At 40.7% G+C, this 72089-nt stretch overlaps 2 protein-coding genes across 5 annotated transcripts; both read right to left on the bottom strand.

The window, feature by feature from the left end:
* Positions 1-836: 836 nt before the first annotated feature.
* LOC145410791 (putative rRNA-processing protein EBP2 homolog) lies at positions 837-15573 on the bottom strand. Its single transcript, XM_080280899.1, has 8 exons — positions 15457-15573; positions 11402-11487; positions 9196-9282; positions 8778-8885; positions 7532-7762; positions 6301-6465; positions 5959-6053; positions 837-2063 (listed from the first exon to the last, which is right to left on the bottom strand). The coding sequence occupies exons 2-8, from the start codon at positions 11477-11479 to the stop codon at positions 1868-1870; spliced, it is 960 nt and encodes a 319-aa protein (XP_080137025.1). The 5' UTR covers positions 11480-11487; positions 15457-15573; the 3' UTR covers positions 837-1867.
* Positions 15574-19752: 4179 nt separating this feature from the next.
* On the bottom strand, positions 19753-57021 carry LOC145410790 (uncharacterized). 4 transcript variants are annotated; one of them, XM_080280896.1, is made up of 18 exons: positions 56986-57021; positions 50563-50867; positions 49059-49217; positions 47569-47702; positions 46268-46485; positions 43809-44504; positions 41805-41953; positions 41088-41336; positions 38875-39153; positions 37235-37387; positions 36675-36815; positions 35258-35429; positions 33313-33614; positions 28042-28164; positions 25632-25868; positions 23826-23960; positions 22338-22499; positions 19753-20847 (listed from the first exon to the last, which is right to left on the bottom strand). In XM_080280896.1, the coding sequence occupies exons 2-18, from the start codon at positions 50824-50826 to the stop codon at positions 20746-20748; spliced, it is 3675 nt and encodes a 1224-aa protein (XP_080137022.1). In that variant the 5' UTR covers positions 50827-50867; positions 56986-57021; the 3' UTR covers positions 19753-20745. The 4 variants fall into 4 exon arrangements, with proteins under 4 accessions (XP_080137022.1, XP_080137021.1, XP_080137023.1 ...); XM_080280895.1 differs by having other exon boundaries at positions 28042-28170; XM_080280897.1 differs by lacking the exon at positions 38875-39153 and having other exon boundaries at positions 28042-28170; positions 35240-35429.
* Between the last annotated feature and the right edge of the window lie 15068 nt (positions 57022-72089).

Below are 72089 nucleotides of genomic sequence, written 5' to 3' on the forward strand. Positions count from 1 at the left end.
ACAAACTAATGAACCCCTGCATTCATGCACATTTTAGCAAAGCTATTACCTCACTTCAGTCATTTTTAACTTCCTTCCGATAGAGACAGCATGAATGGGAGAAATAGAAAGAGAGGACAGACACACGAAAGAAGTAGGCAGCACTACATCAAATAAGTGGATGATAGGCACCCCCACCTACCACCTAGCTTCAAAAGCAATAACGTCAAATAAATGAGCCATTTGTCTTAACTCACACAGAAATTAAGTAAACAAATAAAACTAAACGAAACATAAGGAGGCCCTATTGTATACCCTAAACTGACAGTTTAATGTGACATGATCTACTCAAATCAAATTTAACCTATTAAAGCTTTGTGTAACTCATGTCAATCTATTCTAACTCAAGTTCTCCTTTCCTTTTTCAGACAGACCCTGAGCAATGCTGTGAGTCACCACCAGCCCTCCCGGACTCGTCACACACTAGCCGGCCTCTCTGAAGGAACACCAATATGCTAACTTAACCTACCCAACCCTGACCTAATCTCCTTTGAACCTAACCCAACATGGCCTAACCTAGCTTAGCCTAGGCTAACCTAACCTAACCTCCTACTCCTCTTAACCTACCCTACCAGTGGCTGTAAAAGAGTTGGCTACACAGGAGCTATAAATTGACAGTTCATTCCCTTAGGTGTATGCAATGAAAAATTCCAACATATAAATAGTCTGGTGTAGAAGGGAATAAATGTTACCCTTGTCTGCTAAGTGTTCACTCTCACCTTACGCACAATAAACGACAAAGCACTGTATTTTGGTTTCTAGGTGCTACATATAGTATCTATCATTGCCAAGGGCTCGTTTCAGTATTACACTTGGGCTCAAAATTGATAACTATATTCAACCAAGGAAGACACACTGCAAGCAGAGATTTGACTGTTATGGACATACTTAGTTATCGTACTGATTTTTAGCTAAGGCCTGCCTGTCAGTGGTCCTTTCTGTTCCAGCATTCTAAAATCCAGGTCTATAATCCATTACCATGGAATAATCTTACAGTAAAGTATAGTGATGATATTTTATATACAATAGCTACATGCATCCTACTGGGACACTTTGTGATTTTAGTACAATTACACTGATGGTAAGTGGTGGTGACCATCATTCAATCAGTGTTGTATGATGTACTGTAGTGGACTTTTACACTGGCTTTCAAAGTCAGGTTATGTATACAGGGGGGCCAGGGGAGAAGTCCTTTTCCAGATAGATCCACTTTCTGGACATGCCTTTGGTTCCATTACGTTGGATAATTGATGGATTACTATACAAGTATTATGAGGTGAAGTGGGGCCTGCTATGGTGCCCTTGCTAACTGGGTGGGGAGATGCAAATGCGGTTTCCTGAAATTCCTGCCCTTTTCATTATTGCAGAAAAAGTGAATAAATGAAAGAACATGCTGAAGTATGGTTATGTCTAAAACAGTGTTGAAAACAGGAATCCTTCATCCTTTTTTCCCCCTATCGGACAGTGTTCAGCATGAAGAAATAAAACTGCACATTTCATTGTAAAGGCATGCCAATTACACCATCAACATCAACCATAGCATAAAGTCAGGGCAAATGTTTCAAAAGCTGAATGTCAAAATTCAAGGGGAACTGCTTAAAAAAATAAAGTAAAATAAAAATAAAAGCAGGTGAGAAATGACTAGGGATAGTGAATGAAAAAAAGCTTCAAATCTTGTATCACATGATCTATTTCAAGTCATCAGTACCCTATTTGCACCAAAACAAAGCACAGAAAATGAAGTTTTTTGACTAACATAGCTGAAGTACAAAACAGCTCCCCACTGGGCATGAAGTGAAGTAAGTTACAGCTCTTGGGTTAAAGAATTTTATCGTTTAGACCTGAACTTCTTGTTTCTATTGCCCTTGCTCATGCCAGCTTTCCTGCCCTTGCCCTGGTTGGTCCCAAATCTCTTTACAGATGGCATTGCATCTCTGGTTTCCTTTGTATTATTTCGTTTTGAGTTTTTCTTCTTGCCACCAAATCCAAACTTGAGGTCCTTGTAGGCTCTCTTTCCTTTGATTCTGGGGAAAAAATAGAGGCTTTGTAATAAGCATTCCTTTATGTTATTACAAGCTGCAAACTCAGCTCCTTCTGAACTGAAAGTTTTCTCACTGGAAGTCTGGCTTATTTACCATATATAATGATATACAGCAGACTCCCTGGATGCATAGGTAAAATATTAACCTGGGGTAACATGCAAATGGAATCTACACACTCGGAGATCCATATCCCTCTATAAACATCCAATGTGTTACCTAACCCTCCAGCCTGAACCCAACATCTCTATTAAAAACCCTCTATGACCATACTAACAACAGATAGGCTTGCTATGGCCTTACTGTACACAGGTTAAGCAAATATAAGATAGTGACTTTTAAAAGGTCTTAAGCAATAATTCTTTTTTCCGTTTGTTTTTGTTTTTAAAGGCTCCACACCCTGCAGTGACATGAAAAAAAATGGCCTGGCTGGGCGAAAATGTTCGTGTGGCCATAATTTCCACCAGGACACAAGCCCTTTGTCTGGGTAAAATGGAAAAATGTGCGAATAATGGTTTCAAACAGCCAGATCATAGTGTCTGGATAATGGATTGTTCAGATAATGGACGTCCAGATTACAGAGGGATTTCCGTACCTGCATAAATACAGTTCAATACACATCAAAAAATGTGATAAAATTCATAATTATCTTTTTTATTTTTTTTTAATGAACCCTCCCACATTATGTACTGATTTTGTTCATAATATGCATATCAGCACCACTGAGTTTTTTTTTGGGTGGGGGCAGGTGAAAATATGAATATTTCTTAGTGCAAAGTTTTTTCACTCTACTTAATTTTCACCTGCACGTAGCAGTCATTTGGTGAAATTTTTCGCACTTCATTGCAAAGATCACGATGGGTCTAAGAAGCTAAGAATTGCATTGCAGGTGCGCTAAATGTTTCTCTTCAATTTTGCAAGGAAAAAAAAAATCCATTTTTGAAACTTGAAAAATCAGTTCCCAGGCCGGCCTGAGGGTCCTGATGAATTCCACCGGCTCAGCCACAGAGGGGTTAAAAATTGGGTGACAGCAAACATTAAAATAACACACATGATACTGTACTTTGAAATACTGTACCTGTATAATAGTATTACTACTACTACTACTACCATGACTATGACTACTACTACTGCTGCTGCTGCTATAATTGCTACTTATACTACTACTGCTACTGCTATTACTACCACCAGGGATCACATTGCTGATCGCCAATGTCGCAATTTACAATAAAAAATAATTTTAGGTGATAGTTTTAAGAGAATTTTAGAGAATTTGTGATATTTTAGAGCATCTGCTCATTTATAACTGACCCCCCCAGTGTGTAGCGTAGAGCATTCAGTTGGCAGAACCTGATAAAAACTTCTATCTATCTATCTATTGCCAGACGTCTCAATCCCGTTTGGGGTGGCCACAAACAAATCGCCTCCAAGTCGCCCTGTCCCCCGCCATTTCACTGCCCTGCTCCCAACTCAAAAAAAAAAAAAAACTTGCCTTAGAAACAGGCTCAATACTAAAACACTGAAAAGTCTTGAGATGATTTCTAAGGTCGGCCCCCCAATCTCAGAATTAAACTTTGGGCAGGCTTTTAAAGCATGGGCACAATAAAAAGACTGCAAGTTGTTAAAATTCTAAGATTTCTAGAATTTTCAAAAGAGACAGCCAGCCTAATTAATGCAAATAAGTGAAGATACACTGTATTAATCAATAATGTACTTACTTTAGTATTTCTGAAAAATCTTATACTTTGTTATTTCATTATCCAGACCTCCTTTCCCACCTTAGGGCACGGTGAGGAGTAGCAATGTTCAGACAGCCTAAGTTTGCCCAATTCAATGGGCCGCACTTCCATTCACTCATCATTCAAGCCCATGGGATCATGGCTCCATCAGACAGGCCCCCCCAAAATTTCAACACATTCTGTAGCTTCACATACTTATCTGACTGAGTCAATCCAAACGGTGTCACATTAAAAAGGGGTGCCAAATCTCCGATCATGCACGTCTCACAACATCCAGCCAGCTAGCTCAATCTCTTGTCAGTCCCCGAGCCTCTCCGACTTCCATACCTCTCTTCTTCAAACACTCATCCGCCATATCCCTCCACCTTCTCCTTGGCCTACCTAGCCTCCTCCCTCCTTCAAATTCACTCAAATATATCTTTTTCACCACTCTATTGTTATCCATTCTCTCCACATGACCATAACATCTCAGTACACTCTCTTCAGTTCTGGTGTCCACAGACTTCCTCACTCCACATCCTTCACAAATCACATTATTTCATATCCTATCCACTCTCCGTACTCCACATACATTCCTCAGCAATCCCATCTCCACTGCTCTTGCTCACGACTTTTCATTTTCATGCCAAACCATGGTCTCACACACATGTTAAATTTGGCACTAACACTCCTTCATGTAAGCCTCACACAGCTGTAACACTCTCTTGCATATTCTCCTCTCTTTTCTATCACCGTATCCAGGTATCTGAACTCTCTCACCAATTCGTCTCCCTCCATTCACTGTAACGACACAATGGGAGTCACCTTCTCTCTTGAGTACCATCACTTGACTCTTTTCTACATTTACTCTCAAGGCACAACACTTACAGACATCAGCAAAACTCTGTATTAGTCTACCAATTTCTTGTTCGGTATCTGCAAGTAGCACTGCAACATCAGCATAAAACAAACTTGAGATATTCCGTCCATCGCTATTCATTACCAACGCCATCCCTCTCTCCATTACTTGTGTTTTTACTCCTCTCATCACCCAATTCATGCATATACTGAACAAACCATGGAGACATCACACGCCCTTGTTGCACGCCCACACTGATCGCAAACCATTCGCTTAGATGCACATTTACCCTTACACATGCCACAGTACCATCATGAAAACTCTTGACAACATCTAGCAGCTTACCATCTACACCGTACAAGTGCAAAACCTTCCACAATCCTTCTGTCTACTTTGTCGTCTGCTTTCTCCAGATCGATAAATGCCATAAACACCTTATAGCCCTTCTCACAAGCCTTTTCCACTATTTGTCTCACTGCAAATATTTAATCCACACATACCCTGCCACTCCTAAAGCCACCCTGCTTATCACTCACTAGGAATTCTGATATCTCTCTTACTTTCTCTATAATTCTTCCATATACCTTCCCTATAACACTCTATAAACTTTTACATGATAATTATTATTATCTGCCATGATTAACAGATTTTGGATTGGGGAATCTGGGGGATACTTAACCCTGACAAAAACTCCGGTTATATGGTTACCACCCAGTGTAGTAAATGGTTTCCTGGGTATAGGAAACCATTTGGCATGTCATTCAGTGTGTAGAGACCATATGGCATCTCTATACTGAGTGAGTGGATGATGGGCGCCCCCATCTACCACACAGATACGCTTAAGTAAAGCTGCAGAACGTGGTGAATGTTTTTGGCGTAGCCGATAGAGCCAGGATTTCCGGGCCTTGAATGATGAGTAAATGGAAGCATGGCCGACTGGGCAAATTTGGGCTGTCTGGACATTGCTACTCCTCACCCTGTCCTAGGGTAGGGAAGGAGGTCAGGATGATGATGATGAATGATGATTATTATCATTAAATAATAATAATAATCTGGTCATTCATCTCAAAGCACATGTTCTCCAACTGAATTCACTGGCACTCAAAACACACTTGCACCTTAGCCACTACACACTAAATAAGAGAAAAACTGATTATTATAGTTTCTTGCTACCTATAAACCAAATGCCATCTCCCCTAATTTAGAGTACTAGATACATGGAAAATCTTGTGATAATTTGGAACATATGCATTCAGGTCTTACTGCAGCTCATTTAATGTAGTTACTGTAATAATAAACATACCTCTTGTCTTTCTTCATATGAGCCTTTGCCTTTGAGTCACCCTTTCGCAATGGACCTTTCTTATCTTCCAGGAAGTCGATAGTGTCTGTCTTTCCCTGAAAGTGAAAAAGTTACAGTACATTAGATATAAAATCATATATCATATAGTTGTTCTTATTACAACCCCATGCTTATGCGAACATGAACCCAGAGGATGGCAGGATTTGCTGGAAACTGAGTAACAAGGAAATATAATACCTGTAATACAATCTGTAACAAGGTGAGAGTCTCGGCTTAGACTTAAACTCTGTGTACAAGCACTTAGAAGAAAGATCATCTAGATAAATGAAAAGTCATCCTTACCTTCCTGAACTTCTTTATTTTCTGAAGCATCTCTCTTTTTGCTTTTTGCTTCTCCTGCTCTGCCTCAATCTGAACCTTCTTCCCATATTTCTTAATCTCGCGGATCTTCTTAACATGCTCAGATAACTGCTGTCCCACCTGTTTATTCTGGAGCCTCCTGCGCACCTGAGGGACAAGGGAATAGGTGAGAGAACCAATAAATTGTATGTACAATCTTCAACAAAAGTTACAGTACTGTTCTCCTGTGCTTACTTCCTTAACTTTTTTTATTTACTTTGCATAACTGTGCTGTAATCTGGGACCATGAGATAATGCTGTCACTCTTCTGTACTTATTTTCCTCCTGTAGATTTAGCCTAAGCAGCCAGATTTTTGTTTTTATGAAACATTTTCATTGGAACTGGATTCAGCTTCCTCCCTCAGATTCACCTTCCACACTGGTTAACTAAAGTTACCATTCTGGGATAAAGAGTAAAAGCTACTTAAGTACATGGTCTTTATTCCTTAGCTCTTTTAGGTTATGGCTGAATGAATCTTCTCTTCAGGTGGTATTCTTGGCTCTTGGTAATTCTACCCACAGTTGCCAGTATACTGGTGGGTTTCAGAATACTGTTAAACCCTCTGATGCTGGTATGAAGGGTAAAGTGTGACTCTATTTCCCTTCCTAACCTTCATCTTTCCTTCTATATACACCACTTCATATACCTTTGAAATGGACATTACTGGTAGCATGGAAAACAGGTCACATTACATGACCTACACATGAATCTCGTTACTGTTTACCTGTCTAGCCAGAGTAAGTTCTTTAGTTTCAATGACTACCATACGGAGAGAATGCAGTATAGTATAATAAGTGCCAATCCTAGGCTCAGCTTGAGATACAGAGCTCTTGGGTACTCTAACCTTTGTACCATCAAATAAAGGGTATTACCTGTACTCGAACCAGTAACTTTTAACTTTTCCCACTGTAAATACTGTGTTGCGACTAAAACGATTTTACTCTGATTTCTATTATATGGTAACTTACGGTCATCGTGCAAGTACTGTAAATTCATATAAAAATGCTCATAAACTAAATGCATAATTATTCAAATAAAAGTACAGTAAAGAAATGCCTGCTCAAAGAGTCTTCTGAAACAGCTTTTCCTAAATGAATGGATATAATTCTTCCATCTGAATAATTTACTGCACTGTGAAATCAAGAAACAAGGAATTATACTGTATACAATTACCTTCTGCATGTGCTCGTCACTCTTGGCCATCTGAGCAAAGTAATCATCTGGCCTGTTGGTGGGTAGAGAGAGATCTTTGAGGCGAGAATAGGCATCCATAACTGTTGCTTGTGCTTGCCTGTAGAAGGTCATCTCACGTTTGAAGTCATTATGTATGGGATCATCCTCCAGCGTAAACTCTATGTTCTTGAACTTCATGTTTTTTAACCTCCTTTGACCATGCTCCTCAATCTGGATGCCAAAACAGATGGTAAGAGGGAGGGTCACTTTAAATTATGAGAATCACAGCTATTGTACATTTCCATACCTAGCACAGCATATTTTCCAAGTCCCAACTCGATGAGATTCAGAGCACGGCTATATGATTTCTATAGGCATGACTACAGTATGTGACAGGATAACCCATGTACAATCTCCACCTTTCCCAAGTTGCAAGCCATCACAGTGCATGATTAATGTGGACACAAGATGGACAATGAGAATGGATAACATGGATGGGAGGTGGATACAAATAATGGATAATGGAGATGGGTTGCAGACAAAGTAGATAGATAATTTGGATGGGAGATGGACCAGAAGGATGGATAATGTGGACAGGAGATGGTCAAAAAGGAAAGAATAATATGGTTGGAGATGAGCAAAGTAGATAAGCAATGTGGGTGGGAGATGGAAATAGTGGACAGATAATGATGGCCTGAAAGGAACATTGTGGACATAAAAAAAAATCCAGTCCATAAATGCAGACTTGAACTGAACAAACAAGACATAAATATGCCCAGTCCATAACATCTGCATTTTCATAATCATGCCCACTAACAAGGATGCCAACAGAGGCTAGGAGTTAGTCCATTAGACATTCATGTGCTGACACTGGAGCTCTCCATTCCCTGTCCTCCCACATAAACAGATGCTGTACAAATGCATAAAGACAAGTTCATCCATTACCATACAATCTAGTGCTACCCCACCAGCAGCATAGGGGCCAAGGACTAGGCTACTTAGTTTAGACAATTTACACGAGTGACCAGTTGCTGGCTTGTAAGAGAATTCTCATTTATTCATTCATTCAATGGCACTCATCCCTTGGAAATGGGGCTAGTGAACTACATCAGTAAATAGTACAGTACAAAAGCTTACTCCTGATATCCCTACAAGCAACACAGAACTGTCCCATAAAAGTATAAATGAAGACATACTGTAAAAACTGCAACAAAAGCAGAACAACAAATATAACGAGATACAGTACCTCTACGTCAAGTTCAGGAGCCATTGGGGCTGGTTCGCTGACAACATCAAACCGTTCAACCCAAGGAAGCTGAAGGTACAGCTGCCCCAGCTTCTGCTGCAAACCATCCTGCGGAAAAATAGCCAGGGAAGCAAAGTACTATTCAGTACTGTACAACCGAAGGCAACTATTTTCTTTAAAGCATACATATAATCCTGCTAAATTTCAAAGAAACCTCCAGTCAGTGTCAACAATAATGAGAACTGTAACATTAGTCCACTCCTCCAATCATCCTACCATTTTTTCTTTTGGGTGAACTGTCTGTAAACTGACATGATGAAATATCTTTAACATACCCAGTTACAGTATTATCTGGATGATATTCAAATAAAGTTAAACTGGATTTTTGAACGAACAGGTTTTAGTGTCCTTTACTCACCACATTGTTTACAAATACTCTTGATGGCTTGTTTTTAAGGTGATGTAAACCCGGTTTGAGCTCCCCACTTGCAAACTTTCTCTGCAGCTGTGGATTATAAACAATGCCATCTAATAATAAGGTTGATTAGCTTTCTGTGATGTTGCACACAACATGTAACACAGTAAAATGGAGAGAGAGAGAGAGACAGAGAGAGAGAGACAGACAGAAGAGAGAAAGAGAGAGAGAGAGAGAGAGAGAGACAGACAGAAGAGAGAGAGAGAGAGACAGACAGACAGAAGAGAGAGAGAGTGTATGTGTGTGTGTGTGTGTTTGTGTGTGTGTGTTAATGCAAATAAACCTACAGGACTGAAAGACGTGAGGTGAGATATACTGGACTGACTGTATGTATAGCTGGCTATGCATTAATATGTACAATATATAAATGGTGTAGACATGCTGTAGACATGACTGTGAACAACTTTCAACCATCAATTCCTATATTTTCCTGCATTCTAGTCACTACCCTCACTACAGTATAAATGAAGAAGACCTCACTTTCCTTTCAATCACTTTTTATTAATCTTCTTTCCACTTCAGGTGGCCCTACACTGCATGACATGCCTAATGGTTTCCAGTGACCTAGGAAACCATTTACAACACTGAGAAGTAACCATATAACCACATTACTGGGTGATGTGAAGTCTGCTGTAGTGCCCCTGTTAACTGGTGGAGAGATGCAAGTGATGCACCCATCTAGGAACCAAACCTTCAAACTATTCTCCGTACCATGTTGTGACGAGGTGCTGTCAGCCGCAAGAGAACATCAGTTCACTGCATGTGACAGCCCTGCAGGGGCAACTGCTTGCCTGTGGTTAATGTGTCTGCTCAGCCAGACAGACTAGAGTTACTCAACCACAATTGCTACAAGATAATTTCAAAGTTCTGCTGGTAAAATAATAATAAAATCTTTACATGAACATAGTCATGATCCTAAACAGCATCTAAAATTCAACTACATTCCACCTAAACTGTGGCTAGACAAAATACAGAAAAATATGAAGATGAACAAAATACTCTATAACAAAATGAATAACACATCAGAAGTGGTAGTGCATACAATGCAGAACTGGCTAAAATGCTTCAAAGATGATGGGGATCAGGCCAATTCAGTTTTTGAAACTGCTAAGTATGACCAAGAAAAACCTTAGAATGCACAAGAAACAAGCCGGGACCAACTGCGGCCAACTTGAACATAGTTTTTTTTTTTTTTTTTTTTTTTTTTGGGTCATCCAGAGCACTTGCAAGGAGTAGGATTGGTCATCTCCCCACCATCTTTGACGCATTTTAGCCAATTCTGCATTGTACACACTGCCAATCCTAAAGTCTAAGAAATCTCTCTGACTGATGGTTTTGCCTTTTACAGCTCAATACTGCTTGATAGCTCCTCAGCTATGGACTTTTTATTCTTCACCATTATAACCTCAGATAAGAAAACAAAAAAAAATCACAAAATTTCTAGCAATTTTGCGGGTGGGCAGCGTGGGGAAACAACATATACCCCTACAACAACCCTCCACAAATGCCACCATGGTACTGACTGTCTTTTTGGTGTGGGAATGTAAGTCCAGTGACCACTGCAATGTTGCCTTACAACACTCTGCCTGACTATGTGTACGGTACATTAAACTAAGACAGAGAATAAATTCTGATAATGTTTATGTACAGGCCCTCTCAGGCACAAATTTTCAGCCGGCACTTTACCGCTACTGTAAATACAAGGATTCATAAAAAATCATCATCATCACCATCATGCAGTGCTGCCCCACGAGGAGCGTAGGAGCATGGGGCTAGGCAAGTTGGTCCTGACATTTAAGATGAGAGTGATCAGCCTAACTCATCCTTCAGTGGCATTATGTGAGCAATAAATTCCAAACACCCCTTGGATTTAAACCTACACAGGCTCAATCCAATTGGAGCGCCTTAATTACCCACTAAACCACCAGCCACCATCATTTGGTTTTATGGTTACTACTACTACTAATAAAAAATAACAACAATGTCAGCAGTCCCACTAGTAGCTCCATTATTAGTTTTATCATACTAGTCCAATTTACAGCATCTGCATGGGGTGGAGAGATCCATATCATGAATCTCTTATTACAGTAGGGGCAAAGATCTGAACTATCAAGCTCTAAACTCACTGAGAGAAAAAAAACAAAAGTACCTCTGTATCAGAATCTTCTTCACTCCCACTTTCATCAGAGTACTCATAACCCGACTCATAGTCACTTCCGACTGCCATAGCAGAACCTGTGGAGGAAAACAGAAATTCAACAGTTAATTAATTCAGCACAATGATAAGCACAGTAAATGCAGTTCAGTGATTTCTCTTGTATGGTACAGTAGACCCTCAATTTATGTTGGGACTGATTTGCACAGAGAGATAAAGCCTAACCCAACCCAGTGAATGCGGGTGGGGGTGTGGTGGGTGGCGCATGAAAATCCCTTAAGTTACTCTCCATCCGCGACCATCACTCAAAAAAGTTTCAGTGTCAGACCACATAGATGAATGTTCACCTCCACCAGAATAAACAAAACATTACCCTTTTGTAGAAGTCTGCTAAAACAAATGGTCATAAACTCATAATTCAACACGGATAAAATTATGGGATGTGAAATTGTCTGTTTACACTTGATTAGCTGGCCACATACACATACATCACTTGTCACCTGCCTCTTGTCTCTTGTCACCACCACCACCCACTACATACCGTACTTTTTCTTCTTTCAACTTAGTTTTTTGTTAAAACAAATGATCATATACCAACACAGTTAAATTATGGGGTGTGAAATGGGTCTGTCCGCACTCGATCAGCTGCCTCCCCCCCCCCTCCCTCTCTCTCTCTCTCTCTCACACACGTACACACACACTTGGATTTAACTGCAAAATTAGGAGTACTTGTACTTGAGATTATAAAAAAAAAACTTGGCCTCCCATCACTACTGTGGTAGTAGCTACCTCCCAGAAGGATAGTAAACATCCACCTACTACCTTGCTGTTGGGGCAACAGGTGCTACACCTTGCCCAAGGGTAACCCAGGACTAGAGCATGCAGGGCAGGGGCGTCCATCTTCCCTGAGTGACATACGTACTCCAGCCACATACCCGGTGGAAACAGTAATGCTATGGTCTTTGAAAGGAATTACAGTAAGTCATACAGTTCATAGCAGGCTCACAGCTCCAGCCATTATTGCATTTACTGTATGTTATTATTACCAAATCTGAGATAACCTACCATAATCAAACTTTACTGAACCTACCTAACCTACACATTAGCATCCAAAAAACAGCATACAGTGTTAGGAGTTTAACAAATTCTCACCTCCTAATTTACAACGTACAATACTGTACAAAGCATATTAAGATTTTGCTTTCTGCAATATACAGAAATTTTGGATTTCCTACTAAGCTATTCATCAGCCACACTGTCAAATCAGAGAGGGTTTCTTTTAACGCAATTCAGATGGATGTGCATACTGTATTTACTGTTAAGAATATACTGTAAATGGAAGCCTGTACCTGCAAGATGGTGGCCATCCCATGTCCGATGCTATACCTGATGTCAGACATGGATAATATTAACAATGATAGACAATTACAGGCTTTGTAAAATAACAGTAATACTGTACAGTACTTCCTAAATATTAATGGTATTTCATTGGGAATTTTGACTATCCTATCACCATAAATACTGTATTTGTTGCTTGAGGGACCAGGTCTAGATTTTCCTTGGTATATACCATACTGCTACTTCCTAATCATTTTGGATAGTGCACATATCTTTATCTTCACTGGTGATGTTAACTGCTTCTGTTCTAAAAGGTCCTATCCTATCTTTAATTTTCGTATGGTACAGTTGATAAAAACCCTTAGAGTTTTCTTTTGATTCTTGAGCAATCTTAATTTCATAACCTTGCTTTGCTTTCTGTATCTCCCTCCTTACTCCCTACTCAAATTCCCATACCAGTTATGTAACTGTTCCTCTCCCTTCTTTTATTTTTTCTACATTCCTCTCCTTTGCCCCTTGAAAAATTTTATTCTGTTAAACATTCTCAGTTCTGAATTACTGTGTTTGTAACACTTTTGAATGGATGTATCTATCCTGGCCTGTTAGGTTAGGTTAAGTTAAATCTGGATAGATTAGGTTACATTTCATTTGGTTGGATTAACACAACCTAGGTCTGGTCTGATTATCATAGGTTGGATCAGATTAAATGAGGCTCGGTGATGGTTATGATCAACTCTTTACCAAACGGGTGTGGCCTGTCCATATTCCCTATTGAAATGAGTCTGTCAAAGGTTACTTGTTATTATTTCTGGATTACCATAGCTACTGGGCATTTTGATATTATAGTATTATGGTTTAATTCAGACAAGCACGTAGGGCATTCCAGCCCATTTTATGACATAAACTCCTCAAATAAGGGGGGGGTCTTTTCTATGACATTTCCGTTGTAAATGTGTGTGTTTAGGGTGTTTTCAAGTTCGTTGTGTAAAACTTCATCATACAGTGACGCGCGACATTTACCCTACGACAGGCGAAAACTTATGAGCTCAGATGGTGCTGCCAAATGATGGTCATCTTGGAACTACTGACCCGAAAGAAACCAAGGTGACCAGGGATTACCCATCCAGTGGTCAGCGTTTTAAAATAACCAATGAGGGCTCAGTATTTTACCCGACCCAACATTTGGCCGGGTTGCCCAGGTCTGTCCGTGTCAAAACGCAGTGCACATTTTCCATGTACCTACCTCCGGTAGTGCCGAGCCTGCTTGAAGCTGAAACAACACTTCTCTACAGTAAGTGGCTTTCATAGTTAATTTAAGTTAGGTTAAGGGTTAAAGTATGGTTAGATTGTATTAAAAAAAAAAAAAAAAAAAAAAAAAAAAAAAACTGAATTAAACAAAAACAAACAAAAAAATCCTGCCAAGGTTAGGATAATAAAATGATAGAATGAACAAAAGAACACACATACACAAAAAAAACATATTTTGTTCGATTCTGAACTATTTATTTCATATTTGACTTCAACTGTGAACAGAGGTTAGGATTCATTTGGGGCAGAAATTATTCACAAAATCAATCGAAATTGGGGTAAATCCTTCCCATAGTGAAAAAAAAAAAAAAAAATTGGCATACTAGAAAAAAATAAAAATAAAATAAATAAAAACATGGTTTTCGTTCAATTTTGAACTTTTTATTCTGTATTTGACTTCACCCTGCACTGGGGTTAGGGACCATTTGCAGTGGTAATTAATCTCAAAATCAATTCAAATAAGGGTAAATCCTTCCCCTAATTATTAAAAAACAAAAATCTAAAAGACATGGACTGAATCTAACCAAAAAGTTCCAGCATTTTTATAAACTTACCTCTGAAAGGTATAAATGAGGATTTACAATTTCTAAATACTCTGCCAACGTCTGCCAAAAGCCAGCCATATTTAACATTCCCAAAGCACCTTCTTAAATTTGAAAGCTGCCTGTCAAATGAGTGTGAGGTTTGGTTGGATTACACTTCGTTAAATCATCAAGATTACCATAGCTTTGACATATAATACACTGATGAGTCCAGTTGGAGCGATGGCTGGTAGACAAGGTGGCCAATCAGAGAAATTGTCGGTAAACACTGCTGGGGCAACCTGGCTGCATACTCAAATACCCCAGAAAAGGTATATTTTGTCTTTTCCCAATCACATCTTGCAGTCAAAATTCAGCAGTTAACTGTGTTGCATATGTACTAAAATCACTTACCACGAGATTATAAGTCTGTTATAATGTAGGTGGAACTGCGCGCCCATTTGGAAAAAGGATTACCGGTATTAAAGGTTTGGCTAGCAGCAATAAATGTGGGTAGACCTGAGTTGGCTTTTATTAGTCAACGCCATTACGCTTACCGGTAAAACAAACATATCTCTCGAATCCATTCTTCCATCTCACCCTCGTCTCCCCTTTCCCTTTCCTCCCTCCCACTCACATTCTTCTACCATAGTCAGTTTCTTATTCTCCATCCTCTCCACATAACCAAACCATCTCTGCGTAATTTCTCTTGACGCTTTCAATCACATGCACGTCAACATCACAACACACCTTCCATACAGACGATGTTTTTAACATACCATTGCCAGCCGTGGCTCTTTCCTTGGAATACATCAAAATGCAATACAAGATACCATGCCACCAGAGGCCTGTTCCTACTAAAATTGTTTTACGTGTACTTACTGTTAATTCGCCAATCCTATGATTTGAACAGAAGGTTCTTGGTGTCAGTTCTGCTCAAGCGATACACACGTGGTGCTCCCAGCTCCAGCTCACAAATTCAGCTGCGTCTCCTGTGATTGTTTACAGTTACGAACATTCACAAATCACATATGATCAGATGCAGCAGTAGAGCTAAACTTGCTTTGAAAAGTCGCTAGATTTTTTTTTTTTACATACATACAGAAAAAGTGGTGACATGTCAAGAATACAGAGCAAGTTAGTAAGCATCTGCATTATCAATGAATTTCTTTTCTCAAGTTGCTAAATGAACTCTACACTAAGCGCTAAGCGCTAAATCAGCAACTGCCGTTATTTCAAGGTTAAGAATCGTTTATCATATACGAAAGAATTCACTATTTAAAAAATCCTGTAAAACGCTCTAAAACACTACGTTTCACGGAAACACTGAAGAACTAGGTAATCAGTCCCCTCCCCTGATTTTTATTCCGAACTAAAGAGACGGGAGGGAGGGGCTCTCTACTGTATTACCCTATTCTCTTGACCTAGGTATTACCTTTCTGTTGCAAATGCTTCGATTAAGATAGTACAGATCCATCCATCTCTTCTAGTACTTATAAGCTGGGGGAAGGGAATTTTCCAGCTTAACCTATTCTGTCTATCTATCTATCTATTGCCAGACGCCTCAATCCCGTTTGGGGTGGCCACAAACAAATCGCCTCCAAGTCGCCCTGTCTCCCGCCATTTCACTGCCCTGCTCCCAACTCACACCACCCCTCTCATAAACCTCTCCACCCCATCCCTCCATCTCATCCTCGGCCTCCCCCTCCCTCTTCCCCCCTCCACGTCACTCACATACACTCTCTTCGTCAGTCTCATCTACCTTAAATGATACCTTGAGAGACTGTTCATCTGTGGTGATTTCAACTACTGAGTCGACAATCTATCCATTCTCTCCTCAAGTTCTTCGAAATGGAATGCCCATATTAGCCAATCGAGTGATTCCACCCAACCCCATGCCAACAAGATGGTAACAAAGGAAGGCTCCTGCTTCTCCATTAACTGGGGAATAGGTGAAGTTCGGTGTTCACTGTGGAAGGAGGATAAAGTGTAAGAGGTCCACCTACCTGGACTCCTGCGTGGTGGTGATTCTTCTAGCTCAAAGGAGGATTTCCAGGTGCTCAGGCTGAATTTTAGGAGGCGTGCCCTGTGTTGGGCCATGTACGAGGTACTGTATGCTTCACTGTGGGGCAGTACATTTTCCACTTAGTTTCAATGACTTGCAGGAACAAGCTTAGGTGCTCTAACTGCAGTGACTGTCATCGTATATTGTAGGATGAGGAGATGCAGCATACGAGTGAAGTTAAATGCAACTTTAGTGGGGGGGGGGTGCACACTAGGTAACCTCTAAGGCTCTTTCACGTGGGGAGCTGGTGGTTGTGGACCCGAATGCTTCATCCTTGCTGGATTCAGTCAAACGTGCAAGGAGGGCACCATGGGACAAGGAATTCACTGTGTATCTTCTGGTATGACACTAGGCCAATATTATCTGGATTCCTCCCCTCACCCATGGGCTAGACACAAACTAAGGCAAGTTGATGTGGCACTGACTCGCCTACACATTGGACACCTCCCTCTCCGTCCCTTTGAAATTGGACAGCCCTGCATGCACCTGGTGTGGACAAGAGGAAACTGTTGCTCATGTTTTACTGGTATGTCCCTGCAAATACTGTATATTTGTGGGATAATCTGGGCACCTTGGGAGTGAACACTTAGAGGTATCTTCTTCATTAACGTTGGAATGTCTGGAGGTGGGATGTTGTTGGAAGGGGCCTGCTAATGTGTGGTGACTTGTTTTATGTGACAAGTTGTGTTGTGTGGCAGTCATATACAGTAAGGACAGAGGTGTTGTGTGTTAGCTACGTAAAATCGTGTGACTCTCATGTCATGACACTCTCTAACAAGGAGGACTTTAGCTTCAGAGTGTATGTGAGCTGTGAGGAGAGGTATTGGTGTGAATGAGAGTATGGCCCATTTAACTGGACAGAAAGTTGGTAGTTCTCTCTCTCTCAGCTTTTTTTTCTATTCAATCTGGACCCTACCTCACCCCACCCTAATGTGGGGAAAACAAGATCAAGATGGTGATGCTGATGGTAATAATGATAATGATGAAAGCAGTGGGATGATGATGAAGATCTGTCATTCGACCATCGATTCCTTTTTTGACCCATCATGAGTACACGGGCCCAGGACTAGACTACTCACTCTAGTCACTTATGGAAAGGGTGACAAGCCTCACTTGGCCATGAATGACAGTATATGAACAATAAACCTCAAACTGAAACCCTCACAGACATCTGATTGGAGTGCCTAACCCACCAGACCACCATGTGTCCAACTGGTTATATGGTTACCACCCAACCTAGTACCCTGTACCATACTCAGCAGTTTCCAGGATTGAAAGAAACAACTTTGTTTGTCTCCTGCATTCACCTGAAGGGTGCACTATGTTTAACAAGTAGATGAAGGCTGCACTACCTATCACACATAATGGTTATCATAATCATCATCATTAGCTATAACACCAGAATAATGTATTCATATTAAGGGACTCTAGCAGTGACAGGGTTAATGAATGCTATATTGAATATCTTTACCACCAAATAATCTCTCCTAAACTACTTAAAACCACCTGGATAGCATTTTATATCAATCTATCTATCTATATACTGTACATACATACATATATATACAATGTATAAAATAATGCTACTGTACCATCTGGACAGAATTATAATATTTATATCTCAAGTGAGTGGATGGTGAGCACCCTTACATGCCACTGATAATGAATGTATATACTGTATATCCATCACTGAATCCTACACTGCCCCATGAGAAGTGTAAGAGCCGAGGGCTAGGCAAGTTGGTCCTGACATTTAAGATGAGAGTGACCATTCTCACTCATCCTTGAGTGGCATTGCATGAGCAATTAACCCCAACCTCCACTTGGATATAAACCTGCACCGGCTCAATCTGACTGGAGTGCCTTAATTACTCACTAAATCACCAGGTGCCATAATTTGGTTATATGGTTACCACCCAGCATTGTAAATGGTTTCCTGATGTACAGGAAACCATTTGGCTTGTCACTTAGTGTAGGGTCACCCATAGGCAGAAGGAAGAGGAAAGGGTGAAGGAAAGGAAGACAAGAGGGTATGTAAAGTCACCCGTAGGCAGAAGGAAGAGGAAAGAATGAAGGAAGGAAAGACAGAAGAGGAAGGAAGGAAGGAAGAGAGGAAAGGGCAGGCACCCAAAGCAGCATTACATCGAGTGAGTGGATGGTGAGCGCCCCCACCTACCACCGATGAATGAATATCTATCTATCTATCTATATATATATATAATCAACATCATCCAGACCTCCTTTCCCACCGTAGGGCAGGGTAAGGAGTAGCAATGTCCAGACAGCCCAAATTTGCCCAGTCCAATGGGCCATCCTTTCATTCGCTCACCATTCAAGTCCCCAGAATCCTGGCTCTATGTGATATGCCAAAAACATTCACCACGTTCTGCAGCTTCACACATACCTATCTCACAGAGTCAATCCAAACATTGCCATGTTAAAAAGAGGTGCCAAATCCCTTCTTATGCACTTCTCCCCACAAAATTCATCCAGCAAGCTCAGTCTCGTTAGTCCCTTAGCCTCACAAACTTCCGTACCTCTCTTCCTCACACAGTTATCCACCATATACCCCCACCTTCTTCTTGGCCTACCTCACCTACTCCCTCCTTCAAATTTGCTGAGATATACCTTTTTCACCACTCTATTGTCATCCATGCTGTCGACATAACCAAACCATATCAGTACACTCTCTTTGTTTCTGGTGTCCACAGATTTCCTCACTTTGCATCTTTCACAAATCACATCATTCCATATCCTATCCACTCTTTGTACTCCACATAGATTCCTCAGTCCCATCTCCACTGTTCTTGTTCTTGATTTTTCATTTTTCATGCCACACCATAGTTGCACATCCGTATGTCAAATTTGGCACTAACCTTCCTTCGTGTAAGCCTCTCGCAGCTGCAACACTCAAGCCTCTTTTTTAATCAAGGCCTTCATGGCACCAGCTACTTTGAATATCTTATAATCTGAAGCCTGTCACTGGGAATTTCTTCATTCTGAAGTTGAAGGTAAGATGAAATGTGGTTAATACCATTCAGGATTGTAACAAAATGCTTTTATTCTCTAATAGGCAGGAAAATACATGTAGATTCAAGATATTTTAATGGTTGAACTGAATTATTTCACTACAGAAAAAGCTTAAAAAAAAAAACAATATGCTTGCTTTTCATATTATAGTTACATCATTCCTTTAACAGGAATGCGATTTATATTGTACCGATATGGAAGTTAAAAAAAAATAAAGAAAAAGTAAGAAAAATGAAAGAAAGAAAAAGGAAAAGGTGAGCTGAACATACAATCATCCTATTCCAGGTAGCCACGGAATGGATATTCAATGAAGTTGTGGTCTCATTTTATACAGCAGAAGTCCACAACTTCGGTGAGTTTCCATACGTCAACTCCTCGGTTCCAGAATAGAATGCAGTCTTACATTTGTAGCCTACATGAAGATCTGCTCTAGTGGTGTACAATCACTATAGTCTTTGTCAACTCCTATCACCCATACATACAATTTGTAAAACTTTTGTAAATATAAAAAGGAGTGGGAGTGAGAGGTTGTGGGAGAAATGCACCATGCCAGTGGACCTGCGCCCATGGTTTATTCAGTGGCATCCATATTTACATGTGAAAAGAGCAAGACTGAATACACCATTGCCACAAAATCTAAATATCATATCCACTTTCACATCACCTTGGACGACTTCACATATAAATATGACCTATAAGTTAAGGAAAAGCTTTCATCATACACCCTAATCAATGTATTGAGAAAAGCTAGTCCTTTCAAATTTAATTTTCCAATGAATAAATGAATCCATCTACTTTTTGACCCTTGTACATTAGAAACTTTTAAATCAAAAGACTTCTGTGAGCGCATTTTCACATCTAATTGAATATGAGGCTGCTCCGGATGCTGAGGCACCTACATCATTGATGAGACAGGAGGCTGGCCAAGCAACATCATCAAATGAGACGATAGTCTATTAGGTCTCTGGGTCTCCTTAAGTTAGCTGAAGATACACACTGGTCCTAAGGCAAGGGTGTTGTATTATAACAGCAGCCTCAGGTGGCATGTACTGTATGGGGCACTGGTATGAACAGCTTCAATTAGTACCCCAGTAGGAGCCACTGTATGAGGGCTTGCTACCCCCCTTGTTCTGTCCACCAGTGCTGCCTGCACGTTGGCCCCCAGAACTGCCTCCATCCTGCAAAACAAATATAAATAAACACTAACAGCCAATTCAGTATTATCCCTTTGAAGAATGTTTAAGCTAAGGACAGGTGACACACCTACTTCCACTGTGACATTTCAACAGTAAAACGTCAAACTGTTTCATACAAGGCACAGACTTCACCTCTAACTTCCCAGCAGGTACTAGACCTCCAGATGTCAAAATGGCAAGAAAAAAATCTATTTCAGCTTTCAACAAAATGCATCTGAAATAGGAAACACGTACAACAGTCAAACAAAAGCCCATCCAAATATATATAACCCTTTTGCTGCAGTTGTTGCATCTGGTTACTCTATGTAGGCTAATACCAGATGATGATGGTCAACTAAGAGAAATCTTAGAATTCAGAGGCTTTAACCCAAGGACTGTGAGTTACATTCCAAAATCCCCAGTGCTTAACTGCTACTTACATCACGAAAGTTGAGCAATAAACCACTTTTTACCAGTGCAAGTTGTGGTCAGTTGTTTGTTTGCAAGTCAAATGGAGGCATGTAATTTCCCTTACCATTCAATAACACACCCTCTTTCATTTCATAACCTTAAAATTGGTTTCCATAAAAAGACAATATAAACTATTTTGGTTTAGTGCCATGGCACTTTAAATATCAGTAGCACCTAAACTATAGCATATTGTATAAGTTCCTAAAAATTTAGGAACATACTCTTCATTACATTCCCTATCAATCTGTAGGAACAGAACTGTAATACCAGAAACTTCGAAAATCAGTTTCCTTGCATACCAGAGACCACCTCAAATTCTAACTGTACAGTTCAATTAATGGCTAAAAAATCTTTTTATTTTTTATTGATGGTACAACTAGAAATTTTATCCACACAACTACCAACTGAGAGAAATCCTAGAAGTCACAGATTTAAACTGCCCATCAATCACAAAATCCTTTACAGTCTCCTTGGGGGTGTACAGGACCTGGGAAGGACTGCTTCAGTTCAAAAATTTGTGACAATGACCAGCCACCTAACCTAAGCAACATTCCATGAGCATTAAACATCAACCATGGAATACTTTAACCAGCTAGACCTCAGAATTTGTGTGTGATAGTGATGGAGTTGCTGTACTGCCACTGAAAGACAATGACAAGTGGCTGGCCCACTTCCTCTCACACAGAGAAGCCTAAATACTCAAACAAATGTTATAAATTCAGAATGCAGCAATCCCATGTTTATTGTGCACTTGCTTATAGCAGTTTCCATTATTACTGCTAGATGAAACTCTGCACTCCTGCCATTAGTGTGCATTATTTGAGGGGGATCATTATTGTGCACTTGAGTTGGTTTCTGCCGACAATTATGGTGCAAAATTGGCTTTTCTGATGGCTTTGAGGGATTCAAAGATGAGGCCCTACTTAAGTTAATCCTAGGTGGTGGAGACCACTAACTCTCCACCTCCTGTCCTTACAAGGTTAACCACACTGGCATGAGCATGAGAAGCACACTCAACACACCTGATGAAGCTGATGATGCATAAGTGGAGAGTGATGCTGTGCTGCTGGCATAGTTGGGATAAACATGGGAGTGTAAGCGTTGGCCGTCATAGGGTTCGTTCCAGACCCCGCCAAATTGAAAGGTGGGGGTGTTCCAGTATGAAACCCTTGTTTGTCATATGACTGAAACAAAACAACAAATTAGCCAATAAAATCTAGATGCAAATTTTATTCATTACTATGGAATGGAAGAAAAAGTTACAGGAGTGAGATGTGCTGCTGAGTAGATAAAGAGTAATACATTGAGATGGTATGGATATGCAAAAAAAAAAAAAAAAAAATGCACACAGATAGGATGCCAGTGAGTGTTTGTGAAAGGAAGATAAAGTGGAGTGTTGACAGAGGCAGACCTTGGTGGTATGGAAGAAGAGAGTGGAACAATATACTGGTGAAAGGGGATGAGGAAGAGTGTGTTTATGAGTGAGAAAGGTGTGTGAGGATAATGTAGCCTGGAGACTCTTCTGTCACAGCCATCCCATCCTGGGATTCCAAGGAGGGAGGAATGCATCGGTGGTGATGATGATAAAACATTGTCAACATACTCCTATATAAAAGCAGTATAACCTCTTTTCAACTGTGGTTACAGTATCTTAAAAAAAGCTAAATACAGAACTCTACAAACACATTTCTTCACAGCTTTACACAGCAATGTTGATGCACATCACAATCCTAAAAAAGCTTTTTTTTTGTCCCCTCTTATTGTGTTAAAACCTGTCAACTACATAAACAGCACTATCGAACTTGTGTTTTTACTCAGAAAAGAATGTGTACCACTGCTACTGAAGTTGATACAGCTGATATCCCAAAACTGCTATGTTCCTGATCAAAAGCATTATGAAAATCTTGATGCATTTAACTCTTCTGGAACAGCAAAGTAATACCAGCTGATATGGGGTGCTAGGGAATGGAGGTTGTTCGGAGTCACCATGACCCAAGACTGTATTTGTAATTCTCCTAAACTGTCATTCAGAGAAATTAGGAGTTAAAAGTCATATCAAAAAACGCAAAAACAAAAGTCTATACGGTAATAACAGTTTACTATTGCGGAGATTTGTTTTTCCTGTAAATCTGCTACAATAATTTATAATACTTTCCAAGTCAAAACATCATCATGCTTGGCATAATTCATCATGCTTGATGCACTCGCTTACATAGTACAGTACTTCGACGGATGCAAGTGAAAGTTTTTCATTTGCATGGGATAATAAGTTACAACAAAAGGATATGTTAAAATAATTATAGATGCAGAAAAAATGGGGAAGGGGCAAATATGAAATGGACGTGAAAAGGAGAGTGGAAAAGAGAAGGAAAGTGGGTGGTGGTATGAAGGCCTTGATATGAAACAGATGTTTAAGTTTGGCAGCTGCAAGAGGAATATATGAATGAGTTTTAGTGCCCACATTAACATACATGTGTGAATCATTGGATGATAAAAGAATAAATACAAACCCTTCCCATCTTGCTGAGGTGATTCTTGTAGCCTCCAAGATCAGTTCCAGAGTTTGTTGCAGAGCCAGTGGTTGCTCCTCCTCCCTTGTTTTGGTTCTGTGTCCCAGATCCATACCCTGTCTTGAAGTCCTGAGTCTGAGGGTTATAAAATAAATCATAAAAAATGTTCCTAAGTGTGAATATTGTAAAAAACAATCATTATCATACTCATCCTCACCCTATTTCCATCATCAATGAACAGTTTAACTCTTATTTCCAATGATGCACAGAGTGGGTACAAACGACAGACAGAAGAAACCACAAAACTAGACATACAACCAGTGCCCAATAAAACAGCCACAAATCCAGTCGCTCCCAGTACATCAAAATTTTCAAGGGAAATTTTTTTTGAATTTTTCTGGTATTTTTTCAAATTCTTCCAAGCTTTAGCTCAGGATTTATCTGACTTGGACTTGCTCTTGGACATGGCTGTACCTGCCTGCAACTATTCATCTACACGTCTGTGCATTTTCGGTGAGTAAAACAATAACCCGTATCATTTTAAGTGTTTATTTAATGATCATGTACACTCACGATCACTAATTTCTGCTCAGGGATCTTCCTATCCCTATATACCCAGGGAAGACGGGAAGGGAGGATGAAACGAGATCACCTGCCTCTACTCCAGCTCCCAGTGGAGTCTAACCCTCGTGTCACAGCATGCTTTAAAATGTTAACAGACTCTGCAGTGGTCTTCCTGTGACAACAGGATCTTGGTTTCTGTGATGGCATCTCACCTCTGTTTTCCTCCCTGAACTGCGCACACCACTTCTGCACTGTTGACCTTGCCACACTCACAAACTCACTTATTTCCTCTGTTTTAAAGCAATCATCTGAGTGATGGTCTGACTGCTTAACTCCTTGGTTAGGGCCACAGTAAGGTATCAAAGCAACAAACTCCGCCTGTAACTACGAAAACTTGACCCAATCAAAGAGCAAGTTGCAACACAGATTCGCTCTCTCTGAAACTCCACAGTCAACTGAGATAGCAGTCAGTCAGCACTCTGCACTCTCACCTGCAGCGACATCAGGTAGTCGCCACATCCTACTGGCTTTTTCAATTCACCTCCTAGAACACCATTCTTTTTTCGCCATAAGTAAGCAGCACCATGAGCCAGGCACCATGTACTTTTGTCTAGTACTGTATATACACTCTCTCTCTCTCTATATATCATCATCATCATCATCATCATCCAATCCAGTGTTGCCCCATGAGGAGCATAGGAGCCTGGGGCTAGGCAAGTAGGTCCTGACATAAAAGATGAGAGTGACCAGCTTCACTCATTCCTGAATGGCATTACATGAGCAATAAACCGCAACCACTACTTGGATATAGACCAGTACAGGCTCAATCCAACTGGGACACCTTTATTACCCACTTAATCACCAGGCATCATAATTTGGTTATATGGTTACCACCCAGCATAGTAAATGGTTTCCTCATGTACAGGAAACCATTTGGCTTGTCACTCAGTGCAGAGTCACCTGTAAACATAAGGAAGAGGAAAGAATGACAGAAGAGCAAGGAAGGAATGAAGGAGGGAAGAGATGAATGGGCAGTTGCCTGAGAGCAGCACTACACTGAGTGAGTGAATGGTGAGCACCCCTACCTACCACTATATAAATATATAAAGAAATAAGTAATTAATGGATTAATGAAATATATGGAGTAAAGAAGTATGTTGCCAACAGGGTTGAAGAAAGTCAGCTTAAATGGTATGGCCATATGGAAAGAATGGATGAAAAATAAGTAACAAAACTAGTTACCTGAGATAAATTATCATAATAGTTTCCGGTGCCATACTGGAGCTTGGGGGCAGCAGGGAACTGGTTGGTGTTTGTCCCTGTGTGCGTATTAGTAACAGGTGGGATTTGTATAATGGCAGTTGGTGCTCCATACTGAGGAAACGTGCTTGGGACTGCAGCCATGTTGTGATACATGTAGAATGGAGGCATCCCAGCATTCCCCGTGGCAGTGATGTATGTGCCACCGGCCTGAGCACCCTGTCCACACCACAAGAAAGAAAACAATGCACAGTTAAGGAATGGTACTGTAAAAAAATATATATTAGTTTACCTACACAAACTGCAAGATTCCCTGCATTTGTAAGTTTAATCAAGTGGCTGTATTCTCCTCTATAATCCAGCATGTTTTTCAGATCAGTTCTTGGAAGGTCATACAGACATAACAAATGCATATACACAAAAATGACAATACAGGAGCTACTTTCCCATAAAGAATCCCCATACTGAGGTTGGTTATGGTGCAGCTGATGTTTTCTATAAATTGCAAGCTAAACCAAGTGCCAAAACCAGCAAACAGTAGCTGAAATCTGCAGGAAAACAAAACTGTTTGCAGCCTTCATGGATTTCGAGGAAGCGTATGACAGGGTGGATAGACAAGAAATGTGGAAAATATTAAGAATATATGGAGTAAATGGGAAGTTGTTGAATCCCGTGAAGAGTATGTTTGAGGCTGCTAAGGCAGCAGTCTGTGTGGACGGTGAACTGAGTGAATTTTTCTATTTGAGGGTTGGATTGAAACAGGGATGTGTCATGTCTCCATGGTTGTTCAATCTGTATATGGAGGGGTTATAAAAGAGATATGAGGCAGGGCAGTGTATGGGCAGTGGATGTTGGAGCACCCTTAATGAGAGATGGCAATGTTTGGAAACTCCCTGTACTGTTGTTTGCAGATGATACTGTGTTGTTAAGTAAAGACGAAGGGGAACTGCAAGGCATGGTGAATGAGTTTGGAAGTGTGTGTAAGAAACGGAATCTAAAGGTTCATGCAAGGAAGAGCAAAATTATGGTGTTCGAGAGAAATGAAGTCACTGGATGTACTGTGAGGTTAGATGATGAGGAAATGGAAAAAACTGAGTACATTTAAGTACTTGGGTAGAGAGATGAGTAAGGATGGAAGTCTAGAGGGTGAAGTGCTTGAAAGGGTACAACATGGAGGAAAGGTTGCTGGCTCTTTGAAAGCTGTAATAAGAAACTGTGAAGTGAACATGGAAGTAAAAATGTCGCTGCATGACAGTACTGTACTTTGATACCAACTCTAATGTATGTAAGTGAAGCTAGGACCTTGTTGGAAGGACACAAGCCAAGAGTGACACCAGTGGAAATGAGTTATTGGAGAGGAGCCCGCGGAGTTACATGAAGAGACAGACAGACTAATGAAGAAACTTTGTAGTGTGGATGTGGATGTGATAGAAAAAGTCATGAGAAATACAATGAGGTGGTTTGGTCATGTGGAGAGGATGCAGAGCAAAAGACCAATGAGGAGAGTGTGTGTAAATGAGGCAGAGGGGGGGAGAGGAAGGGGAGGCCAAGGATGAGATGGAGGGATGAAGTAGAGAGGTATATGAGAGTGGGTGTGAGCTGGGAGCAGGGCAGTGAATTGGCGGAGGACCGGGCAACTTGGAGGCAGTTTGTTTGTGGCCACCCCTCAGGGGATCCAGGCATCTGGCAATAGATTGTTAGATACACAGAATTGTAACCATGTTAAGTTTCAAACTGGGCTTTGATTTCATATGCTTGTGGCTCAGTGTTTCCTGCCACCAGGTATTTGATCATATCAGCCATCATATATTTCATTAGTCCCTTGAGCCATCAGGTATTTCATCAGCTCCTTCATATCCATCATTTGTGATCATCAGCACACAAGTGACAGATGACACTATCTTCAAACTCACAGACATACCCTTTTCACCACTCTACTGATACGCATTCTCTCCGTATGCCTATACCATCTAAGCACTCTCTCTTCAGTCCACAAACATCCCTAGCTACCTTTCATGAATCACATTATTTTCTATCCTGTCTACATATCAAACACATTTCTCAAAACCCCCAGCTCCCCCCATCTGAAATCATATCTGGCCACTACAATCCTTTTCTGCATACTGCCAGGATTATATTTGCATCCATCCATCATCCAATCCTACATTGCCCCATGAGGAGCGTAGGAGCCCGGGGCTAGGCAGTTGGTCCAGACGATTAAGATGATATTTTCAGCTTTTATAAATACGGAGACTGCCAGAGATTGAGCAGCATGAATAGCTACCATTAGGTGACCAAGGCCGACGCATGCAAGCATGTTGGAACCTTTGTATGTGATACATTATGGTAACTGGCAGCAAATAAATAAAAATGACCATCTAAAACAACCAACCTGTTGATTCATTGTGGAAGGGACTGGCGAAGAATTCTGGTCAGTACGGAACTTTGCATCAGCCACAGAGTAAGCTGCAGATGTCATACTTCCATCTCTTCCAGTTGCTAAACTAGTCGGTGCCTGTTGCTAAGAAAAAGAACTTGGTTAATATTTAATATTTGCATCAGCAATGCATAAACCCACATACATATTTCATCTTCAATCATGTAATAATTCCAGATCAAACTGAGGGTATATCAACATCACACACCTTCATCACACTTTAAGGAACTGCTATGGCTTTTATTACATCTCTATCTGGGCTGGCAGTGGTAGGTCTGGAAATACTGTATGTTACTCGTACAGACTACCGTACGGACCATGCAACCATTAGCATGTCTTCTCACCGAAGATGGTAATATTTTGTCAAATACAAAGTTATGAACAGCTTTAGTAAGTTATCAGTGATCTTGATTATTCAGTGCTACAATTACTTGTATTCAGAAACTAACTTTCCTTGGGGGAAGCAGCCTTGGTATATAGATAGATAGATAGAAACTAATCAAAATCTTAACAAAGAATTCCATTAAACATCCAAATCACTACTATATAACATGCTCGAAATCTTTATTTCATTAACTAAATGCTATCCCCAAGTTCACAATATGTAAAGACATCCAGAGCAACACTTTTCAGTCCCTTTGTATAAATGAATCAAAGAAGAAGAAAATTCCAATATGCCCCTCATTCCCCAAAACTCTGCAGTGATTCGGGGAGTAAAAGGCAAAACAAAGGTTTGGCACCAGTTACAACTGCCTTAGGTAAGTGCAAAGCAGGGGAACCTACATCCATTATTTTGCTCTTTATTTTTTATTTACATATTTTTTTGCACCACAGGCAGGCTTGGTTGAGATGGAGACAGACAAATTCTTAAATGACTGAATACAGGTAGTAAGTGATATGGGGGAGGATTAGATCGAAGTTTTGGGAGGGAACTTAAATGGTCATGTAGGTGATGCAGCTCAAGGATATGGAGTACACTGGGGATGTGCATATGGTACGAGAAATTAGGAAGGGGAAAGGATACTCAAGTTTGGGGAAGCAATAAACTAGATTGTGTGCAACACACGTTAGGGAAAGAGAGAGTAGGTTGTTTACATACGAGTCAGGGGGAAACAGCACCCAGATAGACTATTTCATGGTCAGGAGGGCTGGTGGGAGGTGCTAAGGGATCTTTGTATGCTGTTTGTAGTAAGAGCTGAGCAGTAAAGGAAGAGGATATTTGCAGGCTCAAACAAACAGAAATGGCAATTATTATGTGGGTGTGCAATGCATCCCTGAGTGCTAGGCCTAGGGGGGTTAGGTTTAATATGGAAGAGTTGAGAGGTAGGATGGAACTGGAGTGTACTTTTGTTGTGAAGCGGGGTAGAATGAGATGGTTAGGGCATGTGGAGAGGATGGGGGATGATAATTGGGTGCAGAAAGTGAGAAGTGTTAATCCTAGGGGTAGGGCTGCAAGAGGCAGATCGAAAAAGACCTGGGACGAGGTCAATGATTGTGACCTGAGGGATAAGGAACTAAATAGGAAAGCTGCCAGAATTTTGAGCAGCGTGGCAAGCTGCCATTAGGTGACCATAGCTGATGCATGCATGCATGTTGGAGTCTTCAAAAACGAAACAAAACAAGAGGTAATAAATTTAACTGCCAGTCAAGACTTCTCAATGTAAGTGCCGTAAAAGTGACTTTGATGTATACAGAGTACCATACTCCTGTAAAGTTTACCTACCTACTTTTGCCCATTATTAATACTACACAAAAGATGTAAATAGTATAGAGACCTGTAAAAAAAAAAAAAAATCACCATCATCATCATCCGGACCTCCTCTCCAACCCTAGGGCAGGATGAGGAGTAGCAACGTCCAGAGAGACAAAGTTTGCCCAATTCAAATGACCATGCTTCCATATTCACTCATCATTCAAGTCCTCAAAATCCTGGCTCCATCAGATAGGCCAAAAATTTTTTACCAAATCTTGTAGCTTCACACACACCTATCTGATAAGAGTCAATCCGAATGCTGTCACATTAAAAAGGGCTGCCATATCCCTTCTGATGCGCTTCTCCACACAAAATTAGTCCACCCAGCTCGGTCTCTTGTAAGTCCCTTAGCCTTACCAACCTCCATACCTCTCTTCCTCACACACTCATCCACCACATTCCTCCATCTTCTCTTTCGCCTACCTCGCCTACTTCCTCCATCAAATTCACTCAGATATACCTTTTTCACCACTCTACTGTCATCCAGTCTCTCCATAAGACCAAACCATCTCAGTACACTCTCGTCGATTTTGGTGTCCACAGATTTCCTCACTCTGCATACTTCACGTCTCACATTATTCTGTATCCTATCCACTCTCCATACTCCACATACATTCCTTAGCAGTCCCACCTCCACTGCTGTTACTCTTGACTTTTCATTTTCATGCCACACCATGGTCTCACAAGTGTATATTAAAGCTGGCACTAACACTCCTTCATGTAAGCCTCGCACAGCTGCAACACTCAAGCCTCTGTTACTTATCAAGGCTTTCACAGCACCAGCTACTTTCCTTCCTTGTCACTCTACTTTCCACTTCTTTTGTGCATCTTCCCCTCTCTTCCATCACTGTACCCAGATATCTGAACTCTCTCACCCATTCCAGTCTCTCTCCATTCACTGTAACATCACACTAGGAGTCACCTTCTCTCTCAATAACCATCACTTTATTCTTTTCTACAATTATTCTCAAGGCACAACACTCATATAGATTCACAAAACTCTGCACTAGTCTACCAAGCTCTTGTCCAGTATTTGCAAGTAGTACTGCATCAACAGCATGCAACAAATTTGAGATATTCTATCCATCACATTCACCATTCATTACCAACAGCATGTTTTTCTCCAATACACGTATATTTACTTCTCTCATCACACCATCCATATATATACACATTGACAAAATATATTATACAAAAGATTTAAATCACCACTAGACACTGAGCACGACACAAAACTGGCTATAACTCATCAAAACACCCCTGATGGAGAAACTGAACTGATCAAACTCAAGGGTGGTCCTTTACTGAAGTTCACCCCATCCTCCATGTAATTATTAATGACAAGGAACAATCATGACCGATCTAGTTCTGGTTCCTGGATGAACAGTCTTATCATATTTTATTACAGCACTTTATTAAGCTATACCTTAGCTATGCATCTGATAATTAGCTGGACTGATACCATTACTGTAGATTTTGCACCTTATATTGGGTCACTTTGTACAGTTTACTCAACTAATCTATAATATTGACAACTTCACAAAAGAAGCTGAAACCTGTCATGGACTGGTATTTTATGTGGCACAGAGGGCTTCATATTGCAGCTTCCTCAGCAGTTATTTTGTGCAGTATACCTCTTTATCCTCTTGAATGTCACTTCACTTAAAAATATATATACAGGTATTTACTAGAAAGCGCTCAGACAGTGCATATCTCCACCAATGTCATTCCCATTAAGAAAGATCCAAATCCAGATCTGAAGATATAGGATCCAGATCTGGATCCGCCCCAAAATTAAATAAATACTTTCTTGGTTCATACCTCATCTTTCCACAAAACTTTGTTGATATTCACTGAGAACTTTTGGAAATATTGTGCGGGATACTCTGGATCTGGATCAGGATCTGCCCCTAAATTTAATCATTTCTTCCTTAGCCCATGGCCCACTCTTCCACAAAATTTCATCAAAATCCGTTCTTAACTTTTTGAGTAATCCCGCAAACAGATCCATGGATACAGGATCTGGATCCAGACCCGCCCCCAAATTTAATCAATTCCTTCTTGGTCCATGGCCCATCTTTCCACACAATTTCATTTAAACTCACTGAGGGATACTGTGCAGGATACTCCGGATCCAGCCCAAAATATAATCATTTGTTCCTTGGCCCATGGCCCACCCTTCCACAAAATTTCATAAAATTCCATTCATACCCCATGCGGGGTTGAGGCATCTGGCAATAGACAGATAGATAGACCTTTTTGAGTAAGCCTGCTAACAGACACAGACAGACAATCAGACCCACAAACAAATCAATGCAGGGTAAAACATAACCTCCTTGGCAGAGGTTAAAAAACACACACACACAGGTACCTTCAGTAATTTTTACACACGTGTGCGCAGTCCTTAGTACAATTACCAACTCATTACCAGTTACGTATATCCCATTACTCCACTATCTAATCCTCTGCCAGGAATGTAGGAGTCTGGGGCTACACTGCTCAGTTCCAACATTTAAGATGAGGATGACCAGTCTCACCCCGTTGGGTGAGATTATGTAAGCAATAAACTACAACCATCCTTCAAATATAAACCCATCTGGCTCCATCCAGCTGGAGTGCTTTAACCTACTTAATCACTATGTTTCATTTGGTTATATGATTACTAGCCAATGTTGTAAATGCATGGTTAATATTAAAAAGCTAGTCACTCAGTGGAGTTATGCATGGTTAATATTAAAAAGCTAGTCACTCAGTGGAGTTATGCATGGTTAATATTAAAAAGCTAGTCACTCAGTGGAGTTATGCATGGTTAATATTAAAAAGCTAGTCACTCAGTGGAGTTATGCAAAGACAGCTAAAGGGTGCACTATGGGACAATGATGTAGTGAATGGTGGGCACCCCTAACTATTTGTATTCCTAAAAGTCTTTATAAACTACCTAATTTATCAAAGAACATACAATTTAAAAAAAATAAACAAATAAATTTAGGCCTGGATTTTGTATTAGAAGCACGGGGGCCTGGAGCTAGGCTACTCAGTCCCTACATTTAAGGCGAGGGTGACCAATCTCATTCACCCCTACTGACATTGTGAGAAACTCCAGTCACTCCATGGATGTACAACTTTTACAGGGCCCAGGTCATTCAATGTATTCCAATCAGTGAGTGGATGGTGAATATCACCATCTACCCAAACCATTATCATTCTTGCAACCAGTGAATGACTTTATTCAACTTAGGGGAGATGTCTTGAAACAAAGGAGTTAATGAACACTGTATCTACTCCTCCAGTTTGAAAAGTCACTTATTCAGTGAACAAAATCATATGGAATCAGAAAACAAAGTGAAAAATATGTCACTGGAGTGAAGGGGTTAAAAGTATCTGAGATAGCAAGTGGGAACTAAAGACATAAAAGAACGGCAGAATACTGGGAGGGCGGAATAAAGGGATCTTACTATACGAGAGGGGGGTACCATGTGAGGCATCCTCTGCTGGAGGAGCTGGAAGTCCTCTAAGGAGTACATGGGCTGCTGAAGTCCAGTGTAGAAGGCAGGTGGCAGTGCTCCCTGAAGTGCTGCCGCCGGGGGGGACACATACTGGGAATGCTGTGCCATCATCTGTTGAGCCTGTTGTTGCTGGTGCTGTTGCTGCTGCTGGTGTTGCTGAGGTTGCTGGGGTTGGTGTTGCTGAGCCTGCTGATGCTGGTGCAAGTGTGGTGGTTGGTGTTGGTGTACCCCTGGTGGTACTGAGCCTCCTAGACCACTCATCACTTTACCTGCAACAACATAACAAGCTTCATCATAACCTTGCCTGTAATCACATCTTAAGCTTCATTACAATACAAACCCTAAAATCCAAAATGCTTGGCTCCAAAGGCTTTATAGAAAATGGAATGTTTTGGAAAGTAGAAATATAATGATAGCTATGAGAAATCATGTCAAAAACAGCCTACTGTACCATGAGGAGTACATACTATGAAGTATCATTCATTCGTTTATAAAGGCTCCAACATGCTTGCAGGTGTCGACCTTGGCCACCTGATAGTGGCTCTCCATGCTGCTCAATCTCTGGCAGCCTCCCTACTCAGTCCCTATCCCTGGGGTCACACTCTATGACCTCGTTCCAGGTATTTTTCGGTCTGCCTCTCACAACCCTACCCCCAATGTTTATGCTTCCCCCCCTTTCTGCACCCAACTGTCATCCCCCATCCTCTCCACATGGCCAAACCATCTCAATCTATCTCTCCTCATCACAACACAAATACACTCCAGTCCCATCCTTCCTCTTAACTTCCATCAAAAAATTACCCCCCCCCTCCTCATATTCAAGGAGACAATGCACATCCACCTGATAACTGTCATTTCTGCTCATTTGGGCCTGCAAATATCCTCTTCATTTACTGCCCAGGTCTCACTACCATACAATTTTATACTCTTACACATGATGCATACAAAGATCCCTTAGCATAGAGAGAGAGCCCTCTCAATGTCAGGAGAGGCAACAGATTCCTGAACATCCCCCAACCACTCATCACTCCAGTTACAGAGCTAGCTCCAGCCCTGCCTCCAGCACATAGCATGTCTCCCAAGTAACAAAACTTTTCCACACTCGAGACTCACCAGCAAGATCAATCCTTTCACGTCTGACAACCTCCCCATGCTATCCCGAAAACACTGCAGTTTTACATCATCTGTTGTAATACTTATCCACAAAGAAATGATACTTTCACTGATTCTGTCAGGAGAGATGATATCAACATTTCCACACAGCATGAAAAAATATTTTGGAAAGGGCAGGTCTGAAAATTGGCGTTCAGACTTGGGAGGTTGCACTGTATTACCTTACTTGCAACCAAATCAAGTTTTATTATTGCTTTAGCTGCACAAAAACTGACATAACTGTAGTGGAGAAGGATATTGAGAACAAGGATTCCCCCATTCTCTCTCATCCAGCCCAGCTGGGTGGGAAAACATTGCTCACAGTTTGGGAAACTGGGCTAAAAACATGACGGACGGTCATCCTGGTCTTATTTCTCCTATAAGGAGTACTTTTTTTTTGCTTTTCCTTGATTTATATGTCCTTTTGGATTCTTTTATGCAATAAAAATTTTTTCCGTTTTTGGTCCCGGGATTGGGTGGGTATAAAATTGCAAAAATCCCGGGATGGTATGGGCTACAAAAGGCTCAATGACTGAATTACATAATGTTTTAGCTCCATAGCCTTTATGAAGCATTTTTTTTTACTAGTACCAGGCTAGTGTTAATCTGCTGCTAGTTCTGCATTAAATATGGAAGGATAGAAACTTTGGCCAAGTTAAAATAGAGAGAGAGAGAGAGAGAGAGAGATTGCATATAAAGTTATTTATAATGAGGACTTCCTGTATAGGAGCTGTATAGTTACCACTACTGAGCTGCAAACCTGGGACAGGCTTTGTAGGTTGAACTGGGTGGGTGGTGGCAGAATTCAGAGATGCCGGTAGTACAGTGGGCCCAGTGCTGTTGTTGCTGGTGCTGTTACTGCTTACTGGAGCACTTGTTGATAAAGTACTAGAATATGCAGAGCCTCCAGTTGATGTCTGCTCTCCAAAATTCTGAAATAGAGAGGCCTATTCACAATACAGTACTCGACATCCACAGAACCTTCTGTTGATGTCAGCTCTCCAAAACTTTGAAAAAGAGATGCCTGTTCACAATAAAGTAAAAGAATATGCAGAGCATCTTGTTGATGTCGGCTGTCCAGAATTATGAAATATGGTACAGAAATAATGGACAAAATTGGGAACTAGGTAGTAAATACAGACAACTACACATGACCTTCATCAACACCAACTTACTACCCAATGAAGGTTGGGGCACCAAATCATTTTCAGTATTTCTGCAGGCTACAACAGACAAGTTTATTATGCAGAAAATATGTTAGTGTAACAAACAAACAAACAAAATAGGACAATACTCCTGTAGAAATATAAGGTGTGAATGCACAAAAAAAAAAAAATATAGATATATATATATATAACATTTAAAATTAACATTTCACAACCACACACACAAAAAAAAGCTACTGTATTTGGTGTTAAACCACATAACATTTAAAATTAACTTTTCACAACCACACACACAAAAAAAGGCTACTGTATTTGGTGTTAAACCACAAAACCAAAAAGCTTTGCCAATATCTGCTGACATTCTAAAAACACAGTATCTGCAGTCCATAACTTAAGCTATTTCCAGTTACCAACATCGTCCAATTCTTTTTTATACACCATCAGAAACGTAGGGATTTGGGGCCCGGCTACAATCACAATGCTGTATGAGACAGATAGGTAAGTGGCTCCTAATCACCAAAGTATATCCATCGAACCAATGTCAATTCAACACTGATTTACAATAAATCATCTTGTTATGGGTTTCCACTTGACGTAAACGCACTGCATACCACTATACCACCAGACATCACAGCAATTAATAACCTGGGCAAATCTGACAATGGTCAACGACATCCAATTCACATTCAAAGAGGCTGAAAATATCTCAAAGTTCTCCAAAACAATAAAAAACAACATTGTAATTTACATTTTAAACATCTTCAGTATGAAATCAGACACTATAATTCTTTTCTATGCAAATCTTATTAGCTATAAATAAAAACTGATATTTGTCTCAATACCTGCACCATATAACAGTGCAATACCAAATATAAAAAGCTGAACAGAGAAGCCTTTTCAGTGATGCAAAAGAGGTGTTTAGCGCAAGGTACTTAAGTACTTCTCAATTCAATCATTCTTAGCCTGATGATCATCCATGTAAGATATACCATGAATATTAGAAACAGGTACCTGTGTCGTGTCCTTTACAGCAGGAGCTGTGGACAGGCCTGCAAGGGGCTTTGGAGTAGAGATGGAGACCAGTGGTGAGTGACTAGAGGCATTTACATAGCTGTTCTGGTACTGACTACTGCTGCTTCCAGCACCCGTGGCCTACAAAATAAACAGTAGAGATAAAGTACAATACACACCGTGCTCTTTAAAGTACAAGAAAATGTACCAAGATACTTGTATCACATTACAGTAGTGATAATCTTGAAGACTAAAATACTGTACTGTACCGTACTTCCCGCATCCTAAGATACTTTTCCATTCCCCTCACCACCCCCTGGAAAATTACTCCTCAAATTAACTTGACCCAGCAGCAGAGGGTAAAGTATAGGAATTAACGCAAAAGCAGTCAAAACCATTAACAAGGCTCTGCCACTTTCAGATATCAAAGATAATGTGGATACAAGACTAAAATGTGGAGCTCTTTTAAAGTCTGTCTGATTCCATGCCGAATGGTCAAGCACAATAAAGTCTGGACCATCAGATATTAATCCAGGTATGCTGGTGACTAAATGGTATACCTGAGCAGAGAATGACGGTCCATAGCCAGCTGGTGCCTGGTTTGTGGTAGTGGTAGTGCCACCACCAGCTCCAGTACTGCTGCTACTGAACCCACTGGTGCTGCTGCTACTCCCACTGCTTCCACCTTGTTGGCTGCTGCTGCCAAATGAGCTCTGGAGAAAAACCGTAGGCTAATAATAAAACAGGAGTACATACCACATCACCTACAAACAGAAAAATATATGATGGACGGAAACAGAATGTACTGCAGATACTGTATGACAGTTTCACTTTGTTTATACAGGCTCCAAAATGTTTGCATGCATCAGTCTTGGTCACCTAATGGCAGTTCTCCATGTTGCTCGACATCCGGCAGCCTCCCTATTCAGTCCCTCATCCCTGAGGTCACACTATGAACTCCCAACTCTTCAATCATAAATCTAGCCACCCCAGGCCTTGCATTCAAGGATGCACTAAACATCCATCTAATAACTGTCATTTCTGCATGATTGTCTATGAATATCCTCTTCCTTTACAGCCCAGGTCTCACTGCCACACAGCATTACACCTATAATACATACCACATACAAAAAACCCCTTAGAACAGAAGGAGAGCCCTTCCCACGTCAGAAGAGGCAACAGCTCTCTGGATTTCCTCCAACCACTCCTTACCCTAGCCACAGAGCTAGCTCAAGCCCCCCCCCCCCACCTCCAGCACATACTGTCCTTCCAAATAACAAAACACTTCCACACACTCAAGAGACTCTCCAGCAAGATCAATCCTTACCTACTTGACAATCTCTACATGCTCTCCGACACCATACACACAAAATCAGCATTATTTCGTACTCAACCTCTAATACCACTGCATCTCATTTATATACGATCATTCTGAACCCTTCCATAGCACTGAAAATGAGGCTTCGTGACATTTTCAGTGCCTGACCAAACGAATGAAATGTTTCAAGACAATACTTTCTCGTTGGTTGGACACTGCAATCAGTTACCAAATGACTTACACAAGGTTTTACCTTACCTGTAACCTAACGGACCCTCTATGTATAAATGGTAACTGGGTCTAGTTTGGGTCTGGTAAATATCACTGGTAAAGAGTATGTGATTTCTGGACAACAGTGAAACATCTAACAGTTAATTCAACCTACCAGCAGAGTAAAGCTAGTGAGTGCAAGCTCACAACTACGGAAACTCTTCAAGCAATACAAAACAAAGCTTTAAGAACAAAAACAGGAGACTGTACACAATAACCACAAATATAAATCACTTGGATGAAGTGCTGTACTTTAAGGATCACAGAAACATGAGAGGTATATAATTTATTGCTTCAGCACAGGATTCCCATTCATCTCTCTCTCTCTCTCTCTCTCTCTATCACACATTCATGCACACATAAATCACAAAGAAACAAAAATGAACATTTTCCCAACACTACTCAAAATACCTCCACAACATACACACTAAATTTTTAACAAAAGAGATATTACTTTCAGATTATCAACATTCATACTATCATGGTGTTTGAGGTGGACTTACCATTTCACTGTTTGTACCATACACAACTGCTAAAGATATATGCTACACCATGTACCAGGAACATATTTAGATTCTTGTTAGTAAAGGTGAAAGGCAGCTGGAGTGTTACCTGTGAGGGCGTCTGTGAGTAGGGAGCAGAGGGTGGGGATGGGAAGGAGGAGGAGGGCTTGGAGCTGGTATATGACTGGTAAGTTGGGCCACCAGATCCAACCAAACTTCCTAAGCCACTTGTGCCACTACCAGGCTCGCTCTTTGCCAAGTCAGACAGGCCCTGGGGGGTGGCACTGCTGCCGGCACTGCTACGCTGCCCTCCACTAACAAAGGCCCCACCAGAGGGCTTTCGTTCGCTTGTTTGTGATGTGGGGAATGGAATGGGCTCAGGTCCAAGCTGCAAGAGTTAGATCACTAAATTGTTAGGTACACACATACACACCAAAAAAATTGAATTACAATCACATGCTGGTTGTTAGAGAATTAGAGTAAGATTTAATTTAAAATTCTGGGTTAAAGACAGCAAATGAGTAAAGAATAGAGTATTCAAAGGTACTGTTTGTGCCTGGTAGTAGGTGGGGGTGCTCATCATCAACTCACCTGATGCAGTGTTATCTACTTCTTCCACCATATCTGTCATTCTTTTTCTGTGTCTGTCCTCCTCTCTTCCTATTTCTCGCATCTTTCCTATCACTATTCATTACTCTTCATTCTACTTCAGGACATGACAAATGGTTTCCTAACTCAGGAAACTATTTACAACACCAGGCAGTAACTAGACAGCCAAACAATAAGGTGAGGTGGAACATATTATTGTGCCCAGTAACTGGGTGGAGATGCAAATGCAGCATCCACCCAGGAACCAAACCTTCACACTAATCCCCTTATCTCGCTGTGACAAAGCGCTGCCAGCCACAAAGAAACACTGAATCATTGTATTGGACAGCCCCACAGGGGTAGCTGCTTGCCTGTGGTTGGTGGGTCTGCTCAATGAGACAGACTACGGTAGCACAACAATAACTCTTTGCACCAAATATTTCATTACAAAACAGAGTACATTAATGTAAACAAATAATGGTTAGTTTTGCACCTGCACTTTAAACTGTTACAGATCAGTCTAAACCTCATTATCATGCAAATCTGCAAACCAAATGACACACTTTACTTCATTTAAATCATCATTATCCGGACTTCCTTTCCCACCTTAGGGCAGGGTGAGGAGAAGCAATGTCCAAACAGCCCAAATTTGCCCAATCCAATGGGCCATGCTTCCATCCACTCACCATTCAAGTCCCCAAAATCCTGGCTCTATCTGATACTCCAAAAACAATCACCACATTCTGTAGTTTCACATACGTGTAACCGATAGAGTCAATCCGGACGCTGTCATGTTAAAAAGGGGTGTCAAATCCTGATCATGTGCTTCTTCTCACAACATTCACCCAGCCAGCTTTTGTCAGTCCCCTAGCCTAACCGACGTCCAAACCTCTCTTCCTCACACACACATCCACCATTTCTTTCCACCTTCTTCTTGGCGTACCTCACCTCCTTCCTCCTTCAAATTCACTCAGATATACTATCAAGGCCTTCAATGCACCAGCTACTTTCCTTCCTTGTGTCACTCTCCTTTCCACTTCTTTTGCACAATTTCCTCTTGTTTCTATCACTGTACCAAGATATCTGAACTCTCTCACCAAATCCAGTCTTTCTCCGTTCACTGTAACATCACACCAGGAGTCACCTTCTCTCTCAAGAACCATCACTTTACTCATTTCTACATTTACTCTCAAGGCACGACACTCACAAACATCAGCAATACTCTGCACTAGTCTACCAAGTTCTTGTTTGGTATTTGCAAGTAGTACTGCATCATCAGCATAAAACAAATATGAGATATTCCATCCATCACCATTCATTACCAATGCCATTTCTCTCTCCATTACTCAAGTCTTTACTTCTCTCATCACCCCATCCTTATATATATTGAACAAACATGGGGATATCACACAACCTTGTGGCACACCCGTACTGATCGTGAACCATTCACTTAGACACTAACCATTCTTATGCATAAATCATTTCCAAAAACTAATGCTTAGCTAGTGGCACTCTTGGAGCATAGCAAGATTACTTTGTATCATTAGCTTGACTACAAGCCCATTAAAAAAGTTTGATTCAAACCTTTTCAATAAAATGGATCATCCATTCACCTGCTTTTGAGTTTCTGTTAACTGTGGGCTCTGTCCTAACGTTTGAAATTTTCATAAGGAGGTTTCAATTTATTCCTTTTCACTTCCCAATAATTTAACAAGTGTATGCTAAAGCATATACCTTTTGACTTGGTGGGAGAGGAGATGACAGGGATGCAGAAGTGAGATCTTTGGTAGCAGGTGGTGTGGATGATGCCGGGTCTCTGGTGTTAACAGGGACTGGGGTAGTGCTCACAAGGCCACTACTGGCAGAGCTGGTTTTCACATCAGCTGTGAAGTCAAACGTCTCTGTTCCAAATTCAAGACCACTGAACTGAACATCTAGGGCGGCCATTGCATCTTCTGGCATTTCAACCGCAGACAATGGAATCTGTAAAAACAGGAGATTATATCTTAACTGAACTTCAAAATTAACTAAGATCCAAACTCTGAAGCTGTATTTCCCTGCTCTAACAACTATGAAAGATTAATATAAGACAGCATCACCATCATTATCAACATATTTCCCATAAATAACTGAGATGGGTAGGGTGGAGGGGGGGAAAGGTGGATGAGACAGGCCTATGGTGGAATGGTGTGCATAAATGATACAGTTTTAATTATTTTTAAAAATCATGTTAACACGACATATGAATGGTTGCATGTTATATAATGATTACATAAAGGCATAAAAAAAAAGGTACTGATGGGATTGAAATGCCAAGGCATCTTAGGAATGTAGTTTGGCAAATATGTACAGAATACTATCTGTGGGGGGAGGGTACTCATGCACGTGCGCACACAAACACACAGCATGCCATATCCTATTGCTTTGCTTTGCACTTAGCTGATAACCAACCTTAGAAGTCTGGGGTATCCGAGGTCTCTGTGTTTTGGGTCGAGAAGGGAGACTGGAGGTGACTGTTGACAAGCTAACACTCTTGCTCAAGACACTGTTGCTGTTGCTTATACTGCTGGCCAGACTACTTGTAACCACACTGTGAAGCCCTGAGGGGAAAATATGGCTAGATGTTCATTTTACTGGTTACTTGATGAGTCCAAGTGAAGTCAGAATTTTGAAATGTATTCTGCCATGCATTTTCTTCAAGTACTTTTTTTTTTTTTTTTTTTTTTTTTTTTTTTAACTGCAGTGATGAAAAAAAAGGGGGGGAGGGGGACACAAATACAAGAGCATTTCATATGGGAGAAGATTCAGTTTTATACCCATTAGTACATTCCATCAGCTACAAACATTTTGTAATTACAATGTGGAATAAAGTAATGGGTAAAGAACTCCGAAACTCTCTCTTGTTTCTGCACTTTTTCCAACTTTATCATTTTATATATTTTTTTTCTTGTACTGGTACTGTACTGCAGTACCTTCTTGCTCCCAACAACTAAAAACAGTAGTTCCCCATTCACACTTCGTCCCCTAAAGTTCTACATCTTACTTTGGCATCCATGACTCCAAATTTGCATATTACAGCTTCTATTTACCTATCTATCTACATATAGCCAGAAAACACAATACCCTGAGCTCAGGGCCATCTTTTTCGCTTTCTTTTTTCCATCATCTAACAATTTTATTCAGCTTAGGAGAGACTTTTTGAACTCTAGGAATTAACACAAACTCAGTAGAATCCTTCAGTATGAAATATCTTTCCTAAGTTCAATAAAAATCATCTGGTGGCATCCACAACATGATAAAAATAATGTCAATCAGAATTAACAAGTTAATACCAGAGCGGCAGGCCACAAATAAACCTTCTCCATGTCACTGTTCTCTGCCATCACACTGCCATCCCTCCACTTCACATCTGCATTGATATAACTCTCTGCCATTCCTCCACTATATCCAAAGTCTCCCCTCGTCCCAACTCATACACACACCCTACAGGTCAATCTTTAGTTCTCTGATTCTTTCAACACATAGCAAAATTCTTTACTTCCTCAAACATAGTTCTTATCCCAGGTCAATTCACTGGTAGTAGGATTATCAGCAGAGCCATATCCACCTTTATAGTTATCTTCACACCAAGCAGGAAAAATGTGGGTGGTATTTCTTCTCTCACACTCACAGTGACATATACCGGTACAGTATCATGCAAAAATCTGAAATATTTATGGAAACTTGTAATGTGAAAATCTGTTTTGACTTAAGCTCTCTGCATAAAACAGAATGACAGAGAGGCTAAGTTGTCAAGTTTGTAACCATACATCACTTACAAGAAGTGGCAGGTGGTGGTGACCTTCACCCACTCACTACACATAGTGCTGCCTACTTCTTCCTTCCCCTTTTTCATTTCATCTCTCTGTCTGCCCTCTACTCTTCCTACTTCTCCTTTTCCTTCTTCTAACTAACTTTTATTACTCTTCTTTCCATTTCAGGCGACTCTACGGTGAGTAACAAACCTAAAGACCCAGACACACTTGCCACCGAATATGTGATAGGCTCAGGGGTCAATCCAATGTTCAGACTTGAATATTACAGCAGCTCTAACCTGGTGTTTCGTTTCATCTCATCGATCACATGTTTCAAGCAAGTGTGGCCACACCCTTACGGTTTCCTGTAACCCAGGAAACCATTTACAATGCCGGATGGTAACCATACATGCAATACCTGTACTCTGAATTTCATTTTGGACTCTGCATACATTTTTTTTTTTTTTTTTTTTTTTTTTCCAGTCAGTAAAGTAAAAACACTGTTCTGTAGCTACCTGCAGGCCCTTAAACACTGTAAGATATTGCATAACACACTTCCAGGTATTGAAGCTTAAACATGGCATACCCATTATGACCAAATTCAGGCCTCCCATTGAACAAACACAGGGAATGCTGCCAGGTAATGAAATTTCCTTCTTACCTGAGCTAGAGAAGATGGTTGGTGGCAGCTGAACTGTCTGAGTGGAGTAGGGTGCAGGGGCAGATGATGGAGGGGAGGGAGCTGTGGCAGACACACCAACACCCCCAACCAGGTTACCAGCCTTTAAACTCTCTCCAACATTCGTGCTCAGGCCACCTAAAATACCATGTTGGCTGCCAACACTCAGTCCAGGTGCTGGAGAGACCAGAGTGGTTCCTCCTCCCCTGCTGCCCCCACCACCACCATTACTAGCACTACTACTACCAAGTGGGCTAGAGGAAACCAACCCACTAAGTGTACTCTGTGGTGCTGCCTTTTGTAACAGTGCAGCCAAGTCCATAGTTTGAGGCTGGGTAATTGAGGCAGTGGAGGCCGTGGTCGAAGAAAATGTTGATGCCGGGGTAGAGGAAAATACTGGGGTGGTGGCAGAGGCGTATGTGACAGGTGTTGGAGAAGGGTAGGCTTGTGGCGGTGTGGAGGCATAAGGTGGTACAGGAGCCATGGATTCCGGAGACCCAACTGAAGAATTCCCAATCGTGATGGAGTCGGCCAGTGTCTCGGATAGGGAGGCGGTCAGAGTGGCAGAGGTGGTGCTGCTGGAGGGACCAAACACAGTTGTCTGCTCCAGCGACCCCGTCCACTCACCATCCCAGTCTACGTCATCAGAGTTGGTTGGTGGATCATCATCCCAGGTGTCTGAAAATTTAATCAACAATTAGCATGTGCTAGATATTTTACTGCATGAACAATTAACCCCTTAACCGTGACATTCCATCTGAAAGGACCTACCAAGAGACTGCAGTGTTCCTTTTAAAATACACAATTTTATTTCAAAAGTTGCGCCCTGTATTCTGCCCCAAGAACTTTGTGTATTCATCTGCTCATGCTTGGGGTTTCTAGTTTGCCATTTTAGCTTCCTGCTGACTGCATCACTCACACAAACGAGGCTACTTTGCTTCTGGAAGTTAGTGTTCAAAACAACACTATTTTATTTTATCATCATCTGGACCTCCTTTCCCACCCTAGGGCAGGGTGAGGAGTAGCAATGTCCAGAAAGCCTAAGTTTGCCCAATTCAATGGGCCAAGCTTCCATTCATTCATCATTCAAGCCCACAAAATCCTGGCTCCATCAGATGGACCAAAAAAATTTCACCACACTCTGTAACTTCACATATACAGTACTTATCCAACAGAGCCAATCTGAACACTGTCACATTAAAATACGGTGTCAAATCCCTGATCATGCAGTTCTTTGCACAAAATTCATTCAGCCAGCTTAATCTCTTGTCACTTTCTAAGCCTCACCAACTTCCAAACCTCTCTTCCTCACACACTCATCCACCATATCCCCCCACCTTCTTCTTGGTCTACCTCGCCTCCTCTCTCCTTCTAATTCATTTGAATACACCTTTTTCACCACTCTATCGTCATCCATTCTCTCCACATGACCATACCATCTCAGTACACTCTCTTCGATACTGGTGTCCACAGACTTCCTCACTCCACATCTTTCACGAATCACATTATTCTGTATCCTATCCACTTTCTGAACTCCATATACATTCATCGGCAGTTTCATCCCCACTGCTCTTACTCTTGGCTTTTCATTTTGTTTTACAGTGTATGTAAAATAATGATATTGAAGTGCTAAGTGACACATACACCACAGTGCAAACCTAAGTGATGCGTATATTAGTGTGTCGTGGTGAAGTGAAGGGTGGTGGGAGATGGTGGTGGGTGGTTGAGGACAATGTACAGCTACCGGTGCAGTGACACACAGAAACACCAAAAATGATGTTTCCACTTATTTCTATGACAATGCAGGACCATCTAGATATTCACTGAAGTGCTCATAGGTAAGAAGAAAGGTTTAGCTTTCTTGTGCATGTATTATTTTCTTTTTTTTTATCTGTCTTGTGCATTAATATGAATTGCTGCACCACAGGCCTCACTTTTGCCATCTAAGCCATAGTCATGGTATTAAACATGATGAAATGCAACAGCTTGTTCAATAAAAACCTTGTGAAAATTTCCAATATCCATGATAAGTAGAAACTGACATGTAACTGGAATATAAGTATGTGTGTGTGTGGGGGGGGGGGAAGTAAGCACATATACAAAGTCCATTACTACATTACTAGGTTAATTATGGAAATGTATAATGGACATGAGCCCAAGGCTAGACAACAGCAAATAACAAATAAGGGAAGGTGACCAGCATATACTACTGTACCGCTGGCACTGTTGTGCATACCTGAGGAACCTCCATGCACTTCTTTGGGATCCAAACCAATGCCACTGCACCTGATCAAAAAGATAACTGGTACTTTCAAAAGCCACAAGACCATCAGACATGGCAGTAGGGAATATATGTGGGATGCAGGGGTCTAGTGGGAACATGTTAAAATATGAGGGTGGGTGGAAATACAGGCATTCACAAAAAATAAAACGGAGCTTACCAATCTTGAGGTTATTTTGATGATTAGGCTTATCATCAGTTAGAGGTCCCCAAGTGTCAATTGCATCAGTGAAGCCTGGAGCCTGCCTGTTTTGGAATGTTCTGGGTCCCATGGAGCTACCACGGCCACGGCCACCCCGACCCCGCGTGGAAGTCGTTCCATTAGTCATTCTACCTCGCCGGGATCCTTCACCACGACTTGGACCCTCAAAATTTTCACTGAAACAAAATTAATACACCTGTGTTAAAGTCAAAGTCATCCCTTGGTTATAGCATACTTTGATATCATCGCTTTCATTGTTGCTGCGATTATAAAATCCGTTCTCTTATCATCTATTTCATTGTTACTGCAATAATAAAATCCGTTCTCTTATCATCGTAACGCATATTTTAGGTAAAAATGCTGGGTGGTAACCATATAACCAAATTATGGTACCTAGTGGTTTAGTGGGTAATTGCGGCGCTCCAGTCGGATTGAGCCAATGAAGGTTTATATCCAACGAGTGGTTGGGGTTTATTGCTCACATAATGCCACTCACAGATGAGTGAGGCTGGTCACTCTCATCTTAAATGTCAGGACCAACTTGCTTAGCCCTGGGCATGTACGCTCCTTAAGGGGCAACACTGGATTAAGTGATGAATGAATGAATGAATGAATGAAGATGGGGCTTGGACAAAAATGCAGCAGGAGCTGTATGTTGCAGTGCACCTTCGAACGGCTATGGCTGCACATCGCAGTTAGGAAATTAAGGTCTCCACCGCTTCATTCTCTCTACTCTACAAACAACCCGCATTCTAAAGTTAATCAGCAATTCATATTTGAAACATAAAGACACACGCAATTATACACGGCACAGAAAGTCTGGAGATAATGCTGAAAGGAGTCCTGTAAACACAGCTATTGTGAATTTGGTCTCAAAATATAACAAGGGTCAATGCAAATGATTAAGCTACAGTATTTAGTAACCACTATGCTACAAACCCTACTCCTACACACACCATACTAAGCTTCAGCATTATAGCAACTGGTATGATAACCAGTAAATCATTACAATGTGAAATACACACGATGCAACCAAACCTAATAACTGTATGTCGAGGAGGATAGCACAGTCAGCTCCAATTTATCTTTTCAATTTATGTGACCTTGGATTAACTGCTCTCCTAGAATGCCTAATCTTATTACACCACAGGCCATAATTACACTGTCTAATACAAATGAAAACAAGATAATAAAGTGTATAACATATACGAATATGCATAAACACAATGGGGGAGGGGAGGACAAGTTACATGACTTACCTCTCTCGGCCTCCCCGGCCACTGCCACCACCTCGTCCTCTAAACCTTGGGGGTCCGCCACCCCTAGGTCGAGATCCACTGCGCTCTCGGGAGTTGACTCGACGGTTCTCCTTGTTACTCTCGGTTTCCACATTCTGTACCAGTATGTGCTGCACATTAATACATGCATAATAATCTATCAAACTGAACACAAACATATATGCTATACTTTCTAAAAAGTAATTCAAGGCAATGATAATACACAAAGTACAATTATTATGTGCGGGAGAATGAAGTTTACTGTCTGTGTATGTGCAGATAATAATTACAATGAGCAGCCCAGCCCAGCCCAGCCATCATATTTTTCAGAGGCTAATAACTTTTTACCTGATAAAACAAGAGCAGTGTGTTTCTCTCTAGATGCAAGGTCAATAAATTCAACTTTGCATTTCATGATGGAGTAGAGAGGTATATGATAGAGGGGTGTGAGCTGGGCGTAGAGCACTGAAATGGCAGGGAAAAGGGCGACATGGAGGCGATTTGTTTGTGGCCATCCTTTATGGGATTATGGTATAGATGATTCACAAAACCCTTATAACACCACACCACTGTGGAATTTGCAATTAGCGTTCTTGCTTGCTCTTCATGCTCAAAAACGCGCTTCATGCTGGTACAGCATAAAGTAGCAATCTCCCTGAATGCTTCCAGCATGCGTACTGCTCCCCAAGTGATAAGATCAATGGGCCTCCACACTATTGTTATTTAACATCTCTTTTATCTCAATCACTTCCTAACAGCTATTCCCATTCTCTTAGGTATTATCATAATCATCATTAACCCTACCCTTTTCCATACTAATTTATGAAGACCTCTTTCCAGGTCTTCTTTGGCCTGCCCCTCACAACCCAGCCCTCGACGTTCACACCTCTCACCTTCCACACCAAATTGTTGTCTTCCATCCTCTCAACATGCCCAAACAATCTCAATCCACCCTTCCTCTTCACAACACCAATACATTCCAGTCTGATCCTTCTTCTCAACTCTTCAGTCACAATCCTAGCCTCCCAAGGCCTCGTATTTAAGAACGCACTAAACGTCCATCTGACTGTTGTCATTTCTGTATATTTGAGGCTACAAATATCTTCTTCCTTTACTGCCCAGGCCTCACTACCATACAGCATTATTTTTGGATTAAGGTTTGGATGGTGACAATATGAGGTCTTCAAGATGTTTGGTGTTATGCACAGTTATTTCATTTTCTTTGTGGTGGTGGGAAGGAAGGGGCATAGTACATAGTTTCAAGGATGTAATGGACCATGTGATGAAGCCTCTCCTACTCGTGTGCCTTGAATAGCATGAGCATTTTGCTTTTAATTTCATCTATCTATTGCCAGACGCCTCAATCCCGTTCGAGGTGGCCACAAAAAAATTGCCTCCACGTCGCCCTGTCCCCCGCCATGCGTGCAAGCATGTTGGAGCCTTCAAAAATGAACAAACAAACAAACTCTTACCTTGGTTGTTATAGGTTTTTTCTTTTTCTTTGTGGATTCTTGCCATTTGCCCTGATCATCACCTTCAAGAAGGGAATCAATGGCAGCATTGACATCGTTATCACAGTCATGTAAAGCCACCATTGCATCGTCTGCAGTTACACTTGTGAACTGCATTACCTGAGAATTCAATAAAGGTATTTTTTAAAACTGTTCAGAGACACAAGCCAAACATGATAAAATAAGACTTTTTTACATCAATAAATGGTACATAATGACAAATTTCAAATATACTTACTGGAAAAAGGGAAAACAAAGATACCCCCTCCTCTTACAGGCCCCCTTCAACCTGTTTCTTCATTGCACTATTCCATCTTTGCCTCACTTCCAATGCTATCTCAATGCTTGCATCCCACCAACACTATGGTGGGTGCATAGCACCTGTCCGTCAGCAAACTCTCATTTCTTTTCTGTCCAACCCTACCATGCATGAGTTAACTAATACTCCCAGTCCTCTTCCTCTGTCTATATTTCCTTCTGCCTATGACCTTCAGTTCTTTAAATGCAATGTGTCCAGGTCATATCGATAATCAATGAATCTTGAATTTGGCTCTCTGTTATTTTGTTTTTATTTTTTCTTGGAGTGAACAATCGTGCAGGCTTCTACCTCTGGATCCTTCTTTACATTTTGCATAAACTCGGTGAGCACATATCTCCACCAATACCAATAAAATTTATGAATTACTGCTGCTGAATAATTCTATGGTCTTTCAGTCAATTAATTTTACAGTCTTAAGCTGTCCTGTTGCACAACTTCAAGAGAATGCATAACTTTATCAACATAATACGTGAATTCCTGCATCCAGAGCTGGATCCAACCCAAGTTATAATCAACTCTTCCTTGACAATCCCCACCCATTCACCAAATTTGACCAAAATCTGATACCAACGTTTTGAGATCTCTCATACTCATACAGACAAACAGATATGAGCGTATACATAACATCCAAATTCACTGACTAAGGAAATGACAATAATATAGAGGGAGGCTAACACTTTGGCAAGCAAATCAATTCCTGTATATTTACTGAAATATGTCTAGCTATCTATCAACCTAACTACAGCCAGACGTCCGTAATCCTCAAGGGGTGGCCGTTTGTCTCTGAGTTAGTTGTTTTAAGAAGAGGGGCACTAAGTCATTGCCAACCCACTTGCCGACATGTAGGGTATATGTATGGGATGGTCATATGGTTACCACCCAGCACTGAAAATGGTTTCCTGGCTTACAGGAAGCCATTTGGCTTGTCACTCAATGTAAAGCCACCTGGAAAGGAGACAAAAGTATAGTAAAAAAAAGTGACAGGGAAGAAGGGAGAAATAAGAACAGAGGAGGGAAGACACAGAGAAAGAATGATATGGGTGAAGGAAGAAGTTGGCAGCACTACATCAAGTGAGTGGATGATGGTCACCACCACCTACAACTACCGGTTAATAAGATGGGCTGAGTTATTACTGGGTGACATACCTGATTAATCTTTTCCTGAAGCATCTTCTCAGGTTCTGTTCGGGCATTGTCAATCATCTGGGCAATACGGAGTTGTTCAGCAGTTGGTGCAATCTTGTGTGGTACTGTTTCACCACTTTTGTCTTTCTCTGAGGTCTGGCTGTCGGTCTTCTGTGGCTGTAGAGGTGCTGTCTGTTGTTGTTGCTGAGTGGCAGTGCTGTTGCGTTCATTGCCACTGGTCCGCTGGCCTTTACTGCCCCGGCTGCCTCTGCCCCCGGAGCTCATTCTTAAGAAGCTAATTTATGTACACTTTGTATATACAAGTGCTGAAAAAGAGTGGAAAATGCATGTCTCAATATCTGCAAATTAGTATATGCAGCTGACCTTTCTCCAACATGGCAGACACATCATGGATACGGCATGTTGAAGAAGGATTGTGCTGGAGTACGTACGGGTACTGTGTGTGGCTACTTGTATCTCAAGGGAAAACAGTGGTTACATTCCCAGACATTGTGGAATAGAGGGTTCATGAGTCACAATCACTATCTGAAGGCTAAATATATACCATAATGCTGTTCTACAGACACATCTCGATCAATGACATACTAACACACCATTACTGAATAAATGAATATGCTGTAGTTTTATTCAACATAATGAATAACACTGCTATTCATGTTAACTTTCCTCCAAAATGACTGCTATATTCTTGCTCAGAATATAATAATTTTTCTCCATTAAACCTCTTTAAGAATTGTACACAGCACTAACAGCTGTTTGGAAGTGGTACCGGTAGGTATTCGGTAACTCCCCCTCCCCTTTTTTCCCCATCAGAATGCAAATCTCTTACTGAATGAATGCCTTCTAACAGCATCAATACACAACCAGGGCCAGAAAGGTTAGTGAAGAATAAACGAGATGGCAATAAACTGAGATTACCAGCGTAGGATGAGTACTGGTACAAGAGGATTAATGGTGACAATGTTAACAATCTGATGTTCTTAAGACTCACTCTTAGCTAAATAAAACTGTCAAACATTAGCTGGAATGAAAGACAGTACTGTATCAGAACTGTCCTGACCGTTAAAAAGTTTTAAAATATCCTGCAACTGTTTTATAAAGTCTACTTGGCATGGGAGGGCTACACCCATCTACACTAGCTATGTGCCATACACCAGGGGTACTTCAGTTCATCAAATACCTAACGGCAACTATCCTTAATTCATTCAGTTCAGGGTGTCTTGATATTTTCTTGTTGCATCTACATGATTCTATTCAGTTGAGGATGGACCCCTCACTGAGAAAAAGCTAAAGGCTATAGCTAATGCTCCGCCCAGTTCATGAACTGGGCAATTTCACAAATGGGGAGTAACACATACAGTGCCATAACAGAGAAGACAGGCTGGCACCACCTGGTACATTTTTACACAAACATTTTATAATTTTCAGCATAAGAAGCCATGGACACTAGGAATTTTTTTATTTCTTAAAAGTAAGTGAGATGTGTAAGTCGGTGGACATGGGTAGAACCAAAACCAGTTGAATAGCTCCTTTAAAAAAAAAAAAAAAAAAAAAAAAAAAAAAAAAAGGAGGGGGGGGGGGCAGGCACCACCTGGTGCATATTAATGTAAACATTTTATTACTTTCCACAAACTGAGCTACAAACCCTTAAAGAATACTGTATTATTTGTTAAAACAGAGTGAGATGCTGGACGGAAATGGGTAGAGGCAGAGGCAGATGGCTGGCACGTTAGCAAGTGACTGCCTTGGAAAATTTAATAAATAACCCTCGGCTACAAAAGCCTTCGGTCAAAACTGTTGAAAATGAGGAAGTAGCTACTGTATAAAAACTGCATGAATTAAATATTAAAAGTGGAAAACAGGAAGATAACTCAACCTAATCGGTCATTATCCTAACCTAATGGCTTACTGCATAGTCTGAAGCTTATCTGAATTAATCTGTTTACAAACACACACACACACACAAAGCTTTTGTGCGTGTTACACCAAGCTGCATACAATGCCTGCGTTAAACTCCAACAGAAATTCAAAGCTCGCTATATACTTGGACCAGAACTCAAAACATACTCATAACACGGTAAACGCTCATTATAACAGAGCCCAGTACAGCAGACATAGGATTTAACAGATGCCACGAAGCCCACCTAACTTTTGTCGGCGATAACACTGTCCATTAAATGGGGCACAACACACATTTCCTACCTTTTTTACTCCAACCTGGCCTCAAATTACCCTCCCCATTGTACTTGCTGAGCTATAAGATCAGACCACAGTATTACAGTACTGTACTATAGGGAATTTGAACTGCCTATGCAGCTGAGAATTGCAATGCTCCAGGCGGGAAGTGTTTTGCAGTTCCTGATTGGCTAGCAATGACGTAATCACAAACACTGCCAGATGATCAATAATATTTGTGTATAAACATTTTACTCTCATGTTGCTGGGGAAAAAATACTCAACTGTTTATCATAACCATGAAGAATAAGTTTAATCTGTTCGTCTGATGCACAAAATAACGTTGTGAATGTTTTATAATAGAAATAAACAAGGAGTACAGTACCTGCTGTGACAAACTGGCAACTCTCCAAGATGAGCTTGAAATATATACGGTAATTATGCTCTCCATTCTTTGACTCTATTACAAAAAACTGCTTTTGTTTGTAGGGTAATATAATTATGAACTGTAAGGATTAATATAACACTATACGACTTCAATCTACCATAAGTGAGAAGTTATGCCTTGTTTGAAGCTGTGTGAACAAAGAAAACTCTAAATGTATGTTGGCATAATAAATGCAAAGTTAACTGGCAGGATCTTATTAAGAGGAACAAACATAATCTGCCTCTTTAATACTGGACATCTTAGAAGAAGCAAAGCTATAGGGGACAGCAGTGATTGTAGTGACTAGATGCCACAAACAGACGAAACGGACAACATTGGCGGGAAACACCATGCTCAGTCGTGCCTGCTGTGTTGTACTCAGTGCTGCAAGTGAATAGTCTTGCCGTACCGAAAAGCTTTTCGCAAATAGAGGTGAGGGGTGAGGGCATCGAAAACTATAGAAAAATGAGAGAGAGAGAGAGAGAGAGAGAGAGAGAGAGAGAGAGAGAGAGAGAGAGAGAGAGAGAGATTTTGGTGCAAAACAATCAAAGCTTACCAACAAGTGAAGCCACAAAAAACATAAAGCAGCTTACAAATAGATGAAATTATAAACAAGAAGCGATTATAAACAGCACAAGAAAGAGAGGCTCCAGGAGTCATGAGTGCAAATTCTGTTTTCCTGCACAGGCCGCTTGAGTTGCCACTGACATTATTATGCAAGCATATGTTGGGTCGCAGTAAGTACTTTGTTTATTTCTATTCTAAAACATTCACAATGTTATAATGTGCATCAGATGAACAAACTAAAGATATTCTTCATATTATGGATAAACAGTTGAGTATTTTCCCCCCGGAACATGAGTAAATGTTCATACACAATACCGTATTATCAATCATCTGGCAGTGTTTTAGATTACGTCATTACTAGCCCATCAGGAGCCACGAAACTTCCGACCTGGAGCACTACGATTCTCAGCTGCATAGGTGGTTCAAAAACCCTATGGTCATGAAGATGTGCTATGACAAGGATGTGAAATAAGCTCCAAAAAGGCTTTCTAGTACTTCTGTGCAGCATACCGGTACCCTTCTGTTTACTATCATGTTACATGCTACTCCAGCTACACCAAAGATAAGTACCGTAATCTTTAAGGAGACAGAACAACCATGTTTTGCAACATTCATTTTTTCTTTATCATAACTCTTTGTGGGATTCTTTGAGAACTTTCTGAGTGCATTTTCAAGTCTCAATGTTTTTTTCTTTAAGTGCTGAAAGGCATTTTAAAAGCAGTGCTTGTTTACGATTTTAATGACCTCAAAGACAGACAGAAACTATCTTGTGGGACGCTGGAGACAGAAACCCCCTTAGAACACCAAATTTGTAAAAAATTCCCCTTCTCAGTGCTTACTGGTATTTATCCAAACCTACCCTAAATTTTAGTACTGGTAAATTAATCCAAACTAATCATCTAGCAAATTCTTAAGGACATATAAGTCCATCTCTCAATAATTAACAAAAATTTTTGCCTACTTCTGAATCAATTCAGTGACTCTGTAAAAGTGTATTGAAGTGCATTTTCAAGCAGCTACGAAAAGAATCCATCAATAGACATGGAAAAATATGATTATATGAGAAATTTGTTAAGTTTGGTAGCACAAACAGCCAGTAAACATATGCTTTAAGCTGCAGAAGCACCTTACCAAATTAACTGTTTTCTTCCTGATAGAGGCATTCTTTTGCTTATTTTCTTGGTTGATTTTTGGTGATAAATGAACACGTTAAATTTTTCCCCCTTAATTTTTAGCCCTCGAGTGTAATGGACGACACTTCCAACATACATCCCAGTTGCCTTTTAGTACTTCTTCCTGACCTTACATTTCAACCTTACCAAACTTGATCAAGATTCGAGTAAGTTTAAGGAAGTCCGCTATTACAAACATCAGCGAGGCATAAGGAACATAGCAACAAGGGGGAAATAAAAGTCAACAGAAAACAATTATTTGCCACCATAAAAATAATTACAAAAATTAAGAAAAAATGGAGTAATAGCAACTTAATTGGTAAGGTCCTTCTGTTGCTTAAGTACTGTAAAACATACATTTGCTAAAAAGGTTGGGAAAAACAAGGTTGGGTTTCTATGAAAATTTTGGTTAGGTTTGGATAAACAGGCATTGACAATGGTAATTTCATTCAAGAATATAATTCTATGATGACATCCGTCTATCTTCACGCACTAGAAGATGGCATCCATCTGCCCTCAGTACCGTTAGGGACTATAAACAAACACCGCTTTAAATGCTTCAAAAAATAAAAAAAAAAACGAAAATGCAATCACAAAATACTCAAAGAACCCCATGATGATTATATATATATATATATATATATATATATGGAAAATAAGGTGGTTCTATGTCTCCTTAAGGATTACAACTTATCCTTACCTAACCTATTTTATGCTAATCAAAGCACTTATCCTAGCCTCACCCAATCTATACTTTATAAATATGCCATACTGTAATCTTTTCCTTGTTTACAAATGGTTCCTCTTCACACTCAAAAATGCATATCTGTATACCTTCATAAAGTCACTGAATCAATTCAAAGGTAAGTATATAATGGTTTTTGTTAATTTTTGTCACTATAAAGATTACCCAAAGATGTCATGAGGGTTAACTCACACATTCAAGATTTCTACACTATCTTATAAATGTATCTGGCAGTCTTAATTTTTCACTTTTCTTCCAAAACTCATACACTGACTTTGTGTTCCCTTAGGTGAAGTCCTCCAACCAGATTTCTCAATGAGGTTGTGCAAATAACTGACAATCATTGTAAACCAAATTTAAGAAAAAAGTATATATGTTCAATAAACATTTAACAGAAGCTGCAACTGAAATTTAAGTTGCATGAAGCTTTTTCTGTTATTATCTCACCATTCGTTAACACTTCTTCTATGACACTTCTGTTTCAGATTAACTCCTTCAACCAGTGAGATCAATAATCCTGCCTGGGAGTCATTAATGACCCCATAGGTTATTTGTGACTGAAGTGTCTAAAAGTTTGCAAATGATATACGGTAAACAGAAAACTCCAAAATACCTGAATTCCAATCGTGGCTCCTGCTGAATGTTATCCAAACACTACAGACTACAATGAAGATAGTGCTGCCATTACAGAAAACAATGATGTATCTCAATCACAAGAACTTCATAAGGCTACTCTGAGCAACCTGGTACTGTACCTATAATTCCAGCAATCAAAACGACCCATTTACTATATATCAAACCAAATCAAAGTTCAATCGTTGCAGTGCATCCACCACTATACAAAATACCTGCACTGGGGATGGGAAAAACAGTATGTCTGAAGGAAAAAAAAATAAAAAGATAAGGTTTGTGGCGAAGGCGACGGCCAAGTGAGCTCTGGACAAATTGTAAACAATGGAGACGCTGCCAGTCCTCGCTCCGTCCTCGCACCACTCTCCTACCTGGGACTTAATTTTAAACCCTTAAACAATTCCTACCAGTCAGTAATCACACACACAAATGCGAACGACTGTATCATCGTTTGTATACCATACTATACCGGCGAAAGAAATGTTCAATAACACATGAGAGCTTGACGCCATTTGCAGAAGCACGTCCTATGTCTACACAACACCGGTTTAATATCTCTTTTTCTATTAATGTAGCCTTCGGAATGGCATGTTTTCTATTTATAACTCTCCTATCATCATTCAAAATATTGATTATCACCTCACTTGCTTCATGGACTCGCTATGAAATCGAAGAATTCACATCAAATCTCGCACACTCATATTTACCTAAGAAAATGCGCTCACAAAAGCTCTAGGGTCACGTGACCATTGTGGCGGCGCGCAGGCGCTCTCAGTTCATGACGTCACCAACGTTTTCTTTTATAAAATTTTCTTCGTAAACTGAAATCTTTTCGTAGTGTTACTTTTCATACAATCCATCCTTATGTGTAAGAACTAATAGGCTGAAAGTAATACAGTAATAGCCACTTATCTGATAGGTGAGGTGCATACTACACTGTACATCATGAATATTTCGTTTGTGGAACGCATTCTTTACACTATGGTCTGACGAATATCTACTATAATCAAAGCAACACACCGCTCCCAGTGTTCTCAGGCCTTTGTGGTATAGTTGTGACTACTGAAACTTACGAGGAGTAAATAATCCATTTGCCAGAGGGAGTACGCTTGCTGCCACTAGATGGTTTTCTCTATTTTCATTCAACTCTAGTACTGAAAAAGTAAAGACCAGCCTCTCTCTCTCTATTGTACAGGGTGCATGGTAGCTCTGAGGTAGAGCTTCGGGCTCGGAACCGGGGGGTCGCGAGATCAAGCCGTGCCCGGAGACTACAGTGCCGGGAGGGGTAGCTCCCTCCTGTAACCTAGCGGGGCTACATGATCCAATCCAGGGTCTTGCTTGGGGGAACGCCATTTCTCCCACTTTTTCTCTATTGTACATACAGTACATACATACATATTTAATATAGAGAAAGGGTCTAGCTCGGGGGAACGCCATTTCTCCCGCTTTTTCTCTATTGTACATACATACATACATATTTAATATAGAGAAAGAGAGAGAGATGGCAATATCATCCACTCACATCATGTAGTGCTGCCTAGTTCTTCTTTCACCTTTATCATTCTTTTCTGCATTTGCCCTCCTCTCTTCCTATTCCCTCCATCGTTCCTGTCACTTTTTATTACTTTCCTTTTCAGGTGGCTTTACATTCAGTAACAAACCTAATGATTTCCTGCAAGCCAGGAATTAAACTATTTACAGTGCTGGGAGGTAACCATATAAACAACGCATACATGTTCCTTACATGCCAGCAAGTGGGTTGGTGGAGGGTTAGTGTCCCTCCCCGTAAAACAATTACAGTATCTTAATGTCAAGCGGCCATCCCTTACAAGATTATGGCGGTGGAAGGACATGAGCAGAACACTCATTGTTGATGCCATTTCCATGGTCTGTAATGCTGAGTCTGTCCTCAACATCCAGTGTTATTTCTCCAGTATACTGCAGTATTAATAGAAGAGTGTTGTTTGGCAAGCAGAATCAGGAAATTGGAGAACAAGGATGAAAGGCTCCAACATGCTTGCATGTGTCAGCCTTGGTCACCTAATGGCAGTTCTCCACACTGCCCAATCTCTGATAGCCTCCTTATATCAGTTCCTTATCCCTGAGGTCACACTCTGACTCTATGACCTCATCCCAGGTCTTTTTTAGTCTGCCTCTTGCAACCCTACCCTTGATGTTCACACCTCTCATTTTCCATCTTCTCAACCTGCCCAGACCATCTTAGTCTATGCCCCTCCTCATCACAACACCAATAAATTCAAGTTTCATCCTTCCTCTCATCTCTTCAGTTCCAATCTAAGGCCTGCACCCCCCTCCCACACTTCACATTTAGGGTCACACTACACATCCGTCTAATCATTGAACTCATAGCACATGCTGCATACTGGGATCCCTTAGCAAGGAGGTGGGGCCCCTCTCAATGTTAGGAGAGGCAACAGCTCCCTGAACTTCCTCCAACCACTCCTCACCCTCATCAAAGAGCTAGCTCCAGCTCAACCTCCAGCATATGTCCCTCAAATAACAAAACTCCACCACACACTCAAGAGACTCTCCAGTATGATCACTCCTTTCACACCTTTCAATCTCTACGTACTTTTACTAAACACCACAAACATGAAATCAGGACTTTGTAGTTTACCTCTAATACCACTGGATACACCTCTCATGCACCCTCCTATCATAAACACTGCACAAGCTGGAGCTATTTCCCACTCCCTTGTGGCAAACTGCACATGGCCACACTCCTTCTACTTTGACAGTACTACCACCAACCCTAGATATCACTGCTTCTGTTTTATCTACATCTACTCTCAAACCCTTGTGCACCATTCCACCTCTCCACTTCATAAATCTTTTCCTCTACCACCCCTTTCACTCTCTGCAATGAACACCAAGTCATCAGCACACATCTCCCATGGGAGTCTAGCTTTGTTCACGTGAGAGAACTTCAAGCAACTTGATAAGCAATAAGAGACTCAACACTGACCCCAGATGCATGCCACGTAGGACAAATTTCTCCTATAATGATTTATTAATAATTAATTAAACTCAGTGAAAATATATACTGTACTGTATATGAAATAAATGTATGACTATAAGAAAAATGATTCTGAGATAATTTAAGAGGAGCCTGTGGAGTCACGTGGAGAGACAGGCTGACGAATGAGGATATAAAGGAGCGTTGTGGTGTGGATGTGGATGTGATAGGAAGCGTTGTGAGGAACACACTGAGGTGGTTTGGCCATGTGGAGAGGATGGAGGGTGAAAGACTGACGAAGAGAGTGTATGTGAGTAAGGTGGAGGGTGGAAGAGGGAGGGGGAGACCGAGGATGAGATGGAGGGATGGGGTGGAGAGGTATATGAGAGAGGGGTGTGTGAGTTGGGAGCAGGGCAGTGAAATGGCGGGGGACAGGGCGACTTGGAGGCGATTTGTTTGTGGCCACCCCAAACGGGATTGAGGCGTCTGGCAATAGATAGATAGATAGATAGACTTGACAGTTCCATGTCAAAATACAAATACTCCCACTGCAACACTGTCATAAACTTCTATGTCGGCACCATCTCTACAGTGGCTACATCTCTCTGCACATCTCAGTGTGATCCCTGCGCCTGTTTTTTATTGCTACTAGCTCAGATATTTGAAGGGCTGTTGCAGACAGAGGTCATTTTAGATAAGACTGCCCCTGGAGTTTCCTTCGGGACAGTGAATTTATTGTCAGAAAGAAAAGCTCGATTTCCAGACATGTAGAAGAATTTGGGAGCAACACACACAGACCATTGTTACTAAGTCCAGGATAAATGGGGCACATTTTAACCCAGAATTCACTTAGCATTAAAGCGTGGAATTCATCTTTCACTGAGAGTTGTGTTTGAGTTCTGAAAACTCCTTGGAGCTCTGCAGGGAGATATCTACTGGCGTTTAAATGGATCCCCTGTCAGAGTCATAGTACTGTAATATGACTGGTATTTATGTCAGGAAGTACTGCTGGAACTCGTTAATGCAGGAGTTTACATGCTCAGCGTTCTTGACCTTGAACACTATGTTGACAGCATCTTCTCTGATGACTTCGAGAAGTTGGTGGAATTGGGTCGCAACACCATCTTGAATCCATCTTCCCCAGAATCTGCAGTTTTGCAATGAGTGCACTGATACTATCTGCATAGTGGATGCTTCAAAGATGTCTGACAAGTATGGCAAATGACCCTGAAATTTTGGCATATTATTCTTGGCGAGTAGTTCAACTTTACTATCACAGAACCAAGCAAGCATGTTGCCCTACAACAGATATCAGAACTGAGTGTGAAATAACAGTGCATGGTGTTCTGCATCCATGAATTCATGTACTTCACATAAAAGTTCTGCATTTAGGGCTGACCCTTTGATGAAGCTGACTGTTTTGATGATGGTCCCTAAGTTAGCATTCAGGGTTGATGGTAATGTCTTGGAAGCAAGATCTTCTCTCTATAAAACGTGCAGTGCACACTAATCGCTGTAAGATTCTTTCACTTGGCAAATGCCAAGAATCCAGATTGAGATTTCAACATTCCTGGGACACCATCTGTAAAAGCCCGGACTACATCATTCCATTGTAGACCTTCTTTATCAAAGAAAACTAAGATAAAATCCATCACATCTTCTCCTTTTGTTGTCTTGGTCAATGGACTACAAAACAGGACATCTTCTTTGATGCCTTGACCATCAATATACAGTACTGGGCAAAAACAAGAAGCTGAGCATGATTTGGCAAAGTACTTTGATGACTATTTTTGGTGAACACTTGATCTTAAATGTTGTAAGCCATATCATCTGTAGGTGACTTGATAAGTGTTATTAGACAGCTTAATTTGCTTCAGTCTGTTGACTGCATCATTGCTGAGTTGTTTGCGCCAATCAAGGAATCAAGGACACAAGACTAGATCGGCCTTCCTCCATGTGCAGAGCAATTACATTGGATGCATGTGTGGTAGCCTTTGCAGTCTGCTGGATAGATCCATTGCCATCTAGTCTCAGTCTCTCCAGACCAACACGTTCTGGCCAAACTCTTAAAAATGTGCAACATAATAATGGATGTGTGTGTGTGTGTGTGTGTGTGTGTGTGCGCACGCACGTGCGTGCATGCACACATGCATGTGCATGTATGCGTGCATGTGATTTACCTTTAATTTATGGAGACAAATCCTCTGACTTAATGACCATACACCAATGAAAATTTACCATGTTCCAAAGACTCTATTGGACAAGGTTATTCTCCCTTAGATGAATTTTTCTCATTTTCAATACAATTCTTTGAGCACAGAAATGAGCTCATATTTTTGTACTTAAGATTTTTAGCACCTCTTCTTTACCCATTTACCTCTTCATATGGTATTATACATTAGTCCAGTATTCTCTTATATAGTATTTATGCATTCATCATAAAAAAAATATTTAAATAACACAGATAAGAGATTGCATAAAGAAGTAAACTCAATAATTAAGGAAGAGGTTCTAGACAGCCTCCTAAGCTGAAAAGAACATAGACCCTGAACATTAAGTGGAAACAATTACCGGTATGTGACCTTGGGACTTGTGGCTGGGTAATGAGTGATTCCTAATTCTTACATTACTTAGGGAGAAAATTAGGAGGTAAAATTAGTTCAATGATTTTACCGTATGTAACAGGGAATGTCTGACTGAGTGAAAAACTTTACAGAGGTGCAAACAACAGTTTTAGTGGTACAGTACTGTATTTTTTTTCTTTCTTTTTTAAGGGAATAACCTCAAGATACCTTGTATTTGCACATACAATAGTCACCAGGAATTCCTTGCTTTTCTTTGAATTTGGCATAACATGACACATTCAGGGATAATTTTACTGAATGGCTGTTACTACGAGAACAGGCTGCAATGGAAACATTTTCAAATCCGGAGCTGGCTTATTACCAATTCCAAAGAGATGGCAGGTCTTGGAATGAATGGTAAAATCTCTATATGACCCAAGGCAAAAGAAATCTGGGTCTCATACCCAAATATCCTTTGACAAAATCATGAGCTTGACTTTGTATATCCAGTTTGCAACAGGTAAGAGCAAAGATGGCCAACCCAACAGCCTGATCCTGCGTGCCTGGCTCATCTCGTTTCCCAGACTTTGTATAAACTCTGTAACAAGAACAAAGATGGCCAACCCAACAGCCTGATCCTGCATGCTTGACTTATCACATTTCCCCTGAGTCAGACCTAATTCTTCCAACCTTGTGGCTGACAGGAGAAGCCACATGTAGCATAGAAATTTGAATGCTTTGTAGCTGTCACAGGAAAAAGCAACAGAAGGCTGAATGGTATATAATGAGAATCCACGGGTAAATACAGTACCAAATATGGTAAAGTGCTTAATTATGTATAAAGATAGGTAAATTAATAAATATAGACTGTAGCTTATCTGTACATTGTTAAGATGCCACACATTCCAGGTAGTCAACCACTGGGGAAACTAGAAGAAAGTGACATCTTTGGTAAGCTGAATAAAACTACAGTATGTGGCATAGCAAGAAAATTACTGTATACAATGAAGACATTCTTTAGATGACGCAATTACTGAATATAGTATCTGCACTATTGACAGATAAAATATATGCAGTACAAAACATTTCACTCACTGACTCTACAGGGGCTTTTAACCATGCTGAGTGCAATGAACAGTACTGATGTCCAGTTGCCCCAAGAAGTGAGGCAGAGTATCCAGAAAATTTCGGTCAGAGATAATGTGCATAGTCTTCCTAACATCTTTATATGATGAAACCAATTTTGTAAAACTGTAATCCATCCATCCATCATGCAATCCTATGTCGCCCTATAAGAAACCTAGGAACCCTGGGCTAGGCAAGTTGGTCCTGACATACTGTATGAGAGTGGTATAAAAAACAATAAGTAAAGCCAAAGCACTTGTACATTTAAAATTTGTAGGAAGTAGTTAGTTGGATACAATAACAGAAAATCCTCAAACGGAACTAATTGAAATTTCAGAACAATAGCTAATGGACAAGCAGGAATAATTTTCAGAGTTTAAATCTTGTATGGCAAAAAGCAATTATTATTTAGTAGCGTAAGACCGAAAAGAAAAGGGCTTCAATAAACAAAATCAATTATCATTATTTATAAAGTAATTTGCCAGAATACTTGTGAATAATTTAATGACATCTATTTCCATTTCTGTTGTCTCCACGGATGACAACAGAAAGTGGGAAAGTGGTGTAAGGTCACAGGCCATTAAAAGGTTCATCAATAGGCACAGACGGAGACAACTGTTAATCACTGGCATGCAACATACTGATATTACACTGCATCTGGCCAGTTATCCATTAAGAAAAACCTTTGGCTTATAAAGCCGGAGGACTATCAGTGAATAAAATACATAGAAAGAACCTCAAAAATTTGCAGAGAGTTGCAGCTCCTTGGAAAATGCCTAACTTATGTCACAAATTAGTATCCTCAGTGCCTAAATGACTTGCAAGAGGTTCATAAACAAATCCCCTCCACTAAGATGTTGAAGCTTTTTCTGTTCTATTGTAGCCATCACCATACATTTTTTTAATTTCTTCACTACAATGACATCCTTTTTATTTCATTCTTGCTACCACCAGACCATCATGTTCAGCTCAGAACTTTTCAACCAGTGGAGGTTAGAGACGACCTTCATCAACCTATTTCCAAAGAGGACAGTGTTCTCCCAAGCTGAACAAAATTATCTGGTGGTGGTGAGATTATACACATGCCTATGATATCATCATATTGAAGAGGTTATGCTCAAGCAGGACCTCACATACTGCAAGGGGTAATCTAATTTTTGTACACCAAACATTCTAAGCTTTCAATTATAATGGCAAGTCAAGGGCCTCTCATACGGAAAGTTGGTTGGGAGTGTATACAGATGAATATTAGTGTGGAAATAATTTAGTTCTGTATGGTACTGATTCATAATGTAACACCTTGAATTTGATGACATATTTTGCTCCTGCTATCTCCATACAACTTATTCACCCCACAAACTTCTTCATCTGCATGATACCTTCACTAATCTGAATAAAACTGTCTAGTTATAGCAAGAATACAATAAGAGTATGTAATCAGTAAAAATATCAATGAATGAAATATTTATCCCCCCCAAAAAATCCCCCGTTTATTATTTATACAAGAGTTTTCTTCAAATTAGGAAAGCCACATGGTAGTGAAGGGGTTAGCGAAAGCTATATCTAACCCATTCAGTTTGAAAAGTCTCTGAAACTGAACAAAATTGTGTAGATATAACAAAATAAAATAAAGAATAAGTTATGATACTGAAGGGTTGATTTCTAGTCACTGCTAAGCCCCTCTAAGCATTATATGACGCATCTAGAGTTGGAATGACATGTGAGCCATCTTCACTTAGAAACTGATAGTAATAAATGGCTTTACAATTGGCAGGTTTCTTAATCTTCTTTGATCAGTTTGAAATAATTGTCAAATCACTCTCAGAACTATCTGCATCACCTAAAATTATACAAAATACTGACATCAACTAAGAAAATGCCAGTTCAGGGCTTAGGAACCAATGTTCAGAAATTTGGTCTTTATCACTCTACAGTACAATAAAACATATTCCTGGATGCCTCATGTGAATGTTGACATGTACTTTCATTGATATGCAGAGGCAATCAATATGAATTACAAGGGGGATGCTGGTTTTATTTTGACTATCCTTGTTTAAAACAGGCAAAACCAGTACCAGCCCCCTGGGGCTTAAATTTAGAACTCTGACCAGCCAATGGGCCGGTGGCGTACATTTTGCTATGGAGGTCTATATATGGAAAATGTTTCGGATCTGCAGCCTGTGCACTGTTATTAACAGTATTCTGTTTCTGGACCTTTTGTTTCTTACTGCTCTGTTCTGACTTCCATGATTTTTCTTCTATCTTGTTAATGCGCCAGCCAGAAGTGGTCTGGTTCCCTGAAAAATTAGTACTGTTTAAAATCCTTAATACATGTAGGGTACTACATGCATCTAAAAATGCCACTATAGCAGTTTCTCCATAATGGTTGGTTTCAGGAAAATTATTCAATAAGCTGATTCACGGGGTAGAGTGCCTAGAGCTACAGTAAGGTACTACTCTTAATAATAAGCCCATTGGCCTCAAGTGATATAAAACTGCTCAAGAGAGAAGAGAGTCTCTAATAAGAAATATCAGCAGCCCTATTATAATCCCATGAACCTCCTCTTGATACGTTATAAATAATTTCACTTAAGCTATTCAGTTTATGAATCAAGCACCCTCTCAAATGTTGATGGGAGGATTTAGAATTAAACCTTCAACTGAAAGCCTCAATAATGTGGTGCCATAATAGCTACTACTCTTTCTGAGATACTGCCATGGCTTTTGGTAATGTATTTTGCTTGGTACAGAAAAATAACACTGATGAACTGAAACTGGCATGGGCACCTACTGTACACCTGAGGAACTAGTTTCTGATAATCAGCTATGATCAGATAGGCATGATCACTGATTACCATTGTACCCCGGTGCATCTGAGTGTCTGCTATTTGTTGTCATCTAGAGCAGCGGTTTATAGCTTTTTATAGTCTGTGGACCCTGTGTCCAGAATATTTCAAGATGCCCCTAAGGTCTATACCTGGATGGGATATCCCAGCTTCCCATTTTCATCATCTACTACTACAGATAACATAAAAACTTTCTTGCACAACTACACTACTTTTTATCTAATAATAATTCAAGAAATATATTTAATTGTTGAGACTCTTAGTGTTTGTCCAGTTGTTGTTGTTGATTAACTCCAGTACTTTGGCCAAGCAGACCTATCAACCACAGGCAAGCAACTGTCCCCGCAGGGCTGTCCCATGATGTGAACCAGTTCCCTTATGACTGACAGTGCCTCATCACAGTTTTCTTCAGCTAAGGCTATAATGACAGCTGAGAAATAGATGAGGATAGTCATAGGATCAAATATATAAAGATGAGAAAGATCAGATGGATGTGTAGTGTGTCTTTAAATGAGAGGCCTGAGGGGTTAGGACTGCAAATGAAGAGCTGAGAAGAAGGATGTCATTTGAATTTATCAGTGACGTGATGAGAAGGGTTAGATTGAGATGGTTTAGGCAAGTGGAGAGAATGAAGGATGACAACTGGGTACAGAGGGTGAAAGGTATGAATGTTGAAGGACGAGCTGTGAGAGGCAGACTGAAAATGACTTTGGATGAAATCAAACATTGTGAACTTGCAGATAAGGGACTGAAAACAGAGGCTGCTTGAGACCGAGTAGCGAACATTTGTTTTTAGGCAAGATGTGTGAAGCTAAGCCAAAACATAGATGCAGCTGAAATTAACTGCAGATTCAAAGCAGTTACTGGATTGTCTGTCTGGCTGAACAGACCCATCAGCCACAGGAAAACAACTGCCTCTGCAGGATCATTCCCTGCAGGGAACTAGTGACCCCTTGTGGCTGATAGTTCCTCACCACAGTGAGGTACAGAGAGTAGTGTGGAAGTCTGGTTCCTGGATGGATGCCACATTTGCATCTCCACTTTTAGTAAGGGTAATATAATAGGCTTCACTTCTCCCATGATTTGGGTACATGGTTGCCACCCAGTGTTGCAAATGGTTTCCATGGTTACAGGAAACCATTAGACATGGCACTCAGTGTAGAGTCACCTGAAGTGGAAAGAAGAGTAATAAAAGGTGGCAGGAAGGAAAGGGAGATGTAGAGAATAGGACTGATACAGAGACAGAATGAGAGAGGAGAAGGAAGAGCCTGGCAGCACTACATCAAGTGAGTGGATGATGGTCACCACCGACTACTTGGCCAGATGTCTAGAATATATTTTGTTCCATAAGTACTGAAGTATTGGTTAATGTCCAGCTATTTAGCCATGCTATAAACTCATCTCAAGCTCATTTTTGGCTAACTATTGACTGCAGCATAATACAGTACAATACATACCCTCATTGTGTCATCAGTCATTTCAAGTGCATTAGGAGCCTTTCCCGAAGTCATGGTGACAGTAGTTCATGTTGTATAGACACAGGCCAACTTGCCTGCTCAGCAAGCAGTATAGTTATTTCATATCATTCATGAAGGCTCCAACATGCTTACATGCATCTGCCTTGGTCACCTGGCTGTCCATGTCAACACCATCCAAATGCTGTGATTACATATTTAGCATTTGATACTTTATGTCTGCATGGAGGAAAAGTCAGAATTAAAATTTCCTCTTCGTTCTGTCTACGGGTGCCTCTACACTGGGTGACATGCCAAATGGTTTCCTGTACACCAGGAAACCATTTACTATGCTGGGTGGTAACCATATAACCAAATTATGGCACCTGGTGGTTTAGCAGGTAATTAAGGCTTCAGTTGGATTAAGCCTGTGCAGGTTTATATCCAAGGGAAGGTTGGAGCTTACTGCTCACATAATGCCACTCAGGGATGAGTAAGGATAATCACTCTCATCTTAAATGTCAGGACCAGCTTGCCTTGCCCCGGGCTTGTTTGATCCTCATGGGGCAACATAGGATTGGATGATGGATGGATGGATGGATAAATAATTTCATAAATCAAAACTAGTAATATTAACATAAAAGTCACTACAAAATTATCTGAATACACAGTGGGTCCTTAAAGAATGAAAGAAAGAAAAAAAAGCACAATACGACAAACTAGATGGATTTCAGTCATTTTGCAAACCCCACAGCAGTTCTCTGAAACCCCCTTTGGGTCCATAGAGCTCTGATTGAGAAATGCTGAACTAGAGTATTCAATTGTACAAACTGGTAAAAGTAGAAGATGAGGAAGGGTGAAGACTGGAGGGAAAAAACTCCTCACCTGGGGTGAGTCATTTGAGGACATTATATGCCAAGGGCTTTTAAGTAAAGGGTTTTATTCTAAAACCCACGAATTTATAAGCCCGTCAGAAAGTAGTGCCATCATAGTTATGAAAACTAACTGCAGCAGGATGAGGTTTATGAATACTCAAAGCCAAACTTAGTGCCCTTCCACAACACAAAGGCTATACTCAATACTGTAACCTTACACCCTGTGAGAGCTAGTCCTCTGGGAGTGGCACAAGGAAAAAACCAGTTGGGCAGGAATAAACAGTGTGAATTAGTCACATGGCTTATTACTGACATCCCAAAAGACTGTACTGATGTAAATAGCAATTAGGGTATTTTATACCAAACAGCTACACCCACTTACTTGAGGTGGCACTGTACACTCTAGGTGAAAAAAGCAACTGCAATTGCAACAGCAGCTGTGACTGCACCTTCAGCATGGGAGCCAAATTTCCCCAACCATTCCCATATCCTTCAGGGAGGCCCCCAGTTCAACCTGGTGCAGTGGCATCTCCCACATGGAGGCAGCTGCTCCCTATGCCATTTTTTCACCTGGGAAATGACTCTTCAGCAGTCAATTCCCTATTCCCTGCACTTGCCACAGACAGTGAGAGCAATCCTGGACCTCAAACATGATACATTTGCCTCATTTGCTCTTCATACACCACATACACTACATTCTTAAATCCCAGACAATACCACAGCACATGAGTGTGTGACATGTGCAATACAGCCACACCAAACACAATTTGCCCATCACCTCTGACAACCCCCCCCCTACTCACATAACCACAGCCACCTACCCACACCTACTTGAATACGTATAAACATAATACAAAGTCAATGGCCTCTATTCCAAAACAGCAGAAACCAAAACATTCACAACCACAACACACACACTGCACTCTTACAAGAAACACTCACATGCACAAAACAGACCCCAAACATGACTTCCATCAGACTCCTCACACATCCATCCTCTAAAAAAACAACACAATCACTTTCAAAATGACAACCACATTAGAAACCAGCCATTCAATGTCTTATCTGCATATACACAGGAAATCAATATTTTCAACATTTATATTACCTATGCTATATCATTGCAATGCAGCCTTCAGCTCCTTCCTCTACCACAGACACCTAATTCCATTATTCTTGGGGATTTTAATGCTAATACTACTGCCTGGTATGAGCACAACCATAATAAATGAAAAGGCCCTGATAGTGTATCTATCTCACAATACACCCACATCCCACATCACACCCCCTTTTCGCCAGACATCACATTCTACCTGCTAACACTATCACCACCATCACCTGGTTAATGGAACCCAAACTCACTTCAGATCATCTGTCTATCATCATCACCATAGTACACTCAAAACAAGAGGGATCACACAACCATCCATGCATCCATCATCCAATTCTATGTCACCCCATGGAGGAGTGTAGGAACCCAGGGCTAGGCAAGTTGGTCCTGACATTTAAGATAAGGGTGACCAGCCTCACTCATCTCTGAGTGGCATTACATGGGCAATAAACCCCAACCACTCCTTGGATATAAACCTACACAGGCTTAATCCAATTGGAGCACCTTAATTTCCCACTAAACTACCAGGCGCCATAATTTGGTCATATGGTTACCACCCAGCATGGTAAATGCTTTCCTAGTGTACAGGAAACCATTTGGCATGTCATTCACTGTAGTCACCCACAGGCAGAAGGAAGAGGAGAGAATGAAGGAAAGAAAGACAGAAGAGGAAGGATGGAAGAAAGGAAAGGGAAGACACCCATCATGCACACAATCTCTAAGAAAGCAGACTAACAAAATTCACCAAAGGAACAGAACAATACTTCAGCACACATGATCACCATTAACAGGTATGTAACAAAATTCAACATCATACTCACCGCAGACAAAAAAACAAAAAATTGGAAGGCCTTTGTTACAACACTCAGTCATTCCACAGACCCCTCTTGGCTCTACAAAATACCATTATCATTAAATCACAAACAAGCATCTCAAAGATGTGTGCTGCCTTCACTTCCAACTTCCAACACGTCAGAGAGAAAGTGAGCAGATTTTAAGGAATTACTGAATACTGTATAATGAACAAAAGTAGTGCAAGGTTGGAGGATGGCTAAAATTTGAGGGAAGATAGGAGGAAGAAATCAGTAGGATAGAAGTATTTGAAGCAATGGAGAAAGTCAAAATAGGGAAAGCCCTAGGATTTGACTGAGTGTGAGGTGAGACGCTGTAACTGGAGAAGGTAGTGATAGAATGGATAAGGATGATAAGCAGACTGCCCTGGAAGGAAGTAGCATAAAACTTTACCTGGCATAATTTGGACTGTCAGCAAATTTTCAGAACTACCTTAGTATACTTTCATTCCTGTGATGTACCTGTAGTACCAATGACAACAAAGGATCTGAGTGTGCCCATTTGAAGTGGCAAGTATCCTACAGTCCACTGGGTTCATATCCTGACAAACCTGCAGTCACAACAACAACTAAAACATTATTTCTCATTATTGTTCTTACCAGTGCCTTGGGTTGTCCTGGTAGAAGTAGCACTACCTGGGCTTGTCCTGGTAGAAGTACCACTACATGAGCTTATCCTCATAGAAGTAACACTACCTGGGCCTCTCCTGGTAGAAGTAGCATTGTCTGGGTTTGTACTAGCAGATTTACCACTACCAGGGCTTGTGCTAGCAGGTTTACCAATGTCAGGGCTTATACTGGTAGGCTTTTTGACACTCATCTTCATTCAATGATGCTTCAACTTCAGATTTTGGCCGGCAAAGCAAGTCGTCACCCTGGGGATGGTATTAATATCAATCAGTTTCATTTCCTCGTGCTCACTATGAGAACCCCAAAACTAATGTATGTGAAATGTCATACTGTTTAAGTTAATAGAAGTTAATCACTGTGAATCTTAGGGCTTGTCCAGTTTTCTGCAGCTAACTTAGACTACCTGCTAAGGTGTTGGATATATATAGGCTCAAATGTACAGGGATGAGAATGATCACTGTGTAGTGCATTCTTCAATGACAGGCCTGGGGGGTTTGGACTGCAAATGAAAAGCTGACAGGAAGAATGGGACTTGAATGTATTAGTTCTGAGACAAAAAAAGACAGACTGGGGTGGTGTGGGCGTGTGGAGAGGATGGAGGATGACAAGTAAGTGGGGAAGGTGAGAGGTATGAACACTGAGGGAATAGCTGTGAGAGTCAGACTGAAAAAGCTCTAGGACAAGGTCACAGAGTATGGGCTCAGAGATATGGGACTGACTAGAAAGGCTGCTAGAAACTGAGCAGCGTGGAGAGTCGCCATTAGGTAATGAGGGCTGATGCATGCAAGTATGTTGAAGCCTTTTTAAATGAATGAATGAATAAACACAATATCAGTCAAAGAACATATACTTCCACTAAGGTTTCAGAGTTGATCAGGTCAATTTTCATCTTGACCTCTAGACAAAAGTTGAAGGTGTCAAAACTACAGTACTGTAAATAACAAAATAAAAAGGGGCTTTCAAGAAGGAACACCGTGGCCTTGAATCCAAATCAATTTTGTTCCATTCGTGAGACAACCTATAGTTATTTTAATGTTTTTCATGATCTTACCTAGACCTTTCATCTCTTATGGCCAAAGTTATAGCACTTGTTCCTCTGACAGTCTTCAAAACTTATTCCACATTAAGTGAAGCTCCATTCAATACGGTTTTATGGCCCTGACCTTTAACTTATTTTGTCCAAACATTTCTTGCCTGTTAGCCTGATGGTCCTCAGTTATATTTAAAAATCTGGTTCAACTGCACCCATAGTTTTTCCATAAAGAACAGGCAGACGGAAAGACAAACCAACCAGGTCAAACATAACCTTGGCAAAGGTAACAACATGACGGTACTCAAAATAAGTAAATTAACACAAGCACCCTACTATTCTGAGAGA

The sequence above is a fragment of the Coenobita brevimanus genome, chromosome 86 (genome assembly GCF_032717465.1).
Source record: "Coenobita brevimanus isolate Jiangsu-jjx chromosome 86, ASM3271746v2, whole genome shotgun sequence".
NCBI classification, from domain to species: domain Eukaryota; kingdom Metazoa; phylum Arthropoda; class Malacostraca; order Decapoda; family Coenobitidae; genus Coenobita; species Coenobita brevimanus.

What these genes read in the sequence shown, in the direction of transcription:
- LOC145410791 (XM_080280899.1), bottom strand. Translation starts at nt 11,479, where the DNA reads ATGGCAGTCGGAAGTGACTATGAGTCGGGTTATGAGTACTCTGATGAA. An exon ending in AAGAAGATTCTGATACAGAG is followed by an intron (nt 9,283 to 11,401) that starts GTACTTTTGTTT and finishes TATAATCCACAG; the next exon opens with CTGCAGAGAAAGTTTGCAAG. An exon ending in AAATAAAGAAGTTCAGGAAG is followed by an intron (nt 6,054 to 6,300) that starts GTAAGGATGACT and finishes TTTCACTTTCAG; the next exon opens with GGAAAGACAGACACTATCGA.
- LOC145410790 (XM_080280895.1), bottom strand. Translation starts at nt 50,826, where the DNA reads ATGAGCTCCGGGGGCAGAGGCAGCCGGGGCAGTAAAGGCCAGCGGACC. An exon ending in ACCTACAAAGCCTGTCCCAG is followed by an intron (nt 33,615 to 35,257) that starts GTTTGCAGCTCA and finishes ATGTTGTTGCAG; the next exon opens with GTAAAGTGATGAGTGGTCTA. An exon ending in CTTCCACAATGAATCAACAG is followed by an intron (nt 25,869 to 28,041) that starts GTTGGTTGTTTT and finishes TGGTGTGGACAG; the next exon opens with GGTGCTCAGGCCGGTGGCAC.